Genomic DNA, 60,948 nt, shown 5'->3' with positions numbered 1-60,948 from the left:
TGCCATAAACCAGTCTAAAAAAGTACAACATCACCAAAATTAACAATAAAGGAAATAAATGTCACATATTTCGGATAACAGATATTCTTCATATATTATATATATCAAACTCTTACTGGACTTGACTGAAGTAAAGTTAATAGCAAAATTGGGCCTAGAAAACAAAAGGCTCATGTACATTTGTAATGCACGTACAGGTTTTGCTATTGTAGTTTTTTGCTTTACATCTTGGCGTCTTACTTTTTTTATTTTTTTTTATTTGACGCCTTTGCAGGAAGATACCTTGCAAGGCTATTTTTATTTTTTCTTTGACGACGTTACGGGAAAACATCTTGCAAGGCCTTTTTTAATGTATAATTTGACGCCGTTACAGGAAAAAAATATGTAGCCTTGTATAATTAATTCAACTTGTAATGCATGGGATATGTGGTATAAACAGATAGAGATGAAAGGAGTCCATAACAATTACATGCATGATAAAGCCGGGTGGCAATGATTTATAATGAAGACAAAAACAGCATTACCTATGCATTATTAAAGTAGCATGATGAGCTGTGTTGGTGTATTAACGTCAGCAAAAAAGTACATTCATTTGTATACAACGTGATTTACTAGGAAGCCCTTACAGAAATGAAATGTTTACAGCAGATGTGCTGCAGACTTGCTGCAGGTCTGCTGCAAACAAAAAGATTGCAGGAACACTTTGAATAATGTTTGCAGATGTTTGCAGCAAGCTTGCGGCAAGTTTGCAGAAACAAATATGTTTGCAGTAAGATTGCAAGAAAAACCAGAATATAAGGGATGTTCGCAGCTAGATTGCAGGAATCTTTGACAATTTTATATGTTTGCAAGAGCATTGCAAGAAACTACAAATACGGACTGAACATGCCTATTGGTAACTTCCTGGAAGATAAAGATTTGAAATTTGAAAATGTTGGTGATGTGTTTGTGTCATGATATATATATTAGTGTTTAGGGCGGCATTGTAGTTTGGTAATTAACAGATTATTTTTTAAAGACATTATTTGTAAAATATAAATTTTACCACTCATTTCCGTTTTTTGAGGAAGGAGTATAAAAATAGAAAATGATGTTAGGACGCCCAATAGGCGGGATAGGGTGAGGTCACTTCGGTCAATATGCAAATTCATTCTATGGAGCCGTGTACTCTTACTGCGATCGTAAAAGTTATCAATTACACCAGAACCATTTTAAAGTTCTTATTTCAAGCATAAAATTTGATAGATATGGATTGTAATACTTGCATATCGGGTGTCAGTTTGTTTAGGTGATGCAAATGCCCGTCATTAATCAAGGCACATTGAGCATTTTCTAGATGCATCACGGGTAAATCTCGCGCTGCATAAGACATTATACTACAGTCTATGCAAAAGTCCACGAGATTCCAATCCTTCTTACTATACAAATCCTTGATTTCTGTGTCATTTTGGTCTCTTTTGGAGAATTGTCTCATTGGCAATCATACCACATCTTCTTTTTTATATCATCATAGATACCAGGTCTAAAATTTTGCACTTTCGCCAGACGCACGTTTCGTCTGCAAAAGACTCATCAGTGATGCCCGCTCAGTAAAACACATAAACGGCTCACATGAGAGTACATCCCAACATCATAAAGTACTGTATGACATCTGGAGGGGTTTCTGTACATACATTATGTCTCGTCAGAGCTCGGTAGAATCCAGATCAAGGACCTAGTAGTAGTTGTGTGTATTGTTTTAAAGTATTTTTTTATTTGGCTGTGCGGGATTGACAGAAACAATCTATTTAAAATGAGTAATTTAGTTCTCCACATTTGCTCCTCGTTGTCTATTATTTGTCGAGAGACATATACACAACTAATTTTAGATTGATATAGAAACGCAGTGATGTAGAATTGGAATGGGGCGTTTTATCCAAAAACGAAAGTGCCATGCCTTCAACAGGTACACAGGCCCTTTTAAAAACTATGGGGTAGGTGTCCTGTTGCATGGCAAAATGTCGGTCCCTATCCAGCACATCCTTATTGTCCAGTGACATTGTAGATTTCTTGCTCTCCATTCTTATTCTTCGACTCCTCCCATGCATACTGTATTCATAGTTATGATATTATGTTTTTGTCCTGAACATGCATGAAATATTTGCCACTAAATTTAATCAAACAACAATCAATCTAAATAACAAAACACATGATGACACGACATACGACAGTTACTGAAGAGGTTCAAAACAATATACTACTGTAGACCATCTAAGTAACGAAACACATGATGAAACGACATAGACAGTTACTGAAGAAGTTCACAACAAAATACTACTGTAGACCATCTAAGCATGGAAGTAATACTTCCATGATCTAAGTAACTAAACACATGATGACACGACATAGACAGTTACTGAAGAAGTTCACAACAAAATACTACTGTAGACCATCTAAGTAACGAAACACATGATGACACGACATAGACAGTTACTGAAGAAGTTCACAACAATATACTACTGTAGACCATCTAAGTAACTAAACACATGATGACACGACATAGACAGTTACTGAAGAAGTTCACAACAAAATACTACTGTAGACCATCTAAGTAACGAAACACATGATGACACGACATAGACAGTTACTGAAGAAGTTCACAACAAAATACTACTGTAGACCATCTAAGTAACGAAACACATGATGAGACGACATAGACAGTTACTGAAGAAGTTCACAGACAACAATGTTCTACTGTAGACCACCATTATGAATTTATGTATCGTTATAGCGCAATTTCACTGCAAATCGGACAATTAAACTCAACTATGAATTCCTCGTATATACTGTACAGTACGTTAATCTGTGTTAACATGTTACTGGTATGTGATTACAGTGGCGGATCATAAGAGGGAGCACTGACTGAACTAAGATGTGGCCCAAAGAAGCTGTTGAAAGATATTACATGTATGCCGTATCTTTGTAATGATGAGAGAGGAGTAAAATACTAGATAATACGTACATGAACAGTTGGGCACAGAAATAAGACTCAAGCAAAGTTATAATCATATAAAAGAGATCCTGTTTATTTTTCAAAATATATGGCACAATACAATTGTTTTCGTAAATTTGAAACACGAACATTTATTTATATATTTTTTAAATATATGTACTCAAATTTGAAACAAAATTAATTATCAATAGATTCTGTACATGCAAATTATATTAATAATAACAAAGTTTCTATAAATGTTAATTCACAGTTCAGTTTTTCCACTGTCGGTATCTGGCCACAGATTTATAACCGTTCGAAGACTGAAAGAGAAAATTAAATATATGACAAGGGAGATAACTATTCAAATTAGGAATGCGCTTGTAATAGTCAGTTTAATGTCTTTTATCTATGTTTTTACTCATCAATTTGAAACAAAGTTGTCAAAGTTAAATCAATTTGCGTAAGAAACTTACAATGTTATTCTGAAAACTGTCAACACAAACATTTATTAATAAGGATATAGTGATTTGACCTAGATCTATTACACTTAAATATATATCACATGAAAGTTAAACGTGACAAACATTAGAGCCGCTTTCACTGTTTCGGCAGTGTCAATAATCAGATCTGAAACGCTGAATAATGTGATGCTACTATATATACAACTAATGACGTAATGACATTTATTTGAGTCGAGCAACAAGTATTGCTGGAGCTACTTTATATGAGGCTAAAAAATTTGGAAGCAAAATTGTCAATGTGTATCGTTCTTTTTTTCAATGATATTGCAATACTTTATACTTCTTCTTTTTCTCTGTTTTGGACCCAAGATCACTTGTGTTATATTTATCTCAGCTTGGACTTTATGTATTTTTAACATTTTCTACTGTAGACTTTGTGTTGTGCTTACCTTTTTCCTTCACGCATGAGGTCAAACGCCTCATTTATTTTCTCCAATGCCATTGTATGTGTAATGAATTCATCTAGAAGTATTTCTTTCTTATTGTATCCTTCTATTAACTTAGGTACATCATCCTTTCCTTTCCATTCTATAACAGTTAACATAATATAACCGGTTAATAGGTTTTTTTAAAATTTTATTTGGAAAATAAATACCGGGAGCAAATATTTTCCTGTAAATAGACTACTAGTATTTTCTGATGATTAATTAAAAAAATAAAAAACTATTTACTGGAAGTACTTTCTGTAAAATAAAACAATTATTTACTGGCTTTCGGACAAACCCCATTATAGAGAGGGGTGCAATACCTTTTTGTGTTGACCTGTTATGGCCCTTTTCAACCCACTTTGTTAACTGTTATCAGCATTTTTGCATTTTCTGTTAACTGTTTTTGCCAAAATCGAGGTGTTATTAACATGTTAACGGACACCCTATTGTCCCCTCATTACATGAATCTCTTATTGTAGAGAGAAACTAGCATTCAAGATTGAAAATCTACAAATCAAACACTGCGACCCGTTACCCAATATTCGATGTCATGTGTTCAAGGGACTTTTATTTTTCCCTTCGTCGCTCTTATTGTCATGGCATTGATATGTACACTTTTAAACTCGACCTCCGCAATCTTGACTTGTAAATTGTTTTAATACTTGATTGTATGTCTCTGATAAAAAGTTATCATTTCTCGTGGTCTATCAAAAAAATTTCTTAGACAACACAGTTTATCATAGATGTCGGTCTTCTATATGTAATTATAAACTTTATATATATAATTAAATGTACCTCCATAAATTGATCCCAATATGTGTTTACCCAATGTAAATGCAATAGGATTGGTGGAGAATTCATCAGCCGTGGGAGCAATTCCTAGTACAATAGTTTTACCCCATCCTTTATGGCATGAATCAAAAGCTGCTCTCTGAAATAAAAAAAAAATGTTATCGTTTGTTAAACATTTGTCATTGAACTTTGGCAAGTAATGCATCGTTAATTGTTTAAGACGTATGTGTTGAATATTTGCTGAAGTATTTTTTTATCCCATGCACAAGACATAAACATCAGCATATTCCTAAAGTGGAATACATTGATTTGTTGTTTATCTTCAAATGTATCAATACTTTCTTGTTTGACTCACCATAGCATTAACGTTGCCAGTACATTCGAATGTATAGTCGACACCAACGTCTGTCATCCCCATTAAAACTTCTTGCATTGTATAATTATTGACTGGGTATGGGAGGAATAGTAAGTTTATTGTTCCCGAAGTGCAACTATTGCCCTGAGGCATATCCGAGGGCAATAGTTGTATCCGAGGGGACAATAAACTTACTATTCCACGAATATCCAGTCATTAAGTGTTGGTTTTTTTTATATCGAAAAGACAACAGACAATAAATGGCAGGGATTAATCAACTATCGTAATATAAAAAAAAAAACAGAAACCAAACCATATTTTTTAACGTTTACTTCATAAATATTTTGAAATACTAAGGCTACATCCTGCGCTGGCTTCAACCCTAGATAACGTTTGTTAAAACGCGACGTCGTAACTCCCGCGGTATTGGTAAACTCCTCAAATCCCGTATAGTCCAGCAGATAGGTGCAATATATGAAGGAATTGTGCACTTCGTGTTACAAGCACCAAATTTTGCTCAAACATACTTATGTCTATACTCTTTAATTTAAGATATGGAGGCAAGCTGGAAATATAGTTAACTTCCGGTAAAATCCACAATGGGGATGCATGTTAAAATTTCAACTTTTTTTACTTCTCTCTCAATTTTTTTACTTCTCTCTCAATTTTTTTAGTTTAAACTACAAGAACTGATGTTTTAATTGATCTGAATCACATTAAACGGTTTACAGTATTGTTGAAGCAGCACGAAGGGAACGTTTGATCCACTTCCGGTCGAATTTTCATGTTAAAATTCAAGAAAAATGTCGACTTTTAATTTGCAAAAAGTGAGAAGAAGGATGTAATAGAACATCATGGATTTATCTATTTAGTAACCATTAAAATTCAATTAATATGGTGAACAATATTGTTTCATTATCATATTTGAATGAAGATAGACATCAAGACAATCAAGTCTAAAAAATACTTCAAAGATGAGCTCTTAAAGATTTAAACTTATTGAGACATCAGATGATCAAAGACCAGGTAGTTCTTCCTCAAATGTTGAAGAGGTTAGCTTCATTTTAACGAAATATACCAGAAGGACAGTCAAACTCATAAATCGAAAATAAACTGACAACACCATGGCTAAAAATGAAAGAAAAAAAACCCAGACAAACAATAGTATACATGACACAACATAGAAAACTAAAGAATACACAACACGAACCCCACCAAAAAGTAGGGGTGATCTCAGGTGCTCCGGAAGGGTAAGCAAATCCTGCTCCACATGCGGCACCCGTCGTGTTGCTTATGTGATTACAAATCCGGTAAATAGTCTAATTCGGTAGGTCACATTCATGAAAGGGAAGGGGATTGTAGGTACGACGTAAGGAACATATCCGATATCATTTGTGAAACGGTTATTCCATAACGGTCAACCAACTCGTGATGGCGTCCGTAAAATTTGCGAAGGGATGATTTCAACTTCACCATTTGGAACTCTTGGTTAAATAGCTTCCTTGTGAGCAGCAAACCTCTATCAAGAAAATCATGATAGGAAATGGAAGCACGGGAATATCGTATCAATTGGAAGATATATACCGCGTATCGAGAGCTGCTAGAATGTTGATACTTAGAAATGGAAAATTCACAATTGGAAAGCTGAAATCATCTCTTTTGTCGTAAAAAAGTTTAGTTTTCAACCGACCCTCATTGTCAATTTCTAGCTGTAAGTCAAGATATGAAGCTGACTAAACTGTATCTGTAGTATCCTTTATCTCTAGCTCGATGGGATAGATGCGTTCCACATAGTCACCAAATTTTGAATTGTTTAGTGAAAGAACATCATCTATATAGCGGAAAGTAGAGTTAAAGGATATTGCTAACTTCTTATCTTTCTTCCTACGAAGTTCCTGCATGAAGTCAGCCTCATAATAATAAAGAAACAAGTCGGCAAGTAGAGGGGCACAGTTTGTTCCCATTGGAATGCCAACAGTCTGTTGAAAAACACGTCCTCCGTACGTAACAAATATGGTGGCAATCAAGAAATCAAGAAGTAGTATTACTTGCTGTGTCCTGCTTTCATGTCACAAATGCAGCTGATATTTATGGGTTGCTTAAGGACTGGAAAATACTTCTGATACATTTCAATTCATGAGCTTGCTAACTTTTTAGGACAAGAAAACGCATATGCATTGCCTGTTTTCCATGCCATTACTGGATTCGACACTGTGGCATCGATCGCTGGTTAAGGGGAAAAACAGCATGGGATACATGGATGACATTTAATGGTTTTACAATTACATTCACCGTTATGAGAGACCTTGGCTGAGGGTTGCGTTTAATGTCAACAGAACTATTAGCTAGCCTAGCTGCTATCAATATCTATGTAGCAGTTAGGATAGTCATTAATCTACGTAGCCCTATGTAGCCGCTAAGATATTGAACACAACCCTGGCAAGTACTCTGAATGTCGAAACCACTATTACACAATTACTCGAACGATTCGTTATTCTGATGTATGATCGAACAAATATATCAGAGAAGGTCAATGATATTCAAACTTTTTTTGACAACATTGCTTATTTATTGTGATATTTTTTACCGGAAGTGACAAAAAGCTGAATAAAATACCCAGAGGATTTCCAAAGATATGATACATAATTTAAAACGATGAATACACAATATTATAATAGTCTACAAAGCAGACTTTGGCCATCAGTTGTGAAAATTAAATAACCTTTCATCAGTTATCAAATTCATGTCCGCCATTTTGATGATAAAACCGGAAGTGGATAAAATCAAGCTTGCCTCCATATCTAATTTTGTTTAGAATGGTCCAAACAATGTTTCTACCAAATTTTATGCTTTTAACACAAAGTGCACAATTATTCACCTAGCTGCATTTGAAATTCTGCGAAATATAATGACGCTTGCTGTCAAATACTTTCATCCAGGTTCAAAAGTTCAACGCTTGCAATTTGAAAAATAGTGAAAATATTGTGTACCAGCTACCTATTTCATATAGAAAATGATAATTGAGGTAAAATAATGATTTATAATAAACCCACCATAGCATTAACGTTACCAATACATTCGAATGTATAGTCGACACCACCGTCTGTCATCCCCATCAAAACTTCTTGTATTGGTTTATCATGATCCTTGGGATTTATTCCTTCTGTCAAACCAAACTTTTTACCTTCAAAGAGAAAATACATATATAACACAAATTAAAAAAAGTTTTAGTTCCCCCCCCCCCCCTCTTGCATGATGGTAATTACGCGATAGCATATTGTTATTATTTATTAGTGCTTATAATTATCTTCCTCATCGTAGTCAGTGAAATCTAGATGAAATATCACTCTACCGGTCTAACATCAGTCTACCAAACCTCTTTCCTAAAAAGTCTTATAGCCAATCAAAACCAGTCCTTAAAATCAAACAAACTACTCTGTTGGTGGTGTGAATCGGATTTTAAAAGAATAAAAAGTTTTGTTTTCTAACCAAACTTCATATCGGACATCTAGGTTGTCTGTGCGTATTGCTGTGTGTTTATTCTCCATTGGCTAGAGGTAAAAGGGAGGGTTGAAATCTAACAAAACATGTTTTTTGTGCGCCTGTCCCAAGTCAGGAGCCTCTGATCTTTGATTGTCTCGAATGTTTGAAATTTTAGTTCAGTTTATATGTTTTAGAATTTGGTGGGACGTTCATTTACATTGAACAAGTACACATTTTGTTTAGGGACCAGCTGAAGCCCGCCTCCGGGTGCAAGAATTTCTCGCTGTGTTGTAAACCCTTTGTTAGACTTCGTTTTCTTCTTTGCTATTTGGTTAAGTTGTTGTCTCTTTTACACATTACCCATGTCCATTTTCAATATTCTTTTCAAAGAATCTAAACATATGCTTTAACTCTCTTTTATATAACAAATCATGTGCAGATTTTTTTTTATCTTAATAAAACTATCCTTGATGACTCGAAAAAAAACAACATTAGCACAAATATATGATATTTGCTCAGTATATCAAAACACTTTATGAAAAGTCATAAAACTGAAGCAAATATTCTGATTTCAGTTATTTTATGATTTTATATTTATCACAAGACTAATTACTTTTCTTCCCGTTTTTTTGTTTATTATTATTCACTTTAAATTTACTTATATTTTTGCACTGCTTGACGAGAGAAAAAAAATCTGATTTAAGGTTAATAATATCCATACATCTAACATTTATTTTTGCGTCTAGATATTCTTACTAAAGCAAACTAAAACTAAATAAAGACCAATTATAACGCACACCTAATTCGAACTTTTCTGGGTTGATATCAACTCCTATTATGCGTGAAGCTCCCGCCTTCTTACATCCCATTACTGCAGATAAACCAATTGGTCCGAGTCCCCATACTGCACACGTAGAACCTGCCTCTACCTTAAAAGCAATCAGTATAACATTTTAGTTAACGGTTTGATAGACCATGAATACCAACCAAATATGACAGGATACTTATAAATAAAGAAAAAGTTGTATATACCGTGGTTCAATAGTAACAAGTTGATTAAAATCTGGGTATCCCGATCCAAAATCAACGGAGGTATCCAGCCCCGAAAAACAATTACACTAAAGACGGCAACACGGTGGGTAAGTAAAATCTAAATCCGTTTCTCACGGCCCGTAATCCTCATAGTTTCACTGGCACTCATACCGCATTTTATTTTTAATTTATATATACATGCCCTTTACACTGTTATCAACCAAGAAATGGGATGCATGTTGGTATACACAGATAAACCTTAGTCTAAAAGTTACCTTAGCAGTGTTAAGTGCGGCACCATAACCTGTTGCTATTCCACATCCAAGCAAACACACTTTTTCCAAAGGGGCAGTGTTGTCAATCTAAAATCGATAAAAGTCGAAAGTTAATTCTAATGATCGTTTAATGGAACCTATAACAATGCATGTTCCATTGAAGTAAAGTTGGCAATGAAAAGGCACTATATTCAAATTAAAAGAGGAATTTTAAAATCGAAGATGTTAAAAAATATAACATATAATAAATAAGCGGATTTGAATTTTACAAAAGATTGGTAAACAATTTACAATGGTGATACATATGTCATTTATTGGTTAAAACCTCAACACTTTAGAAATTAAGACAGATATCAGAGATTGATCAAACTTTTAAAACGGGGATACAGATCTATAATCGGTCAAAACTTTAACAACAGGGAGCAGATATCAGAGATTGATCAAAACTTACACACAGACATGTGACATACTTCATACACAGACATGTGACATACTTCATACACAGACATATGACATACTTCATACACAGACATGTGACATACCCTACACACAGACATGTGACATACCTGACACACAGACGTGACATACTTTACACACAGACATGTGACATACCTCATACAAAGACATGTGACATACCTTTCACACAGCCATGTGAAATACCTTACACACTGACATATGACATACCTTACACACAGACATGTGACATACTTTACAAACAGACATGTGACATACCTTTCACACATACATGTGACATATCTTACACACAGACATATGACATACCTAACACACAGACATGTGACAAAGCTTACACACAGACATGTGGCATACCTTACACACAGACATGTGACATACCTTACACACAGACATGTGACATACTTTACACACAGACATGTGTCATACCTCATACACAGATATGTGACATACCTTACACACAGACATATGACATACCTTACACACAGACATGTGACATAGACATGTGACATACCTTACACACAGACGACATGTGACATACATTACACACAGACATGTGACATACATTACACACAGACATGTGACATACCATACACATATACATGTGACATACCTCATACGCAGACATGTGACATACCTTACACACAGACGACATGTGACATACATTACACACAGACATGTGACATACTTTACACACAGACATGTGACATACTTTACACACAGACATGTGACATACCATACACATGTGACATACCTCATACGCAGACATGTGACATACCTTACACACAGACATGTGTGGTAGTACAACATACTGACTGAACGCACTACAAGCCATAAAGTGATAAACTGGTTTCCCGTTACAAGAAAATCGAGGGGTTCCATCAGTCAACAATCCGAATGCATGGGTTTTTCTGGAAGAAAAAAATACGTATACTTGTACGATCGACAGGAAGAATCATCGTTTGAAGGTATAAACACGGCTTTTATCAATTAAGTACTTATATCGTAAAATGAAGGGTTTATTGTACCATATTTTGTAAAGTCCATTAGCAGTACAAACGTAATAAAAACGCAAAATGCAACCTCTAGTACGATGCTGTTTCTTCAAAATTACTGTCTGAATAAATGAAGAACAGACAAGTAAATTGAAATAATCTAAACGTGAAAGACAACAAGTGATAAGACGAATTTCATTTACAAACATGACACACATTTGTTTCCCCATGCCATTGTTAGTGAGGTGACTCAAGAATAATGCATAACGAAACCTCTTATCCTAAATATTTCTCAAATATGTACAACGGAGCATCTTATTTGAGAAATTCCTTACATATGTATAACGGAGCATCTTACCATAGAAATTCCTCACATATGTATAACGGAGCATCTTACCATGAAAATTCCTCACATGTGTATAACGGAGCATCTTACCTTAGAAATTCCTCACATATGTATAACGAAGCATCTTGCCTTAAAAATACTTTACATGTGTATAACGGAGCATCTTACCTTAGAAATTCTTCACATATGTATAACGAAGCATCTTACCTTAGAAATACTTCACATATGTATAACGGAGCATCTTACCTTAGAAATACTTCACATATGTATAACGGAGCATTTTACCTTAGAAATACTTCACATATATATGTATAACGAAGCATCTTGCCCTAGAAATTTTTCATATTTTACACTATTGAAACTCCTTCACAATGTAAAACGGGGAATCTTACTATTGAACAACCTCACATATTTATACCGAAGCATCTCGCCCTAGACAATCATCACATATGTATAAAGAAGCATCTTACCCTAGAAATTCTTCACATATGTTTGTCTTTCCACTCTTACAACTTCTGCATGTATTACACTGCGGCAAATAAAGAGGTATCACGTGATCTCCTGCAATGTATATTCATAAATTAATCACGTCATATCCGTTTTCAATATTCTATAAAAGTATTTTTCCAAGGAGACCAACATGACACAGAAATTGTCAACTACAGGTCACCATACGGCCTTTAACTATAACAACCATACCGCATTTGTCAATTGAATTCAAAATTCGGCCCTTGGGAATGATATTAGTGTCTCGTGGTAATACAGCATGCGATACGGATTTTGTCATGTATTATTTTATATGTATAATCGTAATGTCAACGATATCTATCCTTGTATAATCGTAATATCAACGACATATAACCTTGTATAATCGTTAAGTCAACGATATCTAACCTTTTAAAATCGTCATGCCCACGATGTTCCACCTTTTATAATCGTTATGTCAACGGAATCTCACCTTGTATAATTGTGATGTCCAGGGTATCTTACCTTGTGTACGTAATTGTTATGTCAACAATATCTAACCTTGAATAATCGTTATGTCAACGATATTAAGCCTTGAATAATCGTTATGTCAACGATAACCTTTTAAAATCGTCATGCCCACGATGACCCACCTTTTATAATCGTTATGTCAACGAAATCTCACCTTGTATAATTATGATGTCCACGATATCTAACCTTGTGTAATTGCTATGTCAACAATATCTAACCTTGAATGTCAACGATATTAAACCTTAAATAATCGTTATGTCAACGATGACTAACGGTCTTTCAAGTTGCGTAATCGTGATGTCCACGATAGATAAGCTTCAAGTTGTATAATTGTTATATCATCGATATTTTACCTTGTATAATCAAAATGTAAACGATATTTAACCTTGTCTTATCGTTATGTTCGGCTTACCTGCTTGAAAGTCTGTTACTCCTTCGCCTACACTTTCCACTATTCCTGATCCTTCGTGTCCAAGAATAATTGGAAACCTTCCCCTTACAGACCCATTCAATATACTTAGGTCACTGTGACATACTCCGGTGTATAGAACCTGGGGAAAACATTGACAATCTACATCAAATTGTGATATTTTAATACAAATAAATATTTGTTTTGAAGCCTAGGATCGTCAAGGTAGATAAACTAAAGCTTATATATACAAAAGTCATTATTATGCAGGAACTTTTGATCGACAGTCACACATAGGGCCAATCTGTATCTCAATGGTCCTTAGGCAGCAACCATTTGATTTTCTGGGGGGGGGGGGCTATGTTTTTTTTTGGAAAAAGAGTTTGTTTCCAGTTTTTGAAGAAAGAAATAATTTGTTTTTGATTCTGAGAAAAAAAAATTGTTTGTTTCACCCTCAGCTGCCACTATATGTAATGCTAAAATTGAAAGAAAGAAATTGTATTCGACTTGTCGCGAAAAAAAATAGATTGTTTTTCGCTGCAGGCGAAAAAAAAAATTTGTCCAGAAAAAAAAACCATAGCCCCCCCCCCCCCCCGAAAATCAAATGGTTGCTGTCTTAGTACTGCTAGAGTCTTACATCCGACCTGCATGAAAATTCATCATTTGTCACTGCTTGTTACTTGTTATTTTTCTCAGTCTTCCAGCCAATATGTGTTTCAATGATCCTTAGTATGCGCCACTGCTAGGTACTAATTCGCACTATATGGCGATATTTTCCAAAATGCACATTAACTAACTCCCCCCGATACTTAAAAAATGTGTGTATAAGAAAGTTTACGTGCACTTTTTTAATGGTAAATTCTTACTATTCAATTATTTAAAACATACATTGTATTCAACTTTGTCTTAAAATATGAAGTTTCATAGAGTGTACTTATGCAACTGTGTGATGATTGAGTATTGATAGTAATAATCAGTATCCTTATCATATTGATGAATGATGAAAAAAATTACAACATTCATATCAAATAGAAAGTTTACCTTTACTCTAACTTCTTTAGCTTTAGGTGGCGCCACTTCGATGGTTTCTATGGAAAGAGGTTTGCCTGCTTCCCAAGCAACAGCAGCTTTACATGTTATTGACTGGAAAAAATAGATTAAAAGAAATGAGTTTTCTTCTAACGTTTACATTCCAATACAGTGGAACCGATTACGGCATTTATTGAGACAAACAAACAGTCATGTTGAGTAAAACCACCTGAAGGACCGAACAAAAGAATTACATACTTGTCATTCAGTTTTTGGAGGCTCTGCGACTTTTGACATTAAGTTGCCACACAAACGATAGTTTGTTGCTTGTGTGAGATGTGTTTGATCGTTTACATGATATTTGTTTCTTCGAGAGAAACTTTAACAAAAAATAACAGATAATTAATATATTACTTTGTGGGTTGTAGAAAATTATCTTCTTTAGAGGTGACACATATGGACAATTTATAATCGACTATTTTAATTAGTAATTTTTATCAAAAAAATCCAAAAATGTAATAAAGCTCTTCCATTCCATCATTACTTTTTATTCATGATCAAATTGATCTGCGCGGACTTCCTTAAATTTTAGACGGACTTGTTTTTCTAGACAGTAGTGCGATGAAATATTTCTTGATAATTCTCCATTTCGTCTTATATTACCGACGGGTTGTTCTACTTCATTTGCATGATCATTATCGTCTCCTCGGAGACGATATTAAGAATTGAACGATGGACAGTCAGGGCGTGAATGCTTCTTACTACCTGATTGGAAGATATTACGAGACGTCAATAAACAAATATCGGATTTGTCCTCTCTATTTTAACAATGGTCATTAATCATGCATATTTATATTAATTGGTACACAGGTAACTTTTATCTATAAATAGCCGAATCTTCTGGAGTTTTGTAAACAACAACGTTAAACAATATTTTCATAACGTGTGACCTCACGTGTGTGGTCAAATTTGTAATTGATGCACGTGACTTTTCTAAATGAATTAATCTACAAAGCGAGAACACTTTCCATTTTCATCAGCTAAGAGACGGCTAGCCCTTTTTGAAAGGCTAATACTTGTGTTGATATCTGAGGTTGATATAGCCAGAGTATAAAATGTTTTATGGTTATTCTTGACGTGTGTGTGCTGTCTCAGTTGCGCATAAGCTAAATTTTCATTTCTTAATATAAAAATGGCGGAGACACTTGTAATTTAAAAATCCCAGATCTGTATAAACATAAAAACCTAAATCCTACCTTTCCAACTGTATCGTCCATTTTACTGAGGTAAATTTTTGATAAATAACGCCCCAAATATAACTGACCTGTAAGAAGGTTACGATAAATATAGATTAACCAGGTGATATCTAACAGTGATGTTGTTGTGGTAAAAATTACCAAGGACTGTCTTGAGTTTAGTTTAAACCTATTTTATTTGCTTAATCTATAAGCAAAATGGATGAGACGAAGGCAAAATAACAATGATACAAGGCTTACAATTTTTACAGCATTAAGCGCAAAACAATCCGAAAAAATATTGCCAGATACAGTTGAGGTAATCATTTCCTACGGAAGCTCCTGAGCTAGAATAGTGTACTTCTATATGACTTCTACAATAAAGTAATGATATGCTTGCAAAACGAACAAAGGTATTGGAATTTATACGAACTAGGAGGAAGCAAAGCTTGGAAAATCATACTATTAAGCCTGTGATGCTGACTTAGGCTTTAATGTTGATGATGGTCCGTGCCAGTACCAATAACACTTTTTGAAGTACTAAAAATGTGTTTAACCTTTTAGAAAAATCTTAAACACATGTTTGAAAATTAGCATATTTGTTCAATCGAAGGGTAAAAGTCTCCGCAAGTTAGCAGTTTAGTACCTCAAACAAAGTTTTCGGTAAGCCAATTAAGATTGTTGAGTAAAGTTTGTCTATACGTTATGTATTTTGGACAAACAAAAATGAAACGATATTCATCCTCACTAACATATCCACACTGACATGAAGGATCCAGTATACTTTAAACCATCATAAGTAGGGAAGATTTACCCCCTTTACACCAACCTTAGACGGTAGTATTAAAGAAAATGTTTCGAGATACCAGAGACATATAATACATGTCTCTGGAGATACAAACGGGTTATTCCTTTAATTTTGTGTGCATATAAAGTTGCTGCCAGTATATTGTAGGAATGTATGGGGCAATAGATACTCCTTATAAATACCTTAATGATAATATTCCAGTTTTGCATTGTAATCGAAAAGAAAGTTGAATTTGAGGTGAAAGTACAGTGAATGGGATATGTCACGGAATTTGGTAAACATTTTCATTAGATTTTAGCTCGTTAAACTATAATTGGAAAAAGATAAATAAATAGTGCATTTTATCACATTTTATTTCATTTTGGAAAAAAAAGTTTGTTTCCAGTTTTTGGAGAAAAAAATAATTTGTTTTTGATTCTGAGACTTGTCGCGAAAAAAATAGATTGTCCAGAAAAAAAACCTATAGCCCCCCCCCCCCCCCCCCCCCCCCCCCCATAGAAAATCAAATGGTTGCTGCCTTATAAGAATAAATACAGTTAAGAAAAAAAGTTTAGCTAATGTTATCTATCTACGTCAGCCTATAGCGTTGTGTGCAAAAATAAGTACGACTTTTACGTCCCATCATTAATTTTGAATATTATTAGTTATCTTGGTGTAATTAGGGGTGTACAGAATTTACACCGTTGTTGAAAATTCATACACCCTAAGGCGCAGTCGAATGGGTGTATGAATTTTCAACAAGGTGTAATATTCCGTACACCCCTGATTACACCAAGATAACGAATTTATGTCTTATGAACAATTTTATTACTCATTTTTAAACCAGGGTGTAATAATTGAAAAATGGTAATGAAAAATTACCAGTTTGACCCTTTTTCAATGGCGAACTTGCTGTGCATTCTCAACTACTTCTTTTCTTTATTTCTGAAAAAATTCCGTTTGTGTTCATTTGAATTGTTGGGGGAAAAGAATAGTAATTAACCAATCAGATTGCAGTATTTCTGCTGCATAAGAAATAATATTAGTTATCTTGGTGTAATCAGGGGTGTACAGAATTTTCAACAACGGTGTAAAATTCCGTACACCCCTGATTACACCAAGATAACGAATTTATTTCTTATGAACAATTCCTTTACTCATTTTAAAATCAGGATGTACAATTGTAAAAATGGTGATAAAAATTTTCCAGCGTAATATTTTTTCAATGTCCATGTTGCTGCAAATTGTCAAATACCTTTTTACTTTATTTTTGGAAAAATTCAGAAAATTTTTGTTCTTTTGAGTTTACAAAAAAATAAAAAAAACTTAATATTTTTTTTAATTTTTTATAATTTTTTTTTTTTTTTTTTTTTTAGCATTTTCTTAATATTTTTTTTTCTAAATTTTCTATTTTTCTTTATTTTTTTTTTTAAATTTTGCTAAAATTTTATTTATCCCCGGGTGAACAAGGGTGGGGTGTTATTTACACCGGGGTAGTCAACCAATCAGATTGCAGTATTTTTGCTGCATAAGAAATAAGAAATTTTATCATATGTTTAGTAGTAAATACAGTAGTTTTGCATGTGTGATAAATAGCCTGCTGTTTAATCCATATCGCGCAACTTTGATGCGCACCCTTTATCGCATACCCTTTATCACACCCCTACTTTTTTTTTTTTTTTTTACATAAAGTCAGTTTTGGTTTTTTTTTGCAAATTGTAAGGTAACCTAGGTGCTTCGGATAAGTAATTGAGCAGTTCTTTTAAGGCCTTTGAAACAAGACAAAAGTAGAACTGAAGGTAACCCAGTGCTATGGATCAGAAAACAGTTCATATAATATAATACTCTTCTGTTGAAATATATGATAAAGTGTATAATACTTTGAATTTTCCTTCGAGTTCAGTGTTTTTGTTATTTTTGTGCTGATATTGATGTCTCGGGATGATACGACATATGATACGGATTTTACCATGTATTATTCTCTATTTATCTAATATCAGTTTCCGGATATACTAGCACTATTTTTATAAAACTATCAGAGTCACACGCTGGAACAATCAAATAAAAAAAAAATACGAATAAGAACAAATAAATTTTTAAATATGTGACCTCCGCAGTAATCAATTAATTGGTGAGTTTTTAACACTTTAAAAGTTATTCTATAAATAAAGTTTATAACACTCTGTTTTGGCATACCATGATTTAGAACTTGTTAGCAACATAATAATATTGGACACAAATTTTAAGACATAACAAAAGATAGCAGCAAGGAACATGAAGATTTATTTATTGGAACTATTAACATTCATTACATGTGTAAAAGCTGGTGAGAATGTACTATATATCATCTTACTGAATGTAAATATACTTCCTGTGATGTGAGCCAAGGCTCCGTGTTGAAGGCCGTACATTGACCTATAATGGTTTACTTTTTTAAAATTGTTATTTGGATGGAGAGTTGTCTTATTGGCACTCACACCACATCTTCTTATATCTATTCATTAGTGATAACTGGTTTTTATTCCTTAGACTACTCCATTTACGTATAGCTTTTATAATAATTCTGTAACATTCTTTGAATTGGTTCGTTCTTTCTCAACAAATTAAGAATGGACTGACCCCTATTTTTTTAAAATAAATTGTATTTGTAATAAATATGGAGACGCCATTTTGTTTTTGCATTGCACTGAAGGGCTTTACAGATTCTATTGTCGTCTGTATCTGAAATGAAATGTCCTGTGCAACAGTGTCAGTCTGTACTGATGATAACTAAGATTGTCTTATATTCTACAGGATGTGATTATCCCTACGCCTTACAAAATAGTTCCTGGTACGATAATGAAAGAGGACTTCTAACTTTTACAAGCGATGAAATGTCAGGATATGTCGTCCAATCATATTCAAGTAGCGTGACCGACTGGGCGTGTCACAGTGTTATCAATGATTACATAATTTCAAAGTAAGTCTGTAAAAAAATCTAAAAACACATCAAGTGTGTAGAACAAATTTCTACCGGGATATAACATGTCGCGAACATACATTAAGCAGTACGGCTAGAATAAGAGTGTTGTTAATCCACGAACCCCTGATTCTTGTACAAAATACTAATGTGTATTCCATATTCGTGCAAAGATAAAGAGTTCCAGAACCCTTCTATTGCATATGTATTGGCTCTGTGCAAAAAAGAAAATCTTCAACAACAAAAAACGCAGTATTTTCTAACCATGGTTAACTATGACAGTTATCAAAAATGTAAAAAGCAGTCTTCTCATGTGAAGTACTCTCTCCTAGAGAAAAAAAATGTAACTGTGAAGAAAACAAAATGGACAGGCAAAATACCCTAGAGTGAGTGATTAACTAACTGTATTGCTTCTTTTGAAAGTATTCGTCCTTTAAACGTAATGTTCAGGCTTATTCTTCGTGATTTGCAATCACAAAAAGTGATTCTATTTCTCCGAAAGTAATAGAGGACTTTGGACATCTGTTATCAATCACTAAAATTGTAAAAATGTCTATGACATTTTCTAAAAGTATGACTTCCAAAACATACAAATGCTACTTATGTATCGTAATACACGTGTCTTTTTTGAAGTGTGCAATATCATCGACGAATATACCTATTCCTTATCTTGATTATGACTTTTTTCAGAGGAAAAACAACAGTTTACCTGTTTGGCAGTAACCAGGACGTGTATATATGTATGAAAATGACAACAATAACAGAATCCTCGTTCTCTTATTACGTGATGTCAGGTAAGTATCAATTTATCAACTGTCGCGGAATTCATCTTCAATCACAAACTACGAAGCAGAAATAGTAAAATCACAAAAATAACAAAAACACTGAACTCGAAGAAAAATTCAAAACGAAAAGTCCCTAATCAAACGGCAAAATCAAAGGCTCAAACACACCAAACGAATGGATAACAAGTTTTTTTAACAACTGTCATATTCCTGACTTGGTAAAGGCATTGTCTTATGAAGAGACAATGCTGGATAAAACTTGGTTTTAAAGCTAGCTAAACCTTTCACTTGTATGACTGTCTCATCAAATTCCATTATATTAACATAGATGTGTGAACAAAACAAACACAATGCTGTATGTGATTTGCTGATTGTTGAAGGCCGTACGGTGACCTTAACCCTCATCAAGCAGTTTATCATAAAAAAAACTAGCCAAAGGGAAATGATGAACGTATCACAAAAAAGACTTTCGATGGTACGGTCGAGACAAAATTTAAGTTCAATGCGCTTTATTTAAATCTAAAACATTAAAAGACAATGAATAGAATGGAGCGAAATTGTATAGGCAGTAAGAAAACGTCTACATCCATTCTTCTTTTCAGATAAAGAGGCGAATGCTAACAATGAGCGTGTATACATTATAACTTCTGGAACAGTCGTCAGTAATGTTAACAGTATATGTCAGGCAAGTTCATCACTGGGCGACGAAGAATACAATGTCCTGATAAAACAAGGTTGGTAACACATATCCTGAATTTATCGATGTATTTAGAACTCGTTGCCATTTGTTTTGTAAATATATCAAGACCATAAGCAACTTGTTGTGTCAAAAAGGTAAATTAAGTTAACTGTCGGTGATACTGTTAATTCTATTTAAAGATGTTCTGATTTCTTTGCTTGTAAGAGATAATGTGATGTAGTATCAGGATTCCTTACAGACAACAATCATCGAAAGTTCCAAGGAAGTTGATGGAAGCGATTATAGACATCCTTATGGTCATCAAGAATGAGAAAAAGGTCCCGACATGAAAAATACGAAACAATTCAATTGAGAAAACTCACGGTCTTATTTAAAACAATCCAGTTAATTGTTGGAGACCAGTAAAACAAGGTTATTAAATTTCATGATTTCTGGTTGAATTGTTTTTGAAAGGGATACATCTGTTGCTTTTTGAGTAAGACTGTTGTTGGTATTGAAATATTTTGAAATAAAATGATCATGGCAATTTTATAATTTTCCCGAAATTGCAAAGTGTTCAAATGTTTGGAAAAAATAATTCAGGACAACATTCAATTATCTAAATAATTAAACATTCATATCTAAGAGACTAATGTCCGGAAGAGTGCTATTTGATACATTTTAAATACCTTTTTTCTTATTCAATGGCAGTGGCGTAGCTTGTATGTATGTATAAAAAAAAAAAAAAAAAAATTTGAAAAATAATGTATCCAAATGTAACAAGGATGGAGATATGAGGATAACGTCCAATCATTTCGAAAGCAGTATGCGCTGTCTTTTATGTATGATCAATTATTTGATGTAAACAAGATGTATCAATCGCAGAAAAGTGTTCTGACTTTCTGACCTTTTTTCGTGAAAAGTCTATGTCGTCAGCTAAGGCAAGCCCAGACTGAGGATGATGACAGGTGGACAAAAAACTAAACCACCATTTATATCCTGATATCGTTTCCTCTGAAAGACGACGTGATAAAAACGTGAATTTGTAATAGAGTGTGATCATTCATGGGCTTATATATATACCCCGCGTTTCCATCTAGATACAAATAATAATTTTTCAATAAAAAGAAGAGCCAATGCCCCCCATATTGCAATTTTTTTTATCTATCCAAGAAGCAAGGACAATAACTAAAAATTATATCTAAAGAGAAATAAAAGCTTCAGAGCAAATGCAATGGGTTTTCTATCATAATTTTTATTTGAAAGGGGCATAACCGGTTAAAAATATTTGATCAGGACTTATTTTTGATAGTGTCAAAGACATTGCTGATAATTTAAGTTTTCATAAAAATCTGGCAAGAATTATACACATGAGAGTGCCAACAAGACCGGACAGACGGAGGGACGGACGCACGATATTTCCATGTACCCTGCAACGAGTTAAGCGAAAGAATAATCACTTCAGTTCCTATATTCCGAAGTTCCGGCATATATACAGAAGTGCTGCTGTAATGGATCCGTTTTTCAGATGTCAAATATAAGATTTGTTGGAAACTTTTACATCAAATATTTATCATGTTTATGAATTGAATGATGGTAGTTTTGAGAAAACAATAAATCTATGTTGGAAATATATGAATGGGTGGGCTTTTTGAAATTACAAAAAAAATCTAACAAGTTTCGGATTCTGGGGGAGTACACGTGCAAATAGGAAATGTCCGAAAAAAATATATAATTTTCTGCAAAAAAAAATCTCCAAAACATTTTCGCTTGGCGACAGTTTGGCATCCACACCATTTTAACCCTAGCTACGCCACTGAATGGGCCTTAAGAAAAGCTTTTCCGTAGCCGCTCCTTTGATAATGAAGGTGATGATGCCCGGACAAAAATTTAGAAATTATGCTCTAAAATGTCTACTTTTCATATTTTGTTTTGAAGGATATGAACAATATGCCAAACAATGGTGTCCCTCAGTGTTCCTGGGAAATTTCTTTTACACATACGATAATGGTACAGGAACATCTTGTGGAACCGGATCAGAATGGGATGTGTGTACGAATAGAACAACGATGACGTTGAATTACACTCAGTGTGCTACAATTATAGCCTACTCTGGTAATTATTAATCAACCACTCTTAAAGTGGGGTCCTTGGGTGGTGTTCATGACGTAAGTCCATACCCTGTAGGTCACATTCGTGGAAAAAGATAGGGTAAAGATATTTGAATCTAATTGTCGTAATCTGTGTAACAACTTTTCCATAATCGGATCACTTGGGTCTCTTGGTAAGGTTTAATAGCTTCTTTTGATCAGCAATCCTCTATCACTGAAATCATGATAGGAAATGCAAGCCCCGGAATATCGTATATCAACTGAAAGATATATACTCCATATAAGTTGCTGCTGGAAAGTTCCTTCGAAAAGTTCATAATTTGAAAAATTAAAACAGATCACTCGTCATACTTTTCTCTGAAAATATTTCATATTTGTTCAGCATACTAGTAATAAGTGCCTGTCAATTATTCGGATTACAATTGGGGGTATACTCAACACGGAAACATGTGAATTCTTGTTTCAAACACGGTAATACAGTACCTTTATATTTGTTAAGTATCTGAAAATACTGTTTAAAACAAAATGCATACTTAGTCTGACCCAAGCTTTAAATTTGTTAACAATCTGTACTATTTTTTTAATTTTCAATTTTGGATAGCTACAACTCATTCTTACAACACATACAAATTTATTAGAATTCGATTTAAGGAGGAAGAAGTTGCAAAAAATTATTTCGTAAAAAGAATATGACGAACTGCTACACGATGCAACTTCGGTCAGACATATGAACTAAAAAAATCAGACTTGAAATCAATGTACACAGATGATATATACCCTTCATTGTAAAAATTAGCTCTGATATCTTATGGTATAGTTAGGCTACCTCAATAAACTTCTGAACAGTACTATAATTATAGACACGTTCGACCACTTTCGACTAGTCGTGTAAGTTTACAAGAGCGCAATTATTGGTTTTCATTTTACAGGCAAGATGGTACTCATAATAGTATCCTATACAGCTTCCGATTAGATGATACAGGATTGGAATAATATTTAATCGAAAGCTTATCCAAATAGGTTTGAAAACTGCAGAAAATCCTATTCACATTTTATAAATATGCCTTTTTCAGTATGCGAAAAAAAAATCTTTTCAACTGCATTTTAAGTCAATTTTTGCCGCATGACTCTATATATTTTTTGGTTGTAATGCAACACTGGCATTTCTAGTAACTGGAACTGCTTCCCGTTTTCTCTAGTTTGTGAAGTCTTCGAGGAAAAATGCATTACGAATAATTGCGCTATTGTAACCCGTAAAACACATCTTGTTCCAGAACATAATAGTGAATTTACGTATGTATATCGACCATGTTTGTTTCTGATAAACGGCATAATATTTGAGTATGAAATAAAAGTTGCGTGGACTTTATATTTTCTAATGAGCAATAATAAGCATCAATTTGTTTTCAGATGCTGAAGTGTTTTGTGTGGCATCGGTGGCATCATCAAATGTAATTTATCTAACGGTGTTCAACAATGGTATAGTTGATTCAGTCAGCTTTTACAGATTTACATGCATGGTAGGTTATCAACCTCAAATGTATTGAGCTTATGGTATCGTTTCTATAATAACTAGACATCTGATAAACATCCCGTTATTGTGCTATTGTAAAACTTGTTTGTTGCTTGTCTTTCATTTTTGCTATGTGCTTTGTCTATATGCCTTTATAATATGTTTCTTTGTTACATATATGACTTGGTTCTGGACTTACACATCCCGTCATTGTGATATTGTACTATGATAAATTTGTGTATTCTTGTCTTTAATTTTTGCTAACATGCTTGGTCTATATGCCATCTTGTGCTTCTTTGTTACATATTTGTGTGGTTTTTTAGTGATTAAGAATATAACACAATGTTGACTGTAGAATTTTGACAGTTTTACCTATTAATAAGTCTATTATGTCTGTTTGTTTTATTAACGCATCGTTGTAAATCTAATGAAATTTGATGCGACTGTCAAACAAGTGAGAGGTTTAGCTAGCTGCAGTATAAAACCAGGTTCAATCCACTATTTTCTACATAAGAAAATGCCTATACCATGTCAGCAATATGACAGTTGTTGTCCATTCGTTTGGTGTGTTTGAGTTTTGATTGTGTCATGTAATTAGGGACTTTCCGTTATGAAATTTCCTCGGAGTTCAGTATTATTGTGATTTGCATCTTGTTTTATAGATAATACAATACAGCTAGACGCGCAGTAAATTTTCAGGTAGTCTATAGTTGGTATTACCATGGCTTATCACAATTTTGTCAATTCTCGACTAAATTTTGTAAAATATTTGTTTCTTAATTAATTTCAAGTTCGACATTTTCAAATGACATTTTAACTAACACTGAAACTATTTACAGCAACAACACTACTGTAAACTTTTCCGAGAACTCAGAGAAGCACACGTAATTCCAGTAATTATTTTATATTGCAGACAATATCAACATCCGGGTCTTCGTTATCTGTGAGTTTACAGAAAGATAAATGTGACAAAGGGCAGAGTCCCACCGTAAGGCCAACAGGTGGAGCGCTCGCAACTCTGACGCCATATTGTGAGTTTGGTATCTAGTATTATTTCATGTTATAGGTTTTCCCTTTTCTTGTTGCACCCAGTTGGTTCCTTGTGTCTTGTTTCACCAAGTTAATGAACATTGTACAGTTGACGTAATCTATTCAAATTTGAACATTAAATATGAAATATTATAAAAGATTCTTTTAAGCAATTATCTAACAATCAAAATAGTGTTCTTTCCAATGTATTGCTGTTATAGGTAACATTGTTCAAACATATTCTTTACATGGATGAAAATTCGAAATAAATATTATCAAAACAAACCATTACCTCAAACAGAATTTTGAATTTAATATTAAAATACTTTAAAATTGTGATAATCTACCAATATAATGATAAGAAGGTGAAGTGTGGTAGTCAATGAAATAACTAAATTATAGGTCAAGGTACGGCATTCAACAATGTGAAAACCCCATACTGTATAGGATCTATGAATAAAAGGCAGCGACATGAAAAAAGTTAAACAATCAAACGGAAAAACTAAATGCCAAATGCATACAAAAATCGAATATGACAGACATAGACCAACGACAACTACTTAACTACAGACTCTTGACGTGGGACAGGTAAATGAGGAATTAGGTGGAGTAAAACTATTTTTGATGAGCTCAACCCCCCTTTTTTTTACCCAGTACAGTGGTGTTACAGCAAAGCATAAGAAGAAACTGTAAAAATTAGTTACAAATGTTTTAACTCTAAAAGATTTGTAAAAAGCACAAAATACAACTGACATAAAAACAATGGACACAAATCACCGATATTTAAGAGTACTCGGAAGTTATTTTTTACGGAAAGTAGCCTTACCATTTCAATCTTAAAACACACAAAGTGTTGTTTATCTGTTTAAAAAGGGTATTTGTATATTGTTCGTCATATGCAATCACAAATGTGTCGGTTTTACATTTCAATATCACAAAAAGATCTATATTTGATATTTTTCTTCTTCTAAATTTACATTCTTATTTATTCCTGCAATATTCTTAAACATAAAATTGTATTTATTGGAAAAAATGAAACATTTTTATCAGTAACTAACAAATGGAAGTTTTTAAAACCTTGACTGGCTATACAGCCCTTGCACAGTCGGTAGGTTACTAACATGCTAATGTAAGTACTATTTATAGTGTTTTTCTTTCTACCATTTTATGTTCCTGCAATGTGTTGATAACATTCCCATTACTATATTACAGATACATGTCGTAAGTATGTTAGTTTAATATTGTTTTTTTTTAAATGGAACAGTTGATAAAGAGTCTCTGTTGTTTTAGAAATTTTTAAGCGATTATAATGGCATTGAACTTAACTTTGAAAAAACGCCAATTGATGTTTTACATTAAAGCTCTGACCTGCATATGTTCTGCACTAATTGGGGATTTAAAAAAAAAAACTACTTATGCCCAAGTAACCCCTCTCGTGTAATTTCAAGTTTATATAGACTATTCTTAACTTTCTTTTTAAATTTTTAAGTCTGTTTAACGTTGAAGGCATGTTCAATACACGGGGGGGGGAGGGGGGGGGGAGGTAACTTCCTATTATTGGGTATACGGGGATGTGCCAAAAATATGGTTGATAATTTTGCGAGATTTGATATAAAAATGACCCTCCTTTTTAATGAAATCCTATATTAAAATGCATTTACGTTTGATAACTGTATATTGATTTGGGGTATGATCTACATATCATATATAAATATGCTATTGAGAATATATAACGATAAAATATATGTGCACAAAACGATGTCAATTCATATATAAAATCTTAAGGGGTAGCTGGTATATTTATGAATTATGAGTGATGATGAGTTAGTGCTTATAAAGGCATGGGTCATATTTTAAATATTGTATATAAGTATAGGTCATTCTTTCTTAAATATTTATATAACTATAGGTACTGAATTTCAGTGAATGTTATATTAAAATGTGGTTATACGTCAATGAGAAGCAACCTAAGCATTTACAGGGCAGCATACAGTCTTCAGTAATGAACAAGTATCGATATATAACCAAATTATCACAAGTATAAAAAAAAAATTGTGATGACTTTAAACTAATTCTCATAGAATGTCATTTATGGTTCTAAATGATGCTTTCTTTCTACTGTATTCCTGTATTATTAAATGTGAGACGTTATAAACAATATATGTATGGGGATGAATCAACAGTACATGTACAAATGTATGTGCATAAATCAAGCAGAATCAACAATACAAGGATATGGTCGCCTTTCTGAATTGTTTATTATCTCACCCTTATTTTATTCTTTTTGTATTTACATTGTGTCATAGATCAAATTTAATCATTAATCATTAATCAAAATTTAGTCATTAATCGTTCATTGTATATTCACTTATTTGTTTTCATATGTCTTTTGATTGAGTTAAGCCGTTTCAATTGCTATTTTATAGTGTGTTTTTCTATGTTGTGATGTTACACTAAAGTTCAAGATAAGGGTATATAAATCGTCTATATATAGGTAACTCAGTTATATTATATGTTTTTAGATGGACGACTCTATGACATTCCCTTCTTAGGATGAAGGAAAAATGCATATGTAGTCTTCGCCACATGAACAATTAATAGAATACATCCTTAAATTACTTGTCGAGGACAAAGGAGGAGCATGAACCAATATATAGCAACTTTCATATAAAAAAAAATGATGCTGTATTTTGATCATCATATGCATAAATTATTTTAAATTTGTAATTGATATGCTTATAAGGCTAAATCGTAAAACACACTAGCTGAGGGACGCCTCCGAGTGCGGGAGTTTCTCGCTGCATTGAAGACCTATTGGTGACATTCTGCTGTTGTCTGTTCTATGGTCGGTCGGGTTGTTATCTCTTTGACACATTCCCCATTTCCATTCTCAATTTTAAGTCTTTGTATCAATACATTTCTTTCACAGCATTTGAAAGAGATTCTTCCATGGAAGATACGTCAACAGCAATAGCATCTATCATAGGAGCTCTCATTGCTGTGTTACTGACCATAATCATTATAGTTGTTTTATTCTTTGGATATATCAAGTTTAAAAAGAAAAATAAGAAAACTCACCCCGAAGAAATCACTGGACCCAGAGGTAAGAATTGTATTTCTTGTTTATACATTTAATTCCAGATGGTAATACATTTGTAGGCTTATCGTCTTTGTTTGGTTTATATGTTTCAACTAGAGTTGATTCACATTCGTGAAATAGTGAAATCCTTGCAAATGATAAGAACATATTTGCTTCATGTTAAAGTATTATAATACTCCTTACTCCTTTATATGTGAACATGGTGAAAAACTTCAAAATGTTCATAACTCAAATTCGCGTCCTGAATTGCCATTTTAGTGATAAAATATTAAAAAATACAACCTTTATTTACACAATTACAAATATATAACAACTGTCTGTTATTGGCTTGCTCTATATTGACATGTGGCTTTTCATTCAACTATGATTTAAGTGAAATTTACAAAATTTAGTCGAGAATTGACAAAATTGTGATAAGCCATGGTAATACCAACTATAGACTACCTGAAAATTTACTGCGCGTCTAGCTGTATTGTATTATCTATAAAACAAGATGCATTCACAATTTCTCAGACTGGTATGGGTTTTCTAATTGTCATACAGTATCTATATTTGCTTACATCCTTTAGTGGATAGTCGTCTCATTGGCAATCATTCAATTTATCTTTCCCTTGACTTGGTAGTTGCCACTACAGAAATAAGCATTACAGTACCTTGATATTTGACACACCAATGAGACAACTATCCACTTTGGCTCAAATAAAATGGTGTAAACAATTATTAGTAACCGTACGACCTTTAACAATGAGAAAGAGCAATAACGTATATTCGGCTTTAAACTATTCAGTTGAGAAAAATTTACGGTCTTATGTATTAAAACAATTTACGAAAAACAAACCAGACATGAAGCAACGTCAACCACTGAATTACAGATTCCTGACTAAGGACATAGATATAGGAAGATGTGGTGTGAGTGCCAATGAGACAACTCTCCATACAAATAACAATTTAAAAAGTAAACCATTATAGGTTAAAGTACGGCCTTCAACACGGAGCCTTGGCTCACACCGAACAACAAGCTATAAAGCATGCACATAAAGAATGTGGCGGGTTTAACATGTTTGGGAGTGTTCAACTCTTCCCTAGCATACAGTGGAGTAAAGCTCAATAAGAAGAAACTTAAAAATAGTTGAAAAAGACCTAATTCATAAGATAAATACAAAGTAGAAAAAAAAACATTATACACAACACAAAGCGGACGTGGTAGGGTATTTATCCATTCTTCTATCACATGTTGTTATGTATTGCTCTTCGGAATTTTGGATTTCAATGGTATTTAACTTCTTATTGGATTTTGCCAACCAGCTATTTTGATTCGACTGCCACTAGCCTGAAATACGAACCGCGCTTCTGACTTGTTAAATTATAAGCTTGGTATATCTTTGATCAGGTTTTTTTGTTAGTGTTAAACCAAACATACTATCCACACTCATCTGTGTCCACACTTGTTAGTGTTAAATAAAAAATTTTGTGTGGCACAATTTTAAACAAGGTTCCATAACGTAACTCCCATTAGATTACCGGTACATGTATCAAACATCCAACACAACACAATACATCATATATTAAACTCTAACCTTAATGCTCGATCGTTATACAGCTGAAAAGGAGAATGGAGAACAAATAAAAATTTATATAATGCAATGATGATTTTTATCAGAATAAAGCAGAAACAATTTGATTTTAAATCATATTTTTTTTACTTTATAAGCTAATATAATAACTTATAGGAATAAAAAAAAAAAACAGAAGCTAAACATCTGTTCGCACAAACAATGTAAAAACGAGTTCTGAAACACAAATTTGGTTATTAAATTAGAGTATCATGATAGAATACTCGCCATCTACAACATAGAAGCTCCGAGCTTTGTAACCAAGACATAGTCATATCGTGTAATTGAAGTCTGGCAGCTTCGAAGTTCTCGAATTACAAAGGCCGGAAGTGAAATTATTTTTCCGGTTTCAGTGAATATCTTTTTTTTTTATTGTAAACCGTTGCTTGTAAGCCAACACGAAAAAGTGAGGAAATCAATTTTATATATTGTAATGTACGTACTGTTCGCACTGAACATTTATAAGCCTTATTCGGTTAATTTTAACACTAGCTGATCATGATGAGAAGATATGAAACTTCCATAAACTTAATTGTTTTTTACTATAATATTCAATTAACCATTCTTGTAAGAAAACATTCAAGAAACAAGTAAAATATCATGTAATTCAAACTTTTATCTGATTATTTAGCATGTATGTCTATGAAAGAGATAGCATGTATTCCTACATATCTGTTGGCAATCTCATGGGAAAGATATGTAAATTGAAGGGAATCATGACATGAAGATTTCATTAAAACGTACGGGCATTGTTGTCATCATTTTCAATAGAGCACCTGTTTTACAGCTTATATCATCTGTTATAACATAAAAAAAAACCTTCAATAACAGGTTTTTGCTTAATTCACTGATTAAATGAGTACATTATGTCATTAAAATCAATTAACACATATTTTGTTTTTTCCAGCATATTTCGTTAGAGAATTTACATTTGAACGAATACAGAACAAATTGAGAAGAGAAAATGAGAGCTTTCCTGATAGTGCTGGTTCTTCCGTATTGACAATAGGCGACAAAAAAGAGCATCCGAAATTTAAACAAAACAACATAACAGAAATTACAGAAACGGCTGCAAATTAAAATAAAATATTCTTAATTTGTATTTTTTTTTTAATTTTAAAATGTTATAGGATTTTGACAATAATTATATGCGTGTAGATAATTATATAACCTCCATGAAAAGCTTAAACTACGGACAAATACCATTCAAATCTGGAAAAGAGTTTTTAAATATGAGAATCAAATATATAATATGTATTTAAAAGTTACTTGTTTTAGTGGGTAGTGAATGGTCGAATGATTACACAGCTCTGACCAATTGGGAAAACGGTCTCAGATCAGAAAAAAACCTGAAGAAATGATATCATAAACTATTAAAGATCTGATGGCATATAATAATAATCACATCAATCTTTAGACACATTTAACGTGTTGTAGGGGGTCAAATAACTTTTTGTTGAAATATTAGCGTATGGAAAATATTAGAATGTACTTCCTCTAAATATTCTTGACAAATTGGATATCGATGAGATGTTTGGTTGTCATGCAGTTCTAAATTGTTTAAATCATTATATAAATGATATTGTCTTACATTTTTTTCCATGCTTTTCACAGACAGTTTCATCTTTTTTTGACATCTTTGCACTTAATCCGTTGATTGTAAACTAACTAATACTTAATAAATCGGGGAGAACAGGATTTTTTTTAAAATTAGTTATAAATGTGTTTGAGTAAACATTCAGTTACCTCTAGTACTTTTAGATCGATCCTTTGTGCTTTTTGTCTGAATATGTTGTTATGAGTTTCGTGCAATCTGACATGTGAAGCCATTTTCCACTGACTTTTACAGTTAATTCATATGTTGTGTTGCTACACAAATGTTTTACGCTCACACATATAATATATATATATATGCACAACAAACAGCGAGGTTTGACCAACCACAAAACCAGGTTCGACCCACCATTGTCTTTAAATGTCTTGTACCAAGTCAGGAATATGGCAGTTGCTGTCTAAAAGTTTGTTTATATGTATGTTGCATTGCCGTTTGACATTTGTTGCACTTCAGTGTTTTTGGTGTTTCGTTTTTTTCCATTTTGATGTGTTTCCCTCGGTTTTAGTTTGGAACACAGATTTGTTTTCTCTCAATCAAGTTATGACTTTTAAACAGCGGTATATTACTATTGCCTGTATTTATCAGTCATTTTGTCGTTGCAATATGGTTTTGTTTAAGATATATAAATAAAATGAAGTAGTAAATCAAAACTTTTTTTATGCGTAGAAAAAGATATGATAGATGTTCGGGTGAACGCATGAAGTCGGTTGCAATTCATTTATAAAATTGACGCGGATTGACGCGATCACTTGACAGTCCTACTTTGTTACATGACGTCATTGCCTATTATTTTTGAGTGTCAGGTTATTTTTATGTCTATAATCTATAAAATATCAGGCGATAAGATCAAAGTGAAAATTTGCAAATTACCTATAAATCTGAAAATTATTTTAAAAACAAGAATGTGTCCCCAGTACATGGATGCCCAATCCGCATTATCATTTTCTATGTTCAGCAGATCGTGACAATAGGGGAAAATCTCTAATTTGGCATTAAAATTAGAAAGATCATAACATAGGGAACAGGTGTACTAGGTTTCAAGTTGATAGGACTTCAACTTCATCAAAAATTACCTCGACCAAAAACTTTAACCTGAAGCGGGACGAACGAGCGGACGGAGTGACGCACAGACCAGAAAAACATAATGCCCATAAATGGGCCATAATTATTGCACTCAAAAATATCGTTAGAGGCGATATAGAAATAAAGTTTATGTGACGAGAAGTCACTAATGATTGATTACAGAATACTGACAAGATCAAATTGAGAATGGAAATTGGGAATTAATGTGTCAAAGAGACAACAACCCGACAATAGAGCAGATAACAGCAGAAGGTCACCAACAGGTCTTCAATGTAGCGAGAAATTCCCACACCGGAGGCGTCCTTCAGCTGGTATAATTATTTTTATAAATGAAACAAATAGCTTGATGTTTATCTTTTTATTTCTTTATAATGAAAGATGCACCTGGCGTAACATATTATATACATATTATCTTTGATGAGTGTTCCATTGTGTTCACATATCATCAAGATAACCTAGTATAATCTGTGTATTATCTAATTTAAACAAAAACTTGATCTTAATCAAATAATTATTAAATGATTTGTTAATGGTATGAGGATAGATCTTGGTCTGAATATCATTGACCTGACAAATCTCAACAACATCCTCCGATAAAAACTATAAACTAAAGAACCGATTTAACCCCCAAAAAACATAAACAACAAAAAACACACAAAGCTTAACATACAGTTCCAATCAATAAAGTAGTTAACTGATAAAATCATCATCTATCATAGATCTTCTATCACACTCAACTTCCTAATGGATAAAAACTTTAAGAGATAACTTAAAACAACTCTCGAATGGTACTGTTTGCAAAATGTTCTTTCTGAACATGATATATCTTTCTAAAACAGAACAGAATATATTGTATTTACTTATAAATGTGATGAAATTTGTATGAGAATCTTTATGCATCGTAACAATTCGTAAAACAACCCTTTTATTGTTTTTAAATCTTCCACTTATATCCTGATTTGAAGCAATACTTGAATAGGTAACACGTGGGTGCAAATGGTATGGTAACTAAGACGTCTAATGCATTGCTCACTGAAAAGTTTTAGATCACAAGTATCTTAACCGAAGTAAGTTTACACAAACAAGTTAGTTTATAAATCAAAAACAGATTTTGGAAAGATGCATTCAGGGCATGGGAAATGATTATTGATAAAGAGAGAAATTTGAACAATTGTTTTACAATATGTAAATGATGTAATAGATGAAAATCATTAGAATGTTACAGCAAAGTAAAGATAACAATATACATTTTTTGAATTGCATGAGTGTTATGTCTGCTATTAAAAGAGCAGCAAATAATTGCAAAAAAGATATCCATTTATTACAGCTTGTTGACACGTCTTTTTTAAACGTAGAAAAGGTTCTAAAGATATGTTTAAAATACTCATTAATAACAATTTTACTCCATCTACAGCTGAAGTGGGTTACAAATATTAGGCGAAGATCTCATTTGGAAGCATTATATACAAACTACATTTTACAGTCCCTGTCAATACCAAACTACAGTGGCTTCAGTACAGGATCAACCACATAATTCATGTACTGTTTGTAAATTAGAAGATGAAACTGTTATTCTGTGGAATTGTGCGATAATTTTCTACAAGATATTGATTATTGGTTTTTATCTGGTGGGTTAAGCCCGTCATTGAATAAGTTAAATTTCATTTTTGGAGATATATCATAATATATATATAAGTTCGAAAAGGTGACCCATATAATTTGATTTTTCTATATATGAAACAATATATATATAACAGTAGATGTTTTTCAAAAAATCTTTCATTTAGTGCCATTAAAGAAAATCTAAAATATATGTTCAATTTAGAAAAAACTAAAGACGAGATCACTGTGATACCATGTGGAATGCATTTAAAGAATTATTTAAAATTTTGTCATTTATGTTTACCAAATACTTATTGATAAAAATATCATAATTTATAATTTATATCTTATAGCACAATTTATTATGTATTTAAATTTGACAGTATATTTTTAACCTCTTCTTTTTTCATAAAAAACTTTACCGTTCTCATGTGGTACATACACATTTAACTCAAATTTTCTTTTCTTTCCATAATCATCTTTTCATATATACATGGAAATGAATTAACAATAATGTTTATTGTTATAAATAGATATTCAAATTTTAGCTAATATTACTGTATGTATGTTTGATGTGTTGTTGTTCTTGGAAAGAAAAAAAAAGAAGTTTACACACGAAATTTTATGTCTTTAACTAAATACCCGTATAGAAATACCAAATTAAATTCATATTTTCTTTAGTTATTGTAAGAATAGTGTGAGGAAATCAGTGCGAGGATTGAAGTATGGTAACCAATTTAAACAGTTAATTCGTATATGCTTTGATACTAATAACTTGGTTAACTGGTTTTTTTTGTAAATATTTACTAAAATTGGAAAAACCTTAAGTTAACGTTTAATGATATAATTTCAAATGTGTAGAGGTATTGCGTTGTACTTTTTCGACATTGAAAACGCGCCGTTTTCATGCGTCATATCACGTGTTGTTTTTCTGTCCAATAATTGAACGTATTAGAGGGATGACGATGCCAGGTTTTATAATGATATTTAACCATTGATTATACATGCTTTACTTTCTTATGAACAATTCAGCAGTGTAATCCGTTTTTAAATACATTTGAATAAGAGATATTTTTTTTGAAATTTAAGTTAGCGTGTAAAGTGAAGGGAAAAGAAACACAAACAAAATGTTTCTAGGACCTTGTGCAGTTTTATTTGTTTTAATGAAATGTGATTTAGCAGTGCAATTAGATGAAAACAGCCCATGTAGCGGTTTGGGATGTCGGAAAACAGTATCAATGCCGCTTTTGGATCAAATGAAAGGGAATCTCAAAGCTGAATTTGATGTATCGGAAATGAACAAGCTATTAAAGGATTATATAGATCAAGAAATAAGATCAGGAGTGGAAATCGGCTTCAAAAATGGTGTTGAAAATATAATCAATTTAAGAATGCAGCAGGTCCAACAAGGTAAATGATTCATCAATTTACTATTTGTTTGCTGGTTCCAATATTTTTCGTGGTGAGACCTGATAAATTTATCTCTTTTTTTATTTAACTTTGAAATAAATTTATCTTAAAACATCGGTTTATTACGCCAATGTTTATATGTACAAGAAGTAGTTTGTCAGCTCATATCCTCATACAATGTATTTGATGTTTTTATATTAAATGAATGTCTCCTAAAAGTGATTTTGATAAGATCAGATGATTATATCAATAGTTAAGTTCATATTAATAATCATAATTATAATCATAATCATAATCATAATTATAATTATAATAATAATAATTATAATAATAAAAATATGTGAAAAAGCAAAGCAAAATGTACAAACCAAAGAAACAAAAAGATATCTCGGTTAACATATGATCTTCAATTAAAAATATATTGATATCCTTTTATAAGTCCAATATGCATGTGCAAAAAGTAAAATCACAAAGATACTGAACTCCACAGATTCAAAACGGAAAGTCCCTAATAGAAGGACAAAATCAAAACCTCAAACACATCAAACGAAGGTATAACATATGCCACAGTTCCTGACTTAGATTACGCATTATCTTATGTAGAACCTGGTTTTATAGCTAGCTAAACTTCTCACTTTATGACAGTCGTATAAAATTCCTTTTTTTATAACGATGTGTGATAATTATTGAGAGCAATATTTAACTGAAAATTCCATTCAACAACAAATCTCGGGGTTAACATGGGATCTTAAATTAAAGACAAGATTAATATTAATTTTATATATGTTCCATTCTGTAAAATCCTTTAAATCGTCCAGTATTTAGAAAAAAACTGATAATGGCCAGTGAATTTACGAAATATAAAACTTGATTATATTATTTTTATATAATTGGTTTTGATAATTCTTGATATATTTTATTTTGACATTACAAGTTTAAATTATTTTAAAAGTTACTACAAATACAAGGCATATGTACAGAAATAATTAAGACTAACATTTCCTTATTTTTGTATAATAAGTTTTGATGCATCTTCATTAAAGCTCTGATTTTCAACAGACAAACATATTTTTCACATCTTCAGGTGTAACTTTATATCTGAATTATTAATAAATTCAAACAGAATTTGTTTATCGTTTTTAATTTTGATCTAAAGATTTGAGAAAATGTAGAAAATCATATATTCCTTTAAAAAATACGGTATCCGGTGTAATATATCTAAGATATGATCTAAGCAAGTGACGCATGAAATGCAGGGTTTAACGAAGTACTTTGTCACATACTATCTGTTTAAATATCTGACTTAAAATGTTTTAGTGGATAATAATCTCTTTGTATATGAATCCTATATATTATACAACACTTATGTGATTTTCAGATTATGTAAAAAAAGTTTCCGTTATGTAAAATTTACGATGATGCTAGCTTTTCCTTTAGTTAAGGTCAGATAAATATGCCCAAGAAGGTTGGCATGTCTTCTTGTGAACTTTTACCATATGAACTAGCCCACTAGTATTCCCGCTCAGTATGTTAGTCATGTTAGTCCTGTACAAAAAAGGGCTCTTAATTCACATCACATTAATATACCGTAATCCTGATATCACTTAATAATTTAATTAATTAATTAATGGTTCTAAATGATAAGGATGTTCTTATCCCAAGCATTAAAGCATAGCCGTATTTGACACAACCTTTTTCAACTTTTGATCTTCAGTGCTGTACAACTTTGTACTTTTTTCACTTTCGATCCGTTATATCTGGGCGTCACTGGTGAGTCTTGTGTGGACGAGGCGCGTTTTTGACGTATTGAATTTTAAACCTGATGCTTTTTGTTATCCATTAATCATGTGTTTCTTTGTCTAATACGTTCTCCTATTTATTTGTATTGTAGTCCTGTAATATTATGTTGTCATTTCAATGTTATATTTAACATTGCCATTAAAGTGCGAGGTTTGGCATGCCACAAAACCAGGTTCAACCCACCATTTTTTCCTTTAAAAATGTCCTGTACCAAGTCAGGAATATGGCCATTGTTATATTATAGTGCGTTTCTGTGTGTGTTACATTTTAACGTTGCGTCGTTTGTTTTCTCTTATTTTTTAGTGTAAATTCACGTTGCGATAAGACGTGTCACGGTACTTGTCTATCCCAAAGTCATGTATTTGGTTTTGATGTTATATTTGTTATTCTCGTGGGATTTTGTCAGATGATTGCTCCGTTTCTGTGTGTGTTACATTGTAGTGTTGTGTCGTTGTTCTCCTCTTATGTTTGGTGCGTTTCCCTCAGTTTTAGTTTGTTACCCCGATTTTGTTTTTTGTCCATGTATTTATGAGTTTGAACAGCGGTATACTACTGTTGCCTTTATTTAATACATTTTACATAAAGACATGACCAAAGGCAATCAATTTCTAACTACTTGCATTTGATTTATCCTCTTATAAAGGTAAAACTTTGTACTGTCTTTATATTTGAGTTTAAATGAATATGTGGGTAGCAATATGTTCCACTATATTCTCATGTTTTTTCCCAGTTTTCATATACTAGTATTAAATATTTTAATTCGCTCAGTTATGTGAAAACTGTTCACCTCGTATGACATCACAATTAACCAAATATTCTGAAATGAAAAATTGTTATTGTTATTTCTGTAAGCTTTTATTTTTTCCAATAAATTATTCGAACAAAAAGATTGATTTATTTAGTTAGTCATCTTACCATGTAAAGAAGTCGATATCTCATCATTTCAATATATAACTTCCATCGTTCTATTCTATCGTGAAGCGCCTATAATAATAGTTTTTTTTTTACCATAGTCACAAGCTCAACAAATATGAAATATATGATACTAGCGAGTAAATTCATATTACTGAAAACTTAGCTAATGAATTTTGTTTACAACACATGAAATATAATTTTTCAGCCACAAAAAAAGTTCATTAAACCAAATATACGATAACTAATAGGTCAGCCAATACTTGGGTCATATTTCATTAATATTTAACGCCGCTGACGCAGCCAATGCCTGTAAATGTATACCAAACAGGAGTAATTATGGTCTAACCAAAATGAGACATATTCACATCTTCGAGTGACATTACAAAATTATACTTTCCCATTGTAATAATCAAACCTTAATAGGAGTTGACCTTCAGTGTTAACATGGTTAACAGTTCGAATGAAATAGCACTGATAAATGTTTGTGTTTCAGAACATGCTCACCCCATCTAGTCTAACTAAACATTTGTATATCTTTGATAGTACATGACTTTCCGTGCAAATGCTTTACACGAAAGACCTTTCACTTTAGTTTCTTTTTTAATGAAAACTTTTAACAAAAGACTCATCAGTGACGCTCGAATAGTGATTTTTTTAAAAGGCCAAAGAATATACGAAGTTGAAGAGCATAGAGAACCATATTCATAAAAGTTTTGCCAAATACAGCAAAGGCAATCTATTCCTCTGGTAGAAAAGCCTTTTTTTATATAAAATATCTTTTTCTAAACAGTTATAAATAATTTATAATTATGACAATATCAAAGATTCCTGTCAACATAGAAGTGCTGACTACTGGGCTTAAACTTTGTGATATATAACAATCTGTCTAACAGTTGATATGCTGATTGATATCATTAATTACACAGTGATAAAATATAATTGGTTGAGTTAATTCCATATGTTTCACGAAAGACCGAACCTCGAGCCTCATATGGAACTTACTGACCCGTTATACATGTATATCGTATATGGTCAGTGACAAAATTAGTAATCATTTCATCTTACCAACCTTCTTATATTGGAAATTAAGATATACAATGCAGTTATACAATGAAATAAACTATTCAATTTGTGTCATATTAAATGATAAATGTGCGTGAAACTTAGCGTTGATAAGACATGTTTCGTATAAAAACGTGCACAATTAATTTAAAATTCATGTTTACCAAGGTTACCAATTCAAAACAGTATTTATATCCTTCGATATTGTTTTATTAGAATAAATATTGATTTTCTTATCAGTATATTATAACTTTAGTATATATCATTGGTATACACAAATGCCCTATCTGTCGATACCTATTTTTTGCCATTGCACAAGATCGTGTTTGTATCTAATTGTTAATGACAGTATTAAACTTAATCTATTTGGAGTTCAATGTGTTTGAAGTATTCTGAATGATATCTGAGTCATAGATAAACATATTTTTATTAGTTGTTATTGACTTTGAACAAGTTGTCTACTACATTAAGATCTCCTAATTGTTATGTAATAGTTCAGTGGTTGTTCGTTCCTGTCTGTCAATTATTTTTCGTAAATTGTTTTGTTATAAATCATGGTGTTAATTTTTTGAATTGTTTCATATTTTCCAATTCGGTGCATATACTATATCAACGTTACGGTATGGGTTTCACTTGTACGGTTACATTACTTGCTTGCATCCACTTCATTTAAACTTCGGAGGATAGTTGTCCCATGGCACCATTAAACGTACCACATCCTCTTTTTTTTGTATATAATAGTTCAACTTGATTTCACATGCTTATCGTGTTTTATTATTAATAATAAAGATATCTTTTATTATGGATGGGTTTTGTTATTTATTTCCCGCATGACAAATATTCCTTGTCTTACAATAAACATAGTGTGATATGCATGAATAAGGGATACAAAAAATTGCCACTGAGACAAAATGACACAGAAATTAACAACTACTATACAGGTTAATGCACATAATTTAACAATGAGCATAGTCAGCTATAAATGGCCCCGAAATGACAAATGTAATACAATTCAAGCAAGAAAACTAACGGCCTAGTTTTTTTGTTTTACAAAATAATGAACAAAACAAAACAAATAAGTAAGCAACGAGTTACAGGCTCCTGACTTGGGACAGGCACATACAGAATGTGTTAGTGCTAAACTCGTTTGAAGGCAACCACTCTCCCCCTTAAGTCCTTTATACGAATTCTTAAAACATTAATTGCGTATCAATAACGTATGACAGACCAACAACATTTCATTTGATGATTTTTAATCGAAAGTTTTGGTTGCTTATTAATTTACAGATTTTGCCACCAAGTTATTCAATCGGGCCCGTGGTAAACAGTTTAAAACACACAATAATGGAGCACGCTCATAATGATAGGATGATAAATCGATGTTTATTTGTTTGCTTTATTCATATTCAAAGAAATTACACGACGGGTGCCGTATACGGTGCAGGAAATGCTTACCCTTCCGGAGCACCTGATTTCACTCCCGGTTTTTAGTGGAGATCGTGTTGTTTCTTAATTATTATTTATAACTGTTGATGTAAATGTCCTTTGGTTTTGTGAGTCTTTGAGTATTTTACTATCGCTTAATTCTCTCTTCCAGTTTAATTCTCTCATCCATTTCACGTAAGTTTACCTTTTCTTCAATCACTGATTTCCATTCACTCTTATGTGTAATTGCATAATTTCGAACGAGTGGTGTCATGTTTAAGATAAAAACAAACGACAAAGCTGCCACAATGTATACGAAGACAATTTTTCAACAGCAGTACATTTCTGAAGATTTAAACAAAGAAAAGATTTTCTTTCGAAAAGAGAGTCTTTGTACGTACACGTGTTTTTTCAGACAAACTTTGCCTGTTTGGTTTTTAAAATATATTCTCCTTAATGCTATCTTTGAAAGATTACATACTTTAATAGATTACGAAAAATTCGATATCTCAAAGACCCGGAGGCATGCCGGTCTTCCTCAGAGAAACTTTATAGTGGGGAATATTAGAAACTCAAACATATCGTCTTGTTTAAAATTGTTTTTAATCTAATGATGACTATATACTTCGAGGACTTTTTTTATATTAAAATGATAGGAAAATGCCAGAAGAAGTTCCCATGAAATAATTCAGTTCAGTAGTGCTGAACAATATTTCTCTGTTTGTATCAAGTACTTATTGAAATAAGCTGTACCTGATGCTAGAGTAACTTACCAAATGCATGTATTTTTTTAATGTTTTGTTTATTTCAGAAGCAGCAAGTGTTATAGACAAAAACATGTCCAGATATATATCAGACTTTGAATCCAAAATGACAAAATTAAAACAGGATAATGAAAAAGAATTCAGTGAAATGAAAAAAGGTAAATTAAAGAGAAGTGTCATCATATATCGTCACTGAATAAAGGAATAATTGTTGTTGTGTATACACTTTTTTCATAAATTCTACATTTTTAACTCAAATAAGCATACAATAAACAGTTTAGGTTAAGTCACCAATTAGTAAAACATACAATTAACTGTTCCTATCCGGACGACCAACCCAACTTAGTACCAACAAATACAATGATGTACAAGTTCAAGAGAGATTTGATAAGTTATTTCTGTAAACACAAAGAACAAAAATTTTAGACACATAAGAAGATGTATCGCTTACCGTGATCTATGTGCATTATACACTCTGATCATTTTATCAATTCACATTATGAATTCAATATAGTTCAACAAAACTATAACAACGTTTATATGAAAAACAGAAGATAAACCTTATTTTATTCGATGATTTTTGATCGAAAACTTTGGTATTTTATTCATTTTTAAATTGTGGCACCGAATTTAATCGATTGTGATCGTGGTAAAAAATTAACAACTACTGGTGAATGTACGTCATTCAACAATGAGCATAGTCAGCCTTAAAAGGCCCCGAAATGACAAACATAGTACAATTCAAACAAGAAAACTTACGGCTTAGTTTGTTTTTATGCAAAATAATGAACAAAACAAAACAAATAAGTAGCCAACAAATTACATGCTCCTGACTTGGGACAGACACATACATAATGTTACAGGGTTAAACTCATTTCAAGGCAACTTTTCTTCCCCTTACGTCCTTCATACTCATTTTTAAAACATTAATTGCGAACCAATCACGTATGATAGACTAACAATATTCCATTCGATGATTTTTTATCGAAAACTTTGGTATCTTATTAATTTTTGGATTTTTGCACCGCATTTAATCGATTTTGATCGTGGTAAACAATTACCACATATTAATGGAGCACGTGTATTATGAGTGAGATGATAAATCAATGTTTATTTGTCTGCTTTGTTCATATTTCAACGCGTTCCCATTTGTTACAAATTTGTGATACTAATTGTGTTTTTTTTGGAATATTGAACTTTTAATTTTACTATCGCTTAATTCTCTCTTCAATTTCACGTTAGTTTAATTATTCTTCCATCACTGATTTCCTTTCACTCTTATGTGTAATTGCATAGTTTCAAATAAGTGGTGTCATGTTTAAGGTAAAAACAAACGGCAAAACTGCCACAAAGTATAAGGAAGACAATTTTTCAACAGTAGTACATTTCTGAAGATTTCAACGAAAAAAAATATTTTGAAAAGAAAGTCTATGTTTGACACTTGGTTTTTTTTAGAAAAAAAATGCCGGTTTAGTTTTTCTTTTTAAATGTATTCTACTTAATGCTATCTTTGAAAGATTACATAGATTTAACATATTACGAAAATTCGATATCTCCAAAGACCCGTTAATAATTGAATTGAAATTAATTTATCAAGTTGACTTCATGTTGTAATTATCTTACTCCTAATTATCCCCATTAGGGCGTTAGCAATCTGATATGTATATTATTGCATTATATTATAATTTATGAAAAATGGTTGCTTTTTTAAATTTAGAATATGTTCTTTTAGCAATTTTTCACATGCTCAATTATAGCGTAGAAATGACCTCGAACATTCAGCTATTACTTACGTATATGTAAAATTACTTTTAAGTAATCCTGAGCTTTCGGAGGCATGCCGGTGGTTCTCACAGAAACTTTATTGTGGGGCATATAAGAAACTCAAACACATCGTCTTGAATGAAATTGTTTTTTATCTAATGATGACTATATACTTCTTGGGATTTTTTTTTTACATAAAAATGCTAGAAAAATGCCAGACGAAGTTCCCTTTTAAATAATTTAGTACAGTAGTGCTGAACAATATTTCTCTGTTAGTATCAAGTACTAATTGAAATGAGCTGTACATGATACTAGAGTAACTGACCAAATGCATACATGTTTTAATGTTTTATTTATTTCAGAAGCAGCAAGTGTTATAGACAAAAACATGTCCAGATATATATCAGACTTTGAATCCAAAATGACAAAATTAAAACAGGATAATGAAAATGAACTCAATGAAATGAAAAAAGGTAAATTAAAGAGAAGTGTCATCATATATCGTCACTGAATAAAGGAATAATTGTTGTTGTGTATACACTTTTTTCATAAATTCTACATTTTTAACTCAAATAAGCATACAATAAACAGTTTAGGTTAAGTCACCAATTAGTAAAACATACAATTAACTGTTCCTATCCGTAAGACAAAACACAACTAAGCAACAACAAATACAATGATGGATAAGTTCCTAAGAGATTAGATGTTATAAGTTATTTCTGTAAACGCAAAGAACAAAAACTTTAGAGACGGAAGAGAATATGTCGCTTACCTTGATCTATGTGCATCATACACTCTGATCACCCTATCAATTCACATTATGAACTTTAACATATTTATTATTTCGTTACTGTTTCAAATCTCAGAATTAAAATTTCGGGAATATTTTGTGAATTAACAGTAATAGTCAACAGCATATTCGACTATCGTGTTAAATGTCTATTAACTAAACAATCTGTATTACTTTTATTCTTCAAAGCTTAGTTAAAAATTAATATAAGTTTTGTGTTGATCTTAAGAGGTTAAAATGTTCTGTCAAATTAACAGACTTGTGACAAATATTTCACACATATTTAAGACGAGGACAGGGTTAAAAATAAATTACAGACATAACGTGAAACAAGCGAACAACCCTGAATAAAAGCCTGATAATTTTGACTTTCCATGAACAATGTCTGCTTATCATTTCAATTGTTTACAAAATTTATATCCGCTACATGTGTGTACTTTAAAATTTGTTAACATGGAAATTAAAGGATTAAGTTGAACATAATAAAAGCCACGAGGAAAATTAAAGATGTTACAATTTACTGCAATATATTGTGTTGAAAATTAAAAAATCTTGGTTCAGCTTGAAGATACATTTAAACCGTACCGACAACAAATACTCATTATCGCATGACAGATAGGTCCAGATAGCCCATTCACACGTTTACACTTATAACTTATTTAAGATATCATCAAAAGATACATTGTACGTACCATTTAAACCATAACTGATAAAATCTAAAAACGAGAATAAATAATATTAGATCAGGAATATATGCGTAAAAAGGAGTTTGAAAGAACAATTAGAGTCGTATCATAATTCAATGGACTATATGGCCATCAAATTGCAATGCTCATTGCATAGATGAGGTTGAGCATTATGTATAAAATATCTTAAATAAATATAAGCTATGTATCCTATCTCTGTTACAGAACTGTTAACATTTTTTATACTCATTTCAGTATCAAAGAAGTATGCGTTTTTTGCAACCTTATCATCTAGCAAAAATAATCTTCCTGCCAACACAGTCGTAATGTTTGACACGGTGTCATTAAATGAAGGCGACGCCTATGACGGAACAACAGGAACATTTACTTGTCCTGAGGATGGATTATATCATTTCTCCTGGACCACAGTTTCCGATTCTGGTAAAGATTTTTCTAGCGTTTTAGTGGCAAACGACAGGAAAATTGCAGTAAATGTTGTTGATAGTGATTCAGTCTCCGATTATATGACAGGTACCAGTAATGTTATTGTGCGTATGATGAAGGGACAGAAGGCTTGGATTGCAGTTCAAGGCAGCGATGGGAAACATTTGTTTAAGGATTGGAATGGACCACCATGTTCTATGTTCTCAGGATTCCAGTTATGAGCAGTTTAGACAGGAATTAATTATAAGACTACACGTATAGTCTATTTATCTGGTATGTTGATCTTGCTTGTTTTTATTCAGTTTGACTCAATCAGAGGGAAACGTATTTTTCTAGATTTTATGCATAACCCTATATAGATATAGGAAGATGTGGTGTTAGTGCCAATGAGAAAACTTTCCATCCAAATAACAATTTTTAAAATTTAACCATTATAGGTCTATGTTCGGCCTTCAACACGGAGCCCTGTCTTACACCGAACAACAAGCTATAGAGGGCCCCAAAATTATTAGTGTAAAACCATTCAAACGGGAAAACCAACGGTCTAATATCTATATTTATCATATGTTTAGTACTAAATACAGTAATTTTGTATGTCTAAGAAAGGTTCTTTTTTCAGTCTGTATCACCTACTCTGTATGGCATACCCCGTATCGCATAGCTAAACCCGTATCGCATACCCCGTATCGCATAGCAAAACCCGTATCGCGTACCTGGCGTGACGACATAATTTGAATGACGTCAACGTTTGATCTTTGACATCCAGTTGCTGAATGTTCTAATATGACAGTATCGTTAGTAAATGCATTTTAATACATGGTCTTTAACATATATTGAGAATGTAATAAGGTTAAAGCGGACAATACGATGTTGATATTAAGCAAATAAGGAAGTCTATAAAAAAAAAATCAGCGGGGAAAAAAACAGGAAAATCATAATGTTCTTTTCTAGCTTATAATTTCGAACGATTTAAAAAAAAATGATCTCCAATAAATCTGATTCTTTTAAAATATATGATAAACAGAAATTATTGCACTTGATTTTGACACGATTGTGATTTATAAAAGTGTATCGGCAAGAAAAAGTTTTAAATTGAAAAACAATAAAAGTAATACTACTGTATTGCCAATAAGCAAGTGAGATCACCCCTAGTTTTTGTTGGAGTTCGTGTTGCCTATTCTGTAGTTTTCTATGTTGTGTGTTGTGTTCTTTTTTGTCTGTTTCTCTTTTTCTTTTTCTAGTTATCCATGGCGTTGTCATTTTATTTTCGATCTATGAGTTTGACTGTCCCTCTGGTATCTTACGTCCTTCTTTTACTATCAATTTAATAGAAATAATAATTTTCATTCTGTATTTCGAATTTATATATGCATACATTACACTAAGAATCGAAAAGAACACTCTATTTTTAAAGTTGCCTTTTATATGTTGTGTTTATAAAAGGTGTTATACCATGAAAACATGATACGTCACATCCGGTTTCAAACGAAAAATGTCGAAAACATGTTTCCTTGAATTTAAAAGTGTCACAATCATTATCCAATATTGTCTCTTCGATAGGTTGTACAATGCGTTAATAATAAAAAAAAATCAAAAGATGTTAGTTTAGCAATGAATATAATTGAAACTTTTGGAAGTTTATCAGGATTACAACTAAACAGAAATAAAACAGAGGGATTTTGGTTGGGAAAACTTAAACATAGCAGAGACAAATTTGAAAACATAAATTGGAAAACAGATAATATTAAAAGTCTTGGCTTTTACTTTGGTTATAACAATCAAGACTGTGAAAAACTAAACACTGATAAACAGCTTAAAAAATGCAAAAAAAATTATATCAAACTGGATGAAAAGAAATTTAACATTAATAGGTAAAATAATAGTAGTAAAATCACTAATTCTTCCAAATTTAACTTATATCGCATCAAATATGTACATATCAAAAGAAATAATACAAAAGTTTAAAACTCTAGTATACAATTTCATATGGAATGGGAAAAAAGATAAAGTTAAACGTGCAACTCTTTGTAAAAACTATCTAGAAGGTGGGTTAAAAATGATCGACATAGACTTATATCTCAAAGCTCTTCAATTACGGTAGATTTTAAAACTTAAACAAAATTCTGGTGATAATTGGTCAATCATACCCCAAGCTTACTTAAACAAATTTGGTAAAAACCTCTTGATATTTCGAATGAATATTAAAAATGTTAATATGTTAGATAAAAAAATATTTAAATCCCTTCCCCAGTTCTATCAGCAATTGATTAAAACTTGGATTAATGTTAAGGGAGGACAGACAAAGATCCCACAATCGTTTCTAGACATAAGAAAGCAGATTTTATGGGGCAATCATAACATACAAACAAAAGGAAAACACTTATTATTTACTAAATGGATTGAACATAATATTCTGTATGTAAATGACATACTTGATGAAAGAGGTCATATATCAGAAAGTAAAATATTACTTAAATTAAAAGATAAACGGGATTGGATTAGAGAATTATCATTATTAAAGAAAGCTATTCCAAAACATTGGCAGAATATTTTAAAGCAAGAAAGCTCATTTAAAACAAAAGTAAATATAAAGAAAACAAAAAATCTGCAAATACTACTCAATCATAATATCTATCCAGAAATGGGTAATAAAGAAATATATTCAATACTAATTGCCCCTTATAAGCAAGAAAAACCTGTAGGTATTCTGAAGTGGGAAAGAATTTTTGAAGAAAATTTAAATATGAAATTTAAAAGCACTCTTAATTTTATATTTAATTACCTAGAAAACAACAAATTTAAAATGTTTAAATGGAAATTACTCAACTTTATTCTTCCATGCAACGACTTATTAGCACAGTGGAAAGTATTAGAAAACAATTCTTGCAATTTTTGCAAAGAAATTGACAATTATAAACATTTTTTTATTACATGCCCTTATAATAATACTTACTGGCAAGAAATATACAAGTTATTACTTTATCTTCAAATAGATAGACATATTTTAAGGCTAGAAAATTTAATAACTGGCTATAAAATGGCAGATGTAAAATATTTTGATATAAACACCCTGATAACAGTTATATTCTTCTCAATATATAAGGCACATTTTGTTTCAAACAAAAAAGAAACAAAGATAGAAATCTTTAAAATCTTCAAAAAGGAAATATATGACATTATAAGATTAAACGCGATAAGAAATATAGAAACCGGGAATATGTTATTAAAGACATCAGCATATTGTAACCTGTAAGTAAAGGTATAGTTTGTTTTTAACAAATAAACATATGCTAACTTCCCTTGGCCTTGTATAAATATTTTACCACGTGGGGCCAAAATAAACCCGCATAGCAAATAACCTTTTGATTTGAATTTAAAATAATTTTATAAACTTACCTAGTTATGTTTTACACTAGCATAGTCAAGCAAATAAGCTTAGACAAAATAAATCCTTCAAAACATAAAAGAATATGAAAGTAACTCCAATACACAGACTACACAGGTAACCTGTGAGAAAGTAAACATACATAATAATTACAAAACGAAACGGTGTAGATCCGTTATTTTTCCCGATTTGTAAGCAGACAATTTTGTTCATTATTAATGACTGAATCCATGTATATTGATGTTAATTTAATTTAATTTATGTATTATGTCTAATTGTATAATACTAACATTTATATAATATTTTATTATATATTCTCCCTGGATGTATAATAACTGATATACAGGGATACTTAGCCTAATGCTGTAAGCTAGGTAAATTGTTAAACAGCATTTAGTGCAATAAAGATGATTTAATTGTTTCAAAAAAAAAAATAATAATAAAAAAAAAAACCCAGAAAAACCATTGTTTAAGTATGGTTGAGTATATTTATTGTGTATTGGCAGCTGTAAGAGTTTAACTTTTACTATCTATATAACGGTCCAGTTAAAGATCAGTCCTGTTTAAGACATATTGTACTTCATTTCATATCGGTTAAGAATAAGCTTATCTTATTGGATAAAAAGGGGCCATATGACATTCTTTATTCTTCAGAAATAAACTCCATCGGTCATTAACAGAGCAAACGGACCGGACAACCGGTCGTTAACATGATAATAACAGGTGGGGCGTGATATCTCTGTTTGAGTGACGTCCCGTGATAAAATGCAACCACAATTCAGACGTGTCTACAGTTAAGAAAATGGAAGATACGTCTGCTAATGCAGACAACTCTAATGACCGTTTTGCTACTTATAAAATTATAGTGAACTTTATTCTGTATTTCATAATACTGAAGTGACTTATAGTTTTTTAAAACTATGACCGGTCTTCACTCTTTCCTATAGAAATCGTACATTATCTCGAGGTTACTTACAACAATTTGAATTTTTAACAATTTGAATTTATGAATTAATTTTAAAACTTGGTTTCTCAATGATCAATTATCGTGATATATGGACAGCCCGTAGGACAGTGGTATTGACTGCGACAGCGATGATGACCTCGCCTTCGGCTAAGTAATTATAGCTGTCTCAGTCAATACCACTGTCCTGTGGGCAGTCCATATATCCCGGTAATGAACAGTTTTTCAATAACTACTATGAAAATAACACACTGTTTAACTGGTCAGATAATTTTTCATACTACCTATTATTTAGTTAAAGACCGGCACTCTTCAACGGGTCAGATATTTTTGTATACTTCTCTACAAAGCCACAACCAAAACTATCGTAAGCACTAAAAGCGCTTTTTAATTTCTTATTGTGATTTTCCTGTGCATATACTGATTTTGTGTTGTGAATGGATATCCAATATACCTTCTTCTCTATTTTAAAAGAAGATACACTTTTTTATATAATTTCAGGAAAGAGAGACAACACCATGGTAAAATTTGTATGCCAGTACATTCTATATTTCTACTTCCATCCGTTGAGGGTTTATATATATATAATAACATCTTAAATGTCAAAAAAACAAATAGATGTTAATGTATCCATAGTATAAAAAGAAGCTGCGACTAACCTTTTTTAAAACGATTCATATGTTGGTTATAATAATCTGGAATGTTACCATATAGAACAGAATATACAATTTTACAATTTAACATAATGGTCGATGCCACTGCTGGTGGACGTTTCATCCCCGAGGTTATCACCAGCTCAGTCGACAGCACTTCGGTGTTGTCATGAATATCAATTTTGTGGTCATTTTTATAAATTTCCTGTTCTCAAAACTATGATTTTTTTCGAAAAACTAAGGATTTTCTTATCCAGGGCAGAGATTACCTTAGCCGTTTTAGGCACATCGTTTTGGAATTTAGTGTCCTCTTCAACTTCGTACTTGTTTAGCTTTTTAACTATTTGATCTGGGCGTCACTGATGAGTCTTATGTAGACAAAACGCTCGTCTTGCGTATTACATTTTAGTTATCCTGGTACCTTTGATAATTATTTATAACACATTCATACATATGTATTTTGTCATATTAAATAATTATATTCAGTGTCATGTATTTGTCTTTTTTCATAGAGATTGAGTAATGAAGGATTGGTTAAACAAAAGTGAATATGATGAAATTTTTCTGAATGTATAAAGAATCTTTGCGATTTGGAGCATGACTTGTTAGTATAGAATCCTGTCTATCATTGTCTTTATGATTCTAGACTAGGTTCGTTTCGTGTGCTTTTAATGTCATTATTTCTTAAACGGAGTCGTCTTTCTTTTACCATGTACAGAACAACAGTGTTCGTTCTTTAGTCAGTTCAAATAGCCTTTGACAATTAAAGTTATAAAGAATATGTGTACAAGTATCAGTTGTTTAGTTTAAAAGTTATAACATTAACAGCCTAATGCTATCACTTAACTGTAATGTTGCTACTGAAATGCAAGACCCTAACCTATACGTTTCACCTATGAAAATTTTGCTACACTTGATAACTATTGGATAACTTTACACTTCGTCTTTGTGTAAACTTTTTGTTTTATTTTTGCAGGAAACTTTAGAAGAATTTAAAATTGGGACAGACGATACAACGTTTTCTTCGTAATTAATAAATATCCTAGTTTTTCGATTTGCGCCTTTTTATGTAGTGTACGTTTATCAGTTAGTTTTAATGACATGTTTGCAGCATTTCACAGTATGAGAATTCTGAATTGGACAAAACAAAGTACTACATAATATAGAGAGTTATTGTGAAAGTTTTATTCCAATAGCTGGACTTTAAAACACATGTACAACCCTGAAATGGTATTCATTCCATAGTTAACCACAGAATTCATTCATATCAAGAAATTAAAAAGAAGGTTCACATTGTGATTAAATTCTGCAAATTTTCAACAACACAAATTCTGTCAATCAGTTTGGAAGCAGTAGTGAATTTCGAAGACGCAAGAGGGGTAGAAGAACAAACGTACAGACGAACAGGCGATCGGAAATTATCCCGATTGTTAGATGTTTTTTACAAATTAACGAAAGTAAAGGGAGCACGTATTTCATTTCCACAATAACAATGTACAATGAATGAATGAATGAATAAATAGTTTATTAGAGTGCAACCTGAATATATACAATATAATGTACATTGAGTATTGACATAATGATTCAGCCAGCCAAATAGGCTTATGATGCACTATCATGTTTTAACTTTAAATATTACAGATATAAGAAATGAGGTCAAAATTATAACATTTAAAAAATGTAGACATGCGTATACTTCGATATTTACTATAGAAAGATTAAACAGTTTTATAAATTCACGTCTTATATTGGGACATTCTAAAATAAAGTTTGCTACAAGTTTGGTATTATCATTTAAGAGTACTGTAATGGCTTCGTTTGGAGGTAGCTCATCAATGTGAATAGAAGGTTACTCCCGTAACAGTCTGTTTCGTGCATCAGTATAACGGTCACAATAGATGAGGAAATATGTAGTCTTTGTCTTATTCGGCAAAACAGCATTCTTTTCCCAATCAAATGTATCTTTCAAAAATAAGCATATCTCAAATAATACACGCTTTTAATATAAGAAAACAAAGAAAAATAGAGTCTAATACACTTACGTCCGTTACGTTTCTTACGTAAACCACGAGTACACACATTTCCGCGGGAATTGTTTAAGCACGAGTTTCACAAATTAAAATAGGATTATTGAAGTATACACATGGAAAAAAGTATTGCAACACCAAATTGAAATTGAAATTAAAAAAATACTCTTTATTTTTTAGTGATATAATTTGTTAAAATAGAACTGGTTAAACATTATTTAAATATCACCTGAGTTTGATAAATAATTATCGACTCGATAAGTTCTTATCTGCACTTGCAGCTACTGTACCCGTAAACAGCAAAATAGGTGTTTTTATCCTCATTGTTTTCAACACTTTTAATATCCAAGTTTACAAAGTAATGTGATTGACACCTTGTAATGGGTCCTCCACAACTCTTAACCGCAGCAAGATGGCAGATTATCAGCATGAGAGAAGCAGGAATGTCGCTGTGACAACTGCACGTATTGTTCGTCATCACCATTCCACTATTAGTCGTTTTGAGAATAAAATCAGGCAATAAACGATGTTAAAGGCTATCCGGGATCACAAAGACCCCCTAAGCCATCTGCTAGGGAAAATCAAGCATAATGAATCGTGGTCAGAAAGAAACCCATTGCATACAATACAATCCTAAACTGAGATTGGTTGGCATACAGGAGCCTTTTAACAAAAAATGTTCGAGATCGACTCATCGCTACTGGTTATCGTGCGATAATACCATTTAGGGGACCTTTGCTTACGAACAGACACACAGTTGTCCGTATCCAATGTAGTGCAGAGCTCGCCAAAGTTGGAAATTAGCATCGTGGAGGAAGATCCATTGTTCCAAAGGAATCCGATTTATCTTTGTTGGCCCGATCGTAGCCCGTATTTGAACCATATCGAGCATATATGGGACACTTTTGGGCGTAATGTGCGCGACAGGACACCCCAGTCCAAACACGTGATGAAATAAACAATACCCTTCATCAGAAATGGTTGCTGCTAGCTTAGCAAAAAATTAGTCGATTTATGGCAGGAATCAGAAGGCGTTGAGTGGCGGTTAACTGTTTGAATTGAGGTTGCGCACAAAGTACTAATTCTTTGGCGTATAACGATCAACCATGATGTGAACAATCGTCTTAAGATTAATTTTGAAATGTCTGACATTGTAAAGTTCGACTACAGTAAAAGTTGTAAAATGTAGTTTTTTGTACAAAAAACACTTCATTTTGTTATTAAAATTGTGGTTAGATAAATCATTTTTTTTTCAAAGAAATTTTGTTCGTTAAAATGCAAATGTAATCATGAACTTTGTTTCAATATTATTTTACAAATATTTTATCATATTCCATCCAAAATAAAAGGCTGATTTTTCAAGTTTTAAAAAATCAAGGTGTTGCAATACTTTTTTCCATGTGTATATATTAGACTAAATTTAACGACAAGATTTACATTTTTTTATAGTACAGTATCGGTAAATTGTCAGCGTGGAATATCGAGATTTGCAAAACAATGATGCTACAATGTTTTGAAAAAGTAATGTGAAATAAATCTAGAAAAAAACAGATTTGATATCAAGATCAAGTTTCTTTCTATTGATGTATAATAGATTAATGATAATGTAACTCTTGTGATCATTCGCAGAAGACAAATGTGAAACTATAACTTTAATTGCAAATTCAGTTTAATATGAAGTTAGAACGTTATAAAATTCACACTGTTAAACAAGTATAAAATGGGGGGAAAAAAGAATAAAAACAAACAACGGAACAACCATTGAACTTCAAAAGGGGGGGGGGGTATGGTTTTTTTTTCCTTTCTTAGATTTTCGACGCTATCAATCAATCTATTTTTTTTATTTTTATCAAAATTTAAACACTTTTAGGTAAAGGGAAAATCTGTTTTCAGAATTTTTTGTTTGTTATCTGCTTGACCACAATATTTTTTTAGTCAAATTAGGAATCAGAATATTTTTAAAGAAAAAAAGCATGACCCTCTTGAAGTAAATGACCCTCTTGAAGTAAATTGTTTGTTCCTTTACACTGAAATTAAAAACGAAAAACTTGGGTGTTTTGAAAAATTAAACCGTCTCTCTCTCTCCATCTGACTTAATTGTATATAATAGATTAAGGCAAAGATCTAGAATTGGAGGCTAGGAATATGTCTGTTGAGTAGATGAACTTTTGTGCGAATCCCTCCTTACTCTGCCCTTGAGCTTTAAGTATGGAACGCCTCAGCTGCCTTATGATAACAATAACCATATCATTAAGGGTAGAGGTATATCATGAAGAAAATGTTCTATACTATGACCGCATTAGACTATAATACTCTGTCAATTTGCTATATCACTTAGATAAGCTTTATATACTATAACGGCATTTGACTATAATACTCTGTCAATTTGCTATATCACTAAGGTAAATTTACCTGAGTGATATAGCAAATTGACAGAGTATTATTGTCAGATGCCGTTATAGTATAGAACATTTTCTTCACGATATATCTCTACCCTTAATGATATGGTTATTGTTATCATAAGGCAGCTGTGGCGTTCTATATCTGTATCTGTATCTTCATATATTCTGCCAATATAGGCACACCTTCAGTACGAAGTAATAAATCCAATATAAATCCAATCACCAATAGAATTATAATACAGTCTGTACACAATAAAAGTATGTCAATATATTCCTTCACCAATATCACATATTAAGTCTTATTCACGGAATTTAGAATATATTTACTTTTAATGAATAATAACTTACAGTCCACACACAACTACTACTTAGCTAAATTTAACTTTCTTAAGTTTTTCTGCCCAGCATTTAGGAGCTTGTATCTTTGCATATGCAGGTTATTTATAAGTGTTTTACAAGCAGGTTCAACATGCAAGCTAATAAAGCTACATAAATCACTAGTTTTGGTGCAAGCACAGAATTTCACAAGATAGTATTGATTAATTATTACATGGATTAAGTTTATATCCAAACTAATGTTAAATAGTTCTACCAATCTAAGACATTGCTCATGTATCACTTTTAAAAGCCTTTCTCTGTCCGGTTCAAGATGAATACAAGAGATAAGAAAATGTTCAATCGTTTCGTCTTCTTTATTACAAATTTTGCAGGTGGCTGATACCTCACATTTGTTGAATTTGGCTCTATTTGATTGCAGTATGTAATTTCCTGTTGCCACTTTTGTTCTAATAGGTATTCTGTTGATGTCCCTATATTTTGAAGTGTTTGTTGTAAGGATCGGATGGATTGTTTTGATCTGATAGGCACATGCGATGTGTTGCAAGCTTGAAAAAAACCTCTGAATTTTCACTTATCTTTTCTCTCCAATAAGTATAAATTTTCCTTGTAATCAATTTTTTCCATTGGAATTTTCCAAGAGGGTAAGTTAGGAAATTCTGACAGTCTGGCAGATCATATTTTAGACATATTTTCTTTATTTGTATGAACCAGCTTTTACTTGTATGGGTGTTTAATTGCAGCTGTCTTTCTGCTTATCTCCATTCAACGGATGTTTTATTAGCTCTGGTGATATTTCCAAAAAGTGTTAAAGCTTTAAGGTGGATTTCAGCTTCAATTGGTAGCATTCCACTTAGTATGTATATAGCAGGGTTTTAAGAGATAAAGAGAGTATTTGTTTAATAATTTTCTTGTGGAATTGGTGGATTGTGTCAAAAATGCTGCCTGTCGGAAGTAGTATTTCCAAACCATAGGTTAATATAGGCATAACATATGTATTTAAAAGAGTTATAGCTGTTTCAGAATCTAATCCATTTCTCCCATGTAAGCCTGCGCCCATTAGGCTATATAATGATCCTCTTGCCTTTTTTTATGTTTACATCACAGTTAATTTTGCCGAGTTTTTCTGACACTTTTGTATACCAATATGTGAGGAGTGATTTACAACTGGCATAGGGTTATTGTTTATATGCCAAAAATTATCCTCTATTGCAATCGATCTAGATGAAGTGTTTACAGGTAATATTACAATTTTTGTTGGTTCTAGAGTGTATCCCTCTCTCCTACTAAAATTGACAGCAATATTTACTAGCGTCTGAAGTTCTATTGGATTGTTTGCTATAATAGCGACGTCATCAGCACATGTTGGAGCACAGTTGCTAATATTGCCTATATGTCCACCTATTCCTGTGTCACATAATAGGTTTAGTAGAGGGATTACATACAACTTGTACAGATCAGCACTAAAAGTACAACCTTGGCGTACACCCTGTTCTATTTCAAATACTGCTGAAGTTTTATTTTTCCATTTTATACAAGATGTTGCGTTTTTGTATAGACTGTCTATCAATATTATGGATTGATCAGAGATTCCTGTTTGATATCATCTCCTTATAAGATTTGAATGTAAAACCACATCAAATGCCGATTTACCATCAAGTAAAGCTATATATGTTGGTAATTTGAGATCTTTACTTTCACGCTCAAACTCTTCGATAACTAATTCACATAACAGAGGGGTGGTGTTCTCAGTAAATCCTCTTTGTAATGGATTTTGTTTCTCCAGGATGATAGGGTTTTTCCCGTAATTTAATTATCTTTTTAACAATTTTGGAGTATATAGGTGTGACTGTTATTCCTCTATAGTTTTTCGCATATCTTGAATCACCCTTATTCTTGAATACAGGAAATAGTGTACCAATTTTCAGAATATCAGTTATACAGCCTAGTTCAAAAGATCTTTTGATAAGTAGTTGTAAATATTGTTGCAATTGTTTACCACCATGTATGATATTTTCAGCGTATACACCAAAGAAGTCGGCAGCTTTATTCATGTTTAGACATGATATTGGTTTTGATATCTCTTCTTCTGTAATAGGGTTATGCTTGAAACGATCTTTACATATGTCAATTATAATTTTAGCTTCGTTTTCAATAAGATTTAGATATTGAGTGTCATAATTTTGATTTTGTTCCTGTTTTGCAAGCTTATGAAAGTGTGAACGCCAGCCTTCAATGATATTATCGTCGTAATAGGTATAATCATCTACATGTAATTGATCTATAAATCTAGATAATTTTCCTCTCTGACTTTTTATAATTTTACAAAACATGTTTCTGTCTGATGTTCTAGCATTAATTAGTTTTTGACGTTCATTTATTCTACGCTTAACTACTTCTAATCTGCATTCTTTACGTAGAATGTGCGTTGTTAGTTTCTTCTTTTTCAGATATATGCTATCAGATTCTTTTGGACGTCCATTTAACTTCCAGTCGTGAAAAGCAAGTTTCTTCTTTTTGTTAGCTTCTTTTATGGCATCATTCATTACTTGTAGCTTAGGTCTTTTTTCCCCATTTTGATTGCTGGTGCTGCACCTTTAGCAGATTTAATAATAATTTGATTGAGATTTTTGATAGCATTTGTTACATCTTCTATTGTCTCTATCGTTGGTTTGCTGTCTGATATTTCTGAAGCAATAAGACTCTCATATAGCTGTGTATCAAATTTATCCCGTTTGATCTTACGTTTGACAGAAGTATTACTTGTTTGATTTGTTTCACTGGATGATGATATTGAAGGATCAGTTTAATTGGGTAATGATCTGATACATTAGATATTATGTCCAGTTTCGAAATTTCAAGGACTGTATGTTTATATAAATTTTGAAATATAAAATAGTCAATGGCAGTAGTATCGCAGCCGTTTGAATGGATAAAAGTGCTACCATTATATTTTGTTTCGAAATCATGCTCTTTCATGAAGTCATTGACACAGGTCTTCCTTTGTGATGTTGGACCATTGACAATATCCTCGTTAAAGTCTCCACCAATAATTATTTGGTGTGATTGTTGATACGTACTGACTTTTTCATGTAACTGAGCAATGCAGTCTTGAAAATCACTAAGGTGTTGAGATGATCCTTTTACAAGGCAAGTATACAGAGAGAATAATTAAATTAGGATCACTAATAACTTCTATTCCTTGCATTCTTTCGTTCCAATTGTTAATGGTGAAATTATAGAGTCTAAATGTTTTTTTCATAATATAGCTGTGCCCCCATAACCTGTAGGCATCTGTGTAGCAGGGATGGGATCTAATGAGTCAACTGCCTTGCCGACACCAGTAAGCTTGTCACTTATTTCATTTAGCATCGATAACTGACAGTCATATAGCCAATGTAGCAGAAAAATATCAATACTGTTTTCTAATTCATTAAAAATTGGACCACATGTTAAAACATTTTTACAATTAAAATCTAAAATTGTAAGTGTCTCTTCCATACGTGTATTTACATCATTCTCGCTATTTACAGATTCATCTAAATGTGTCCTAGATTCGGACTGGCCTGAAGTAAAAAATGAGTCTGTTGTGTAGGTGATATATAATCTAATGGTTGTCCTACTTTGGGTTGAGGTAGAGCTGTATCAGGTTGTGATGGTTGGATATTTCTGTGTGTATCACTAGTAGTTTTTGTTGGCAACATCTTGTCATTACATATATATTGCTTTGAAATTTCTGATTTTGGTTCAGTTGGTTGAACAATAGGTTGAATTTCAATTAGATTATCCATGCAGATATTTTGACCAGACTCTGAGTACCTAAAAGGAGCATAATCATGTTCATAGCTGTGATACCAGTTTTCATGTGCAATGTTTTGAGACTGTCTTACACCATGTTGTTGAGTATTAGTCTGATTGTTGTTCCAATGTTGTTGAGAATGAGCATGGTCGTAGTTCCAATGATTATGTGAATAGTTTTGAGTATCTACATTGTTTTGTTGGTACAGATTTGCCCTAGCTTGATCTTTTTGGGTTCAGATGAGATATTGAAGTTTGATTCTAATTTATTAAGCTCATTGTCGATTCTCCCTAAAACAAATTTTGTAACACGCTTTTTCATACCAATTATTAGCTCGTCATCTCCTTTATCTTTGAAGAATGAACATGGTGTGGTGATCTGATATATGATGCTGATGATTGCGTTGGTACATGTAGCTGCTCTATCCGGATTTGTAGAGTTTTTATGGTATTTTCAAGTTCAATGTTCCTGATTTCAGCTTTGTGCAATCTTTCAATTATTTTAGTTTTTTCTTTCATGTCTTCTTTTAACATAGCTTCTTTGATTTTTACCTGTTCTTCCTTTTTTTAATTTTAGCTCTAGGGTTCTTAGTTCTTTCTCTTTGATATACATATTTTGTTCATTTGGAGTGTCAGTTTTTGAATGACAATTTAGATTGTTTGTCGCTATAGATGGATTTAATGATAACATAACCTATTTTTGTACTACAGGTTGCGTTTTTTGAACCGGTACAGAGTTGTCAGACATAGGTTTGTGCCCATTGTGATGTTTTATCTGCTGCTGATTTTCTGTAGTTTCATTCAAATTTTGAGAGTGGTCTAAATTTTGCTTTATCTCAGTTTGATGTAAGTTTATGGGGTCATCAGTTGTATATTGTTCATCTATCCCTATACACGAAAAACATATGTCAGTTTTCTGATCTAAACATTGTGAGTGAAATATCATGTCACATTTGGTACATCTGTTTTCGACATTAACTAAATTGTCAGTACAACCATTGCATTGTAGTTCTTCTAATAATAATGCTTCTGCTGAGGTAATTGTTCCAATTTGAAATTAGTCTTTTCTACATGTTACATTATTTGATGGTATCGTTGAATATTTAGATGGTGATTTTGTGTCTAAGATAGAGCAAGTTTTACAAACATCTTTTTCTATATTTTGGATATCATGTTCTGAAAGCTTATCACACAAATAATGCACCCAGTGTTTATTTTGGCATAATACAGCTCTGGATTTGCATGGTCTATTACATTTGTAGCATTTTTCTATAGCTTTTGTAATAGCAGTTTCAGTTGTTTTTGATTCTACAGTACATTTTGGAGTATCGATTGTTTCTAAAGCTGTTTCCAGTTTGAAGGCCAAATTTTGGTTTAGCAGGCTGACATTAATTTTTGCACCTTGAATTGTGGTGTTTGACATTATTTTATGAATCTGTTTAACATCATTATCCATAAATGACTGCACATCTTTCCCATTTATCAATAGGGAACATTTTGTTAGATATGCATTGATTGTTTAGGTAGCTGGTACAGTATCTTTTTTCACTACATGAAAGGTATGTTGAACATTATTTTTCTGTTTGTCAGAACCAGTTGTTTTAGTGAAGTTATAGTTGTTCGAGTCAGCATAGAGCTGCTCACAAGCATAAATGAAGAGTTCAAATGAAATTGCATCAAATTTTGCAGTAACACCACCCCTTGTTTTAATATATTCTATTTCTGATCTTTTTGTTGATTCCAATTTTTTCTTTAATGATTTTTCTAAATTTAGAGTGTAGTTATTCTCATATTCACTCCTTATTGAAATGTTACTGTCACTATTGTAATGCCTCAATGATTTTCTGACAAGTTCCATTTTTTTACTTTTAGTTTTTCTTTGTATGCACTAGTTGTACGTTCTTACTGTATGGCAGGACTGTTGATACACAGACAACTTGGACACTGTGGAAGGTCCCACCCTAGCCTAGTTAGACTGTGTCAACGGTGCCTGTGGAAGGTCCCACCCTGACTGCTAACAGTCGACCTTGACTTTGTGTGCAATTTTGCGTAGCCAGACTTTAGCGAGATTTACGTCGGTGTGGATTCCGTCTCGGTATAAGCTAT

General features: G+C 32.2%; 4 protein-coding genes and 1 long non-coding RNA gene across 5 annotated transcripts; 3 read left to right on the top strand and 2 right to left on the bottom strand.

Annotated features, from left to right (window-relative positions):
• Positions 1 to 3,051: 3,051 nt before the first annotated feature.
• On the bottom strand, positions 3,052 to 15,437 carry LOC139484727 (alcohol dehydrogenase class-3 chain L-like). Its single transcript, XM_071268621.1, has 11 exons — positions 15,363 to 15,437; positions 14,119 to 14,220; positions 13,081 to 13,219; positions 12,143 to 12,233; positions 11,110 to 11,242; positions 9,861 to 9,947; positions 9,353 to 9,482; positions 8,124 to 8,254; positions 4,719 to 4,854; positions 3,885 to 4,023; positions 3,052 to 3,294 (listed from the first exon to the last, which is right to left on the bottom strand). Exons 1-11 carry the CDS (start codon positions 15,381 to 15,383, stop codon positions 3,237 to 3,239), a joined length of 1,167 nt encoding a protein of 388 aa, XP_071124722.1. The 5' UTR covers positions 15,384 to 15,437; the 3' UTR covers positions 3,052 to 3,236.
• A 3,417-nt stretch (positions 15,438 to 18,854) lies between these two features.
• LOC139483932 (uncharacterized) lies at positions 18,855 to 25,223 on the top strand. Its single transcript, XM_071267657.1, has 6 exons — positions 18,855 to 19,087; positions 19,778 to 19,881; positions 20,475 to 20,606; positions 22,490 to 22,666; positions 24,073 to 24,182; positions 25,089 to 25,223. Exons 1-6 carry the CDS (start codon positions 18,855 to 18,857, stop codon positions 25,221 to 25,223), a joined length of 891 nt encoding a protein of 296 aa, XP_071123758.1.
• Positions 25,224 to 27,657: 2,434 nt separating this feature from the next.
• LOC139486885 (uncharacterized) lies at positions 27,658 to 31,017 on the top strand. The gene is made up of 2 exons (XR_011655666.1): positions 27,658 to 28,307; positions 30,825 to 31,017. It is a non-coding gene; the product is annotated as an uncharacterized lncRNA (long non-coding RNA).
• Positions 31,018 to 43,723: 12,706 nt separating this feature from the next.
• Positions 43,724 to 45,544, top strand: LOC139486884 (heavy metal-binding protein HIP-like). The gene is made up of 2 exons (XM_071271944.1): positions 43,724 to 43,830; positions 45,089 to 45,544. Exons 1-2 carry the CDS (start codon positions 43,746 to 43,748, stop codon positions 45,496 to 45,498), a joined length of 495 nt encoding a protein of 164 aa, XP_071128045.1. The 5' UTR covers positions 43,724 to 43,745; the 3' UTR covers positions 45,499 to 45,544.
• An 11,248-nt stretch (positions 45,545 to 56,792) lies between these two features.
• Positions 56,793 to 57,590, bottom strand: LOC139483931 (uncharacterized). The gene has a single exon (XM_071267656.1). It carries the CDS (start codon positions 57,588 to 57,590, stop codon positions 56,793 to 56,795), a length of 798 nt encoding a protein of 265 aa, XP_071123757.1.
• Between the last annotated feature and the right edge of the window lie 3,358 nt (positions 57,591 to 60,948).

This window comes from Mytilus edulis, chromosome 8 (genome assembly GCF_963676685.1).
Source record: "Mytilus edulis chromosome 8, xbMytEdul2.2, whole genome shotgun sequence".
NCBI classification, from domain to species: Eukaryota; Metazoa; Mollusca; class Bivalvia; order Mytilida; family Mytilidae; genus Mytilus; species Mytilus edulis.
This window is presented reverse-complemented; position numbering and strand designations above follow the sequence as displayed.

Bases quoted from the DNA above. Each gene is read 5' to 3' on its own strand.
- LOC139484727 (XM_071268621.1), bottom strand. From the start codon at position 15,383: ATGGACGATACAGTTGGAAAG. The intron at 11,243-12,142 runs GTAAGATGCTTC...TTTTTCTTCCAG, and splicing joins ATATGTGAAGAATTTCTAGG to AAAAACCCATGCATTCGGAT. The intron at 3,295-3,884 runs GTAAGCACAACA...TTTCTCTTTCAG, and splicing joins CTCATGCGTGAAGGAAAAAG to TCTTCGAACGGTTATAAATC.
- LOC139483932 (XM_071267657.1), top strand. From the start codon at position 18,855: ATGAAATGTCCTGTGCAACAGTGTCAGTCTGTACTGATGATAACTAAG. The intron at 19,088-19,777 runs GTAAGTCTGTAA...GACTTTTTTCAG, and splicing joins AATGATTACATAATTTCAAA to AGGAAAAACAACAGTTTACC. The intron at 24,183-25,088 runs GTAGGTTATCAA...TTTATATTGCAG, and splicing joins TTTACAGATTTACATGCATG to ACAATATCAACATCCGGGTC.
- LOC139486884 (XM_071271944.1), top strand. From the start codon at position 43,746: ATGTCCAGATATATATCAGACTTTGAATCCAAAATGACAAAATTAAAA. The intron at 43,831-45,088 runs GTAAATTAAAGA...TACTCATTTCAG, and splicing joins ACTCAATGAAATGAAAAAAG to TATCAAAGAAGTATGCGTTT.
- LOC139483931 (XM_071267656.1), bottom strand. From the start codon at position 57,590: ATGAATGATGCCATAAAAGAAGCTAACAAAAAGAAGAAACTTGCTTTT.